The sequence below is a fragment of the Pollicipes pollicipes genome, unplaced genomic scaffold, assembly GCF_011947565.3.
Source record: "Pollicipes pollicipes isolate AB1234 unplaced genomic scaffold, Ppol_2.1 Scaffold_5724;HRSCAF=6776_pilon_pilon_pilon, whole genome shotgun sequence".
Classification (NCBI taxonomy): domain Eukaryota; kingdom Metazoa; phylum Arthropoda; class Thecostraca; order Pollicipedomorpha; family Pollicipedidae; genus Pollicipes; species Pollicipes pollicipes.
Genome location: NW_023596746.1, coordinates 30,555,673 through 30,627,761, shown reverse-complemented (window position 1 = coordinate 30,627,761; position 72,089 = coordinate 30,555,673). Strand labels below are relative to the sequence as shown.

Here is a 72,089-nt window from a genome sequence, read left to right as displayed (position 1 = left end):
ATCCAGCTTAAAAGTGTCGACCAATATACCACCTACTAGTTACTAGGCTTGAATCCAACTCCAAAGTGTCAAACAATGTACCGTCTGCAATTAATGTAGCTTACATGTGTTTTTGAAACCCGCTGTTGCGTCAGCAATTATCAAGGAAGCCGGAAATGTCGGGGTTTGGAAAATAGTAACAAATGTAGCACGCTGTCGCAGGAGCTATCGGCAGGATCTTGCCGAAATCTATATCACTGCATGCGCGGCATTGGCTGCATCTACCATCCATTTGTACCAGTCTGTGCTAGAGACCCAACCTTTCAGCCCGCCAACCCGCCGATTTCATCATGGGTTTCATGCGTGGCCATATCTGGGAACTCGTAAGGCTCCACGCGTAAGGGGATGACAGAAACAGTAAAGGATCCAATAGCTCACAAAGAGTGACTGAATCGCATCACTGCACTATGGTCGGCCGATCCGGACTCCGGTCATCAATCGAAGGTCATAGACATGTTTTTGGACGGCCTACGATTTGCTCGTGACTAGTTATGTTTATCTTCGCAGCACTGAAAAGAGGTACCACTGGCTAAAAATGTAAACACACACAACACACACACACACACACACACACACACACACACACACACCACACACACACACACACACACACACACACACACACACACACACACACACACACACACACACACACACACAGGTCACACACAGATCACGTCACGGGGAGGGAGTCATACTGTGTGGCAGCTCGACAACACAAGCGCCTCCTTCCCATCTCAGCGGGTGACCTAGGGACGAACAAACGTTCATCCTGCCGTGTATGTTGATCTCGGGTTTTAGACATCTCCCAGAACCCACGGCCCAGTGCTTCTGGCCCACCAGAATGTAGCACCTAGTGAAGAAGCATGAACGTGTGGTATTTGATAAGGCCGTCCGCAGAGAGGCAGCCGAGTCTCTCCAGCAGATCCGAAACGTGATCGAATTTTGTACGCCCAAAGATAACGTCTGCTGCAAAGTTGATGACATTTTGGGTCTCAGATATATTTTTTGAAAGCCCTTCCAATAAATCGAACAGAAGTATCGGATCTGCAAGAGGGCCAAGGTGCTCACTAGCGTGTAGACGACACCAGGGGGCAAGGGTATCGACAAAAGTGGACCGTGGTTACGGTCACCAGGAAGTGGAGCCGCAACACAAACAGCGCGGTGAATGTTCGCCGGAAGACTAGCTGACGGTGAGAGAGGGCACCTGCCTACAGCAGCGTGTCATTGTTAGGCAGCATCATGAAACGCGCTATTCAAAGCACGTTGACATAATAGGGACGTGATCCTGCACAGGATCACGTCCCTACAACACTCTACGCGTCTACATCATCTACATCTACATCTACACTCTACAACACTCTACGCATCTGGAGTTTTATCATAACATGCGGGATCTGGATAACCCTTCACGGCCCGCAGATCTTCAATTCGCCAGCTGCACTCGGTATCATGCACTACGAATTTTGCCACAACAGCCTGCAAAGTTAATACATCGGGCACGCGCTCCCCTGCGGAACTGTTCATTTCCTGCATTCTGACCTTTCCTGCGCATTCTGGAATGTGCACAGGCTATGTTTCACTCGAAAGCGACAGTTGTGGGGCAAACCGGAAAACAGCATCAACAAAAGCACATTGTGCAGGCGTGGGGCTGAAAATTTGCTTGAAAAAATTCGTAAAGCATTCTGGCACGCGAAAATTGCTCCTCGCAAAAAGCGCGACCTTTCCTGCGCATATCGGCATGTACCCAGACTATGTCTCGCTCCACGGTGACAGCCGTGGGGCAAAACCGCTAACGTCATTGACATTACAACAGTGCATCAGGCGTGGAGAATGTTAGTGTAAAACATCATGTCATGCAAATATTGCACGTTATGCATAAGAAAAACGAAGCGTTCGTGCCTGTTGCGGCTTGAGCGTGACTGGTTGTGCATGACGACGCAGCCAGCTGTTCAGGCTATACAGCGCCGCCTGCCGCCCACTCTGACAGGAAGGGAGCGCACGCTAAGCTGCTTCGCTTGTCAGACCTTGCCTGTCGCATGGCAAACAAAAGCAGAGGAGCAAGCCAAAGCGCAGCGGGTCTTTTTCCTTGAAAAACAGGAACAGACAGCGCACAGTGACGGTGAGCAGCAAGGTGATATTACCTATGCATATCTTTAGGAATTGGTCATCCTCGCGCGCGTACACACACACCACACACACACACACACACACACACACACACACACCACACACACACACACACACACACACACACACACACACACACACACACACACACACACACCACACACACACACACACACACACACACACACACACACACACACACACACACACACACACACACACACACACACACACACACACACACACACACACCACACACACACACACACCACACACACACACACACACACACACACACACACACACACACACACACACACACACACACACACACACACACACACACACACACACACACACACACACACACACACACACACACACCACACACACACACACACACACACACACACACACCACACACACACACACACACACACACACACACACACACACACACACACACACACACACACACACACACACACACACACACACACACACACACACACACACACACACACACACACACACACACACACACACACACACACACACACACACCACACACACACACACACACACACACACACACACACACACACACACACACACACACACACACACACGTATATATATCTCTTTCTCTCTCTGAACTCGAATCAAGATAGTGTGCGGTGGCGAGCCGGAGGACAGGAGGGGGGGGGGGGCACACGGGGCCGGGCTAACGCGGCCGGTAGTACGCTATCGGGCGGCGTGGTGCCGATAAGTAAGCCGGGGTCCACCTATCGGACCACCTTGCGAGTCCCTTATCGTACAGCGGATGTCATCGCTGCGGGTGCTCAGGAACAGCTAGCAAGCCGGGACTGCAGGCGCTGCCGAACTGTGCGGGTGAGGATCACGGCACCTCCGAGCGCAGTGTGGAGGTGTTCGTCCAAGGTGGTGTGTGGGGCGAGCGCGTGTTCCCCGACCGACGCTCCGCCGGTGAACTCAGCTCCTCTGCGTATGTGCATTTAGAAGCAGCCGCACGGCGCTAGTGACGCTCTGGACCTGGGAGTGTAGCGCTGTGGAAGATCGGTTCACTAGAGCAGCTTTGATGGTGTGATCGCTTGGTGGTTGCAATCAGTGGACGTAAGGCGTATACCTGCAAGGTTTCCAGTCATCGTCTGTCCACCAGAGCAGCTGGAGCGAACCCCACCTCTTTTCGGACGATCCATAGGTGTAATAAGTTAATGTTTCACGACGGCCAGCAAGCTCGGAATAGCAAAGTAAAAAATAAGGATGGAAGGCGGCAGTCTTGACGAATCAGTGGATGGATGCATTCCCCTTCAAGCTAAAGGTGTTCACCAAGCCAGCGAGACGAATAAAACCATGTCCAAAAGAGATAATGGAGAACCACTTTGCAATGCTCAAGATAGTAAAAACAAAGCAGATGACAAAATCAAGACCGATGCTACTTCGCTCGATTCCACGGTCAGGCGAAGAATATCAGGCAAGACTGCGGACGCCAAGTCCAAGGAAGACAAAAAGAAGAAGAGGAAGAGCATTGTGTCTTCGCTACCCGGCCGGCACTACGGCTTCCGTAGAAAGGAATCGCGAACGAGCCAGCGCGCCCCAGAGGGGGATGCCGCCGCTCCGGCTAGCGTCTCAGCCTCGGACTCGCCCACATCAGCGACCTCCGCCCCGGCGGCGCACGTGCGGATCGCGACGGCGGATGAGTCGGCCTCGCTCCCCCGCACCCCTCCGACGGCGGCCGTGGGTGGCGTTCAGGACCCGGAGCAGGACACCGCGCCGCCGTTCGGACCGTACCCAGAGCCCATCTACGACCAGGTGGCGACGCTGTCGCCAGTGATAGAGTCGCCGCCGCCTGGCTCGCCGTTCTACGGCGGCGAAGAGGCCAGCGCAGCGGCGCGACGCGCAGCGCTTGGCCTGCCGCCGCCGTCGGCCGACGAGCTCGAGAGGGCACGCCGCGCCGGCCTCGCTTGGCTACCGCCAGGCCTGGCCGACGGCGACGTGGACGAGTTCGAGGCGCAGCTGAAGGCTGACGACGTGCCCCGGCTAGGCACCGCCGGCGCGCTCAGCCGCCAGCTGCGGCTGCTACGCCAGCTGCCTGAGGCGGACGTGGTGCCACCGGCGGAAGGGTGCCAGTTCGCTGTCGCCCGCAACGACACGGCGCTGGCCGAGGGCCGCCTGGTGCGCCTGTCGGCCGCCAGACAGTGCGGCGGCTGTGACGGCGGCGTGTCCGCCGGGCAGCTGGCCGTCACTGCCGCCGGCCTCTCGGCGGACGCCTGGCATCCTGGCTGCTTTACGTGCGGCAGCTGCAGGGAGCCGCTGGCGGACCTAATCTTCTGCCGGTATCGAGGGCAGCCGCTATGCGTGCGCCACTTCGGCGAGAAGCTCAAGGATCGTTGCGTCGGCTGCGACGCCCTCATCTTCAGCGGTGAGCACGTGCGCGCGAGAGGCCTCGCCTGGCACGGTCACCACCTCGCCTGCCACGAGTGCCGAACGCCGCTGGCCGGCCAGGAGTTTGGTCTGCTGGAACGCACGGCCTACTGCCTGCCGTGCTACGAGAGCGCTTCGGTGGGCACGTGCGGCGGCTGCGGGGAGGCCATCCGGCCGGCTGAGCGGCGGCTCAGCTTCGGCCGGCGCCACTGGCACAGTGGCTGCTTCTCGTGCGACAGCTGCTGCCTGCCGCTGGAGGGTCGGCCGTTCGCGCTGCGTGAGGAGCGCGCGCTCTGCGGCCCGTGCAGCAGCGGCGCGCCGCCGGCATCGGAGCAGCCGCGCTGCGATGGCTGCGGCCTCCAGATCGACCCCGACAGCGTGCGCATGGAGTCCAAATCAGGCCTCTGGCACGAGGCCTGCTTTGTATGCTGCAAGTGCCACGTGCCGCTGGGTGAGCGCACCTTTCTGCCCAAGGAGCAGCAGTTGTACTGTTCGCGCTGCTACGAGGAGACGTTCGCGGCGCGCTGCGCGCAGTGCGAGACGACCATCACCAGTCTTGGCGTGACTTACCAGGGCGAGACATGGCACCGCGAGTGTTTCCGCTGCTCGCAGTGCGAGGCGGGCCTGGCCGGCCAGAAGTTCCGTAGCCACGAGCAGCAGCCATACTGCTCCGACTGTTATCGCGAGGCGTTCGCGAAACGCTGCGCCCGCTGCCACCGCCTCATCCCCATGGCTAAGGGCGTGCGCTACATCGTCTTCGAGAAGCGCTGCTGGCACAACGAGTGTTTCAGCTGCGCCGGCTGCGCCGTCTCGCTGGTCGGCAGCGGTTTCGTCGACCTGGACGGCGAGGTCCTGTGCACCGGCTGTGCCACCCGGCGGCGTGTGCCCGAGGCGACGGTGTAACGCTCCCAAACACACTGCGACCCGGCGCGGGAGGCGCCGGCAGCGCTGCAGGCGAGACCACACACCTGGACTGGGAGACGGCGGAGGATTTAGACGCAGTGGGGCCCAGTGAGAAGCGGTTGCTGCGCGCCCAGGGCCAGCCTGGCCAAACAGTTCGTGTCTACGCCAGTCGCAATATTGCACTATGAACGCTGGATTTGATTCCAGAACCTGCACATGCTCTGATTTAATAACGTATAAAAAAGCTGATCGGGGCTGTACCTGCGGTTGTCCTGCCGGTAATTCAGAATTGCAGTGCTGTTTGAACGTACCATACACCTGTATATGGGATTATCTAATTTATGCTATCTCCGGTCCGTACAACTGAAGCATGCTAGCGATTTTCGTTTTGATCTAAATTTATCAATGAGTGCATTTTTTATGTAAGGATATCTCGAGATCATGCGAGCGGAGTAAACAGTGGATATGATGCGTCTCGGCTGATGTGACCAGTATACTCTGCAGTAGTGAGGGACATCGTTGGCATTCCGTCAATACAGGGCATTTCTCTATCTTTACGACCTATGTGCAGCAGCATATTTGTGTGTGTGTGTGTGTGTGTGTGTGTGTGTGTGTGTGTGTGTGTGGTGTGTGTGTGTGTGTGTGTGTGTGTGTGTGTGTGTGTGTGTGTGTGTGTGTGTGTGTGTGTGTGTGTGTGTGTGTGTGTGTGTGTGTGTGTGTGTGTGTGTGTGTGTGTGTGTGTGTGTGTGTGTGTGTGTGTGTGTGTGTGTGTGTGTGTGTGTGTGTGTGTGTGTGTGTGTGTGTGTGTGTGTGTGTGTGTGTGTGTGTGTGTGTGTGTGTGCGCGTATGTATATCTCATATATGGAAGATCCTCGGATATTACGCAAAGGTAAAAATCTCTCAGTTGTTGGAACGTTAAAGTTCAAGCACGTGTACCAAATAATTACACTCGCCATGTGTGCATCAACAGAAACCGCTTCGATCAGCCTGCTAAGCATGCAATGCAATTTTCTTACCTGATGGGCGCCTTAATATGACAAATATTGCAGCCAGCTGGTACCAAATTCGCAAAAAAGGTCCACGAGACAACCATGCAAGCAGCATGTGGTCCAACTGGGAAACGGGCGCCAAACTGACCAATGCTGACTAACCATTACCAATGACGACTTGGGAAACGTACACGGGCGTTTCGTTGCTATTGCAAGCAGCAACGACGCGTGATATACCGGATGGTATATACCGGCCTGGCCCGCCGAGCGGCCCGGAGCGCCGCAGCCCCTGTCGCCGGCTCGCCTGTGGCCGATGAGCAGCGACGGCCACTGACGGGAGATGTGACACAGGCTGGTGATCTTCTGGATGGCACCAGCGTTGCCGCCCATCACCAGATGGTATTGCACAATGTGCTCCAGGATCATCAGCAGAAACGTGTGCAGGATCGGCCGGTCCGCCATCGCTGCCGGCGGAACGAGCGCCTTAGCGGCGACATCTAGCGAGCGCCACACCAAGCTGTACTTTGCGTACGGTCATCCGCCTCAAGCGCTTCTGCCACAGGCGCATGTCACATGGCATGGGTCCCACATCTGATAGCGTTACTGTCGCCACCACGTGCCAAAACTTGCCCCTGGTCGGAACCCCCATCGCCCCTCGACTCCTCCAATCAACACCATGCCCGGCCATCCCGCCGGGGCGACCGGCCCAAGTCCAGCGGGCGCGGGGACAGGGGGGGGGGGGGGGGGCGCAGCCTCACCGTTCAGCCGGTTAATCTGCGTGAGCGCTTTGTCCGAGTTTTTTCTGCGCTTTCTCCACGTAGCCAGCTTGTATGGAGTGCATGGCCGTCACCAGGTACACCACCAGGCAGAGCTCCTCTCTCGGCATCCACATGAACGTGTCGCCCGTGCTTGCCGAGGGTGGCGCGCTGTCCGTGAACGCAGAAGGCCGCGTTCAGCTAGCTAAACCCGCCGGCGACAGCCCACGGCAGGGATGTCTGCGAAAGCAGCATGTGGTCCAACGGCAGGGATGTCTGTCTGGATGGGTGGCAGGGATGTCTGCGAAATTAGCAATTTATTCAGCGACTTTTTTCACCGACGAGCTCTCATTTCGCTGAAAAGGTTCAAAGGTCAATTATGCCACGATAACATTGAAAATGCTATTTTTTGCATATCAGTGACTTTCGAGGTAAAAAACTGGGTCAAAGGACAGGGAACTCATATCACCTAAAAATTACCGGCCAATTTGAACACTGTAAGCATCAAAATATTCACAAGTGCAAAAGCTAGCGTCTGTCAAAAGGTTCTCACCTCTCAACGTCACCCTTCAAGGTCAAACGCAGGCGCAAAGGACGTGGAACTCCATATCACCTAAAAATCCCCAGCCGATTTTTAACTTGCAAACATCAGAATATTCCCCACAGGAAGAACCAGAGCTCGTCAAAAAGTTCTGACGGCTCTAGGTCACGCTTCAAGGCCAAACGCGGACTTAAAGGACGAGGAGCTCCATAGTACCCAAAAGTTGCAGCCAATTTGATACTTGCGAATGTTAGAATGTTCACCAAAGAAAGACCTAACGTCCGTCAAAAAGTCCTGAACACTCAAGATCACCCTTCGAGGCCAAACGCGGACTCAGAGGGCGGCGAGCTCCATATCACCCAAAAATTGTTGGCTGACTTTAAACTTGCAAACACCAGAACATTCATCACAGGAAGAACTAGCGTCCGTCAAAAATCCTGACCTCTCACGTCATTCCTTAAGGTCAAACGCAGCTCAAAGGACGGGGAACTCGATATCACCCAAAAATTACCAGAAGATTTTAAGCTTATCAACATCAGGATATTCACCACAGAAAGAAGTGGCGTCCTTCGAAAAGTTCTGACCTCTCAAGGTCACCCTTCAAGGAAAAACGCGGGCTGAAAGGACGAGAACTCCATATTGCCCAAAAATTACCGGCTAATATTAGACATGCAAGCATCAGAGTATTCAAAACAGGAAGAACTAGCGTCCGTCAAAAATCCTGACCTCTCAAAGTCATTTTTCAAGGTCAAACGCAGCTTAAAGGATGGGAACTCCATATTACCCAAAAACTACCGGCCGATTTTAAACTTGCAAACATCAGGATATTCACCGCAGAAAGAAGTGGCGTCCGTCAATAAATCTTGGCCTTTCAAGGTCACCCCTCAAGGTCACAAGCGGGCTCAAATGACGGGAACTCGATATTGCCCAAAAATCACCGCCCGATCTTGACACGCGCCCGGGTGCCCGGTAAAACAAGGTCAGATTCCAGATTGGTCTCCACAGGACCCATAGAATCTAGGCCACCGTTCCAAGCAAAACTGTCACACACTCAGCTAAGGTCATTGAACTTGTTTGACCTTTTAAAGGTCAGGATGACCAAAATGATACAAGACTGTTTTCAGTTTTGATTTTGGATAAGCGACAAAGATCAAGCTAGGCAGTATGTTCCTAAAAATAAAATGCTGACCTGGTCATTTTGGGTCAGTGAGCTATTCTGACCTACAACAAGTCCATGGAGGGTGTATAATGCGGTTCCTGCATTCAATATACTTGAAATGAGCACCAGAAATCAGCCCACACAGCAAGCCCGAGGGTAATAAAACAGGTTGGTTTTGACTTTGGTCTGACCTTCATGCCTGACCCTAGGTCAATACTATTTGCTTTTTCCAATTGTTGTGCTGCCTAAGAAAGTATCTCAGAGATGTCTGGCTTCGTCTAACACTCCATTGTTTTGATCGGATTGAACGATTCCCTAGAACGTGTCTTCGCTGAAAGCATGATCTGACTTTGACCTGCCATATGTCAGCGACCTTACAAGTTGCATTTAAATTTTTGATGTCAAACGTTTTGCTACTTAATTGTCTACAGCTATGCCGAATTTGGTGCGACTACACCGCGCCGCTCGGAAACCATTTTGGGAAAACCTTCGGGGGTCAATTTGACCCCCACCCGAGCACGTGTTAAACATACAAGCATCATAATATTCCTCAAAGAAAAACTAGCGCCCGCCATTAAGTCCTGACCTCTCAAGGTCACCCTTCAAGGTCAAGTGTGGGCTCAAAGGGCGGGGAATTCCACATCACCCAAAAGTTACCGGCCGATTTTAAACTTGCATATACCAGAACATTCCCCTCCGAAAACTAGCGTCTGTTAAAACTAGCGTCCTCTACTGCAAACTAGCGTCGTCACGGTTTTTGTTACTAGTTTTGAAGAACAAGTTTTCACGAACTACATCCGCCAAAACTAGCATCGCCTAGCACAAACTATCGTCGTCACGGACGCTAGTTCTTTCTGCGGGGAATATTCTGACATTTGTAAGTACCAAATCGGCCGGTAAATTTTGGGTGACATGGATTTCCCTGTCCTTTGAGCCCGCGTTCATTCTTGAAGGGTTGCTTTGAAAGGGGAGGGAGGACTTTTTGACGGACGCTAGTTTTTTTTTAGGTGGGGAATATTCTGATGTTTGTGAGTTTAAAATTGGCCGGTAATTTTTGGGTGGTATGGAGTTCCTCGTTCTTTGAGCCAGCGCTTGACCTTGAATGGTGACCTTGAGAGGTCAGGACTTTTTGACGGACGGTGGTTCCTTCTGCGGTGAATATTCTGACATTTGCAAGTATGAAATCGGCCGGTAAATTTTGGGTGATATGGAGTTTCCCGTCAGTTGTGCTCGCGTTTCACCTTGAAGGGTGACGTTGAGAGGGCAGAAATTTTTCACGGTCGCTAGTTTTTTCTTCTGGGGAATATTCTGATGTTTGCACGCTTAAAATCGGCCAGTAATTTTTTGCGTGATATGGAGTTCCCGTCTTTTGAGCCCGGGTTTGACCTTGAAGGGTGACCTTGACAGGTCAACACTTTTTGATTCACGCTAACTCTTGCGCTTATGAATATTTTGATGCTTACAATGTTGAAATCGGTTGGTAATTTTTAAGTGATATCGAGCTCTCCGTCCGTTGCCCAGCTTTTGACCTCGGAGCTCTCATGATATTGCAACATGAATATAATTTTCAATGCTCTCTTGTCATACTTCACCTTGGAATTTTTTCAAAGAAATCGGAACTTGTCACTAAGAAATCTCTGAATAAATCGGTAGCTTCACAGACATGCGCCAGGGACGCAATGGCCGATAGTGCAACAGGCCAACAGTGGGCTAGATGGGACAGTGTGCCTCAGTTAGGTCCGCACGAACCCACGGCGTGCTAGCGAGTCCGGACACAGATCCAGTAGCCGTGGCGAGCTACTGGGTCAAACAGCAACGTGTTGTATCCAGTGAAAATCCAATGGGTTCCATGCTGGTCACGTGAAGTCGATGGTTCGCTCATCGGTGACGTGGGTACGAGAGCCACCAATGATGTTGATATATTTTCTAAGGAACATAAGTGGAATATTTCGCATAAATAGTCCAGCTGGTGGCACCCAAGAGACTCAAACACATTCAGGCTAGTTCTCTTTTCGAATACAATCGAAGTGGGCCTGAGCATTCATACCTGTATTTCTTATCAAAGTGTGATGTCCTGAAACAAGCATGGGTGTCGAATTTTGAAACTGATTGGCGGGCCAGACACGTGGAAGTCGTCATAAGGCGACAAGGACAAAAACTTCTCGGATTACATGCCTAATGTTCTAGCCATCAGCTACACACACACACATGCACACACGCACACACACACACACACACACACACACACACACACACACACACACACACACACACACACACACACACACACACACACACACACACACACACACACACACACACACACACACACACACACACACACACACACACATCTATATATATATATATATATATATATATATATATATATATATATATATACATATGTATGTATGTATTATGCTTACATATCTTTTTAAAGGGTATGGGCGTAGCCATAGTAAACACGCATGGAAGTCTCGCAGATTACATCTGCTTCTTATGAAAACACCTGTTTTGTGAACCTGTAGAGGTGCAGTAGCAGCTCTCCCTTGTGCACTGAAAAAAGAAATATGCGTATAATTTATAATTATGTGCTTACCTTTTTTTGCTTTTGTTCATACGTTTACAAGAACTGTCCGGTGTCCACGATATCTGTTGGTATCATAGCCCATTTATATGCAGAATCTTAATGCACCCAAATTCTATCAATAAAACATATGCATTTTAGTCAACATCAATGCTAAGGAATCCACATGCATTACTGCTAATGCTCATTCCACGCGTTAAGTTGAGAACATGATTTTCAACTTCTCGGCAAACACGTTTAGGCAGATGCCCCCCTGTTGAGAATCCCTTTTCCCCGCTCCTTAACCATAACCATGAAATGTAGGCCAGCTATACTTTTGTAGGACACTATACCAAGCTGTTGTGCCTCCAAAGAAAGGAAAGAAACCCTCACCCGTTTCACCTCGAGCGTGTGAAAAATGAAACACCCGTCATTATAACGCTATGCGTAATGCAGGTTGATTATGATAACGTTGCTAGTTGAACTGGCTTTTCTTTTACTATGGGATGATATTTATATACACGTACTTGATGCTCAATGAGAATGCTGACCCAAGGCCGCAGCCAGAGTTTTGGTAATTGTGGGGTGGGGCAAGGGGTTGACCCAAGCCTTCCCCCAGAGATCAGGCCCCACCCAAAAAAAATAAGTCATCGGATATGGGCTAGTTGATTCTAAGGGGAGCCCCGCCCTTCTTAAAAGCCAGGAGTCACCAACAGCTACAATGCCGTTTGTATTTTGAAGTCGATGAACTGAAGGAAACACACCGGTGCTATTCATTTTCTAATGTTCCAGTGGACTCTCGCGAAGCCGATGACAATCAGGGACTGTACCGAGATTTTTCTGGGTTGCACAGGGATATCGTGAACGTAGATCTTAGATCAAAATGAGGTCATAAAGTTGCATTCGAATCAACATGTTTTGGTGTCAGAATACTCAAATTTGTTCAGAATCAAGTGGGGGAAGAATTGCATAATCCAGTTTTAGCCATGCGCGTTCGCATGTCCTGCAACAAAGCCCCGACGCCAGGCATTGCAGTCTTCTGACGCCATGCCGCGTTAGTCCCGTCTCTAACATAAGGTCGACTTCGGGAGTAAAGAGTGTTAGTTGAGTTGCGCGGCTAATAAAGTTTGCCATGGGAATCCTGGATGATTGCCGCAAGGCGGTGTGTTGGCGTGTCCCGCCCATTAGGCATGGTGTTCGACACGGCTTGTGTTGGTGGTCATGGTCGGACGATTACCGCTATCGGTTTGATGAGCTAGTGTCGATCGTCACGGTTTTCAAATACTTCATTGAGTATTCATGTTGAAGCGAAGGTCGACACATGTCAAGGGTTCCTCCGAATGTAGGCAGCTAATTCTTTTATGACGCTATGCTTTCATTTTCCGATGAGACGCCGTAGCAAAACAGCGCAACATGCCGTGGTCTGTATAACTTAAACATCGCTGAATAACACCAAAACACTCCAACAACATTAGGAAACTACACTTAAGCCAACCATAGATATGAATCGTGTAGTTAAACATGCAGCATACGGGAGAACAAACAACAGAAAAAAACTCAAGCAAACACGGAACGACTGCATGGTCTTGACACGTGCCCGGATGGCCTGTTGGATGCTCTTCGCTCGGGTGGGGATCCATTTGATCTGCTGAGATCTCAGGAGCTAAGAGGGATAGAGACACAAGATTCACAGGGTGTGTTGGCCTGTACGTGAACTTATTTGGGTCAAAGTTTGAGCCTCCTAGGTCATGACCTTTACGCCAAATAAGATCAAACAAAGTCACAATCCAAGCTGATTTCCGAAGTGTTCCCAGAACCTAGATGCCTGTTCAAAGAAAAAGGTTACATGCTCATGCAAGGTAAATGACCTTGGTTGACCTATCGAAGGCCATGGTGACCAAATTCATAGAAGATCGCCTCCCAAAAACGAAATGTTGACCTGAGTCATTTCAGGCCAGTGACATATTCTGACCTGTAAGAAGTCCATGAAAGATGTCTAATGCGGTTCATGTTATCGCTTAATTCGAAATGAACATCAGAAACTACCCCGAGCAGCAAACCTTAGAGTGATAAATCAAGTTGGCTTTGACCTTGGTCTGACCTTCATATTTGCCCTTAGGTCAATGTAATTTTGTCTTTCGACTGTTGTGTTGCCTAAAAAAGTATCTTAGAGATCATGTACGGCTTCGTCTACACTCTGTTGTTTCATCAAATTAAAAATTTCCTTGAAATTAACTTTGCTGAATGCATAGACTGGTGTTGACCTGCCAGAGGTCAGCGACCTTACAAGGCAATCTAATTTTTTACGCAAAACAATCTGCTATTTAATTGTCTCGAGTGTGTGTCAAAAGTGTGACTAACTCAGTCAGGTGCACTGAACTGGGCATGAAATGCAGTTTTCATTTTCTGTGGTCGTTTTGCCTGCTAAGCAATAAGTAGAACCCTTCTTTAAGCGTTATTTAGTTTCGAGCTTCTATTTGTAGTGTTTTACAGGAACTTGAACTCAAGAAGGTTGGGGGGGGGGGGGGCAAATTCGCAGTGTGGGGCCAGATAGACAGATAGAACATGGGGGGGGGGGGCAGTGGCCCACTCAAAAAAATACAAATCGACACCCGTGAGTACAAGATGTCCTGAACGCTCATCCCCGTCGGTCCACTGCCAGATAACCTGAACTCTCATCCTCATCGGTCCACTGCGAGATGTCTTGCTCGCTCTGCTGCAGCTGCTTCAGCCACGAATTGCTGCACTTGACATGGCCAGCTGGTGAGCAGTAACACAGGTCCGCAACACCAGGAAGAACACTTGCCGGACCAGGTGGAGACGTCAGACCCGGACAGGGGCTTCAGACCCGGGCGGGGACGTTGGACCCGGGCGGAGACGTCAGACCCGGGCGGAGACGTCAGACCCGGACGGGGACGTCAGACCCGGACGGAGACGTCAGGCACGGGCGGAGATGCCAGACCCGGGCGAGGACGTCGGACCCGGACGGAGACATAACACCCGGGCGGAGACGTCAGGACCGGGCGGAGACGTCAGGACCGGGCGGGGGACGTCAGACCCGGGCGGGGACGTCAGGGCCGGGCGGGGACGTCAGACCCGGGCGGAGACGTCAGACTCAGGCGGAGACGTCAGGGCCGGGTGTGGACGTCAGACCCGAGCGGAGACACAACACCCGGGCGGAGACGTCAGGGCCGGGTCGGGCGGGTCGGTCAGAACGCGAGCCCGGCCGGCCGTGAGCCGTAACGGCAGAGCGATGGCCACCCGCACGAGCTACCGGTCCGGTCCGGTCCGTCACAGCTTAAGATCAGGAGGCGGAGCCGGAGTGAGCGGTCAGCGAGGCCCGCAAGACCAACACCGGCCGGCCGTCGACCCTCGCTCCGCACTCTGCTCTTCACACAAGGGCTCCGCACACTGACTACGCGAGTGCTAACAAAGCCTTACACTACGCTTAACTCGAATCCTGCACAAAAGGAACTGTCTGGTGCCAGCATACAGCGCACACGAACCAGCCCTGATCCAACTACAGACGCGCGTTTGCGCCCGGCACCAGTGCGCCTGCGACTGAGAGCCGCCGACACCGCGGCGTTGGTTGCGGCGGTGCGCACCTTGAGCCACTCCTTCTGTTGGTTGCTGCCCTGCCAGGCCGCCACCATCGGGCAGCCTTGCTGCGGCAGCGGTGCCGCCTTGTTCAGCTTCCGTTCCGCCGCTAGCAGCAGCTGCACCCAGCAAGCGACGCGTTAGCCACAACGCGGACGATGCGTCAACCGCGAGACGGGAGGACGTCAGCCCCTAACACGGACGATGCCCTAGTCACGACACGGACGATGCGCGCTTATGTATCACGATTTCTTAACATGCGCGCTCGCAAATCTTCGCAACAAAATCCTCGACACCAGGCGTTGTAGTTTCCATAACCCATGGAGCGTTAGCCCAGCGACGAATTTGTTTGCCGTGGTTGACGAAAATTATGACAATTCTGAAATGATTTCCCTTAAACACTTAAATCAATTAGTAATTCAAATTGTGTGACGTAATTTTGAACATGTGCACTCACAAATCTTTGTAACAAAAACCTCGGTGCCAGGCGTTGCAGTCCCATGGGCCGCACGGCGTCGGTTCAACAGCTGACACTGAGCCGCGGCCAGCGGGTGAACGAAAATGACGGCGTTTCTGAAGGAAGTATTTTTGAGCGCTTTCCTTGGTCTGGAGGCTGCGGGCGGCATGTTCAAACCTTGTGGTGCAATTTTTCACTAATTCGTTCTGAAAAATAAACGTTCTCGAACAAACATGAGACAAACTTGTTCGTTTTTTTATAAAATCATTTTGACCCACTCTGTTCAACAATAAAAAAACTGTCCTCACCAATAATGAGATCCCTTTTCTTCCTCCGGACAAGGGGTAACACCAGGGGCGCATTTCCGGTCTCGGTCAAGGTCTAAAGGGCCAATCCGCCCCATCGCGAAGTGTCTTCTGGCTGCCGTACTGGTGATACGGGGCGGGATCTCCTGGTCGATCCGGAGGCCATTAGGATATATCATATTTACATTGTTCCCCTCCCTGACACGGGAGGCCTTTTGAACGGCGCAGTTGGCCACGGATCAGCAAAAGGAGCCCTCACTGTTGCAACAATATTCCTGATGGCCGCAGGCGGTCAAATAATTGTCGAATGGGCTGCAGTTCCATGTTTCTCTATGTTGTTTAGAGATATTGAGGACTCCCTGAACGTACATTTTATATGAAATGGGGTCCCAAATATGTATTAACATGGCTGATTCATCTTCGTCTTAAAATGTTCAAGATTCAGTCCGAATTGATAACTAATAACATAACTAATATAGTTTTAAACATGCGCGCTTGAAAGTCATGGGTGCTGATTTTTGAAAATAATTGGAGGGGGCAGATTGGTGGAAGTCGTCATCAGAGGACAGGACGAAAAACTTCTCGGATTTCGTGCCTAATGCTTAGGTTACCAATTTATGATATATATATATATATATATATATATATATATATATATATATATATATATATATACTACGCGTACATATCTTGCAACTACGCATGAAAGCCTCGCATATTTCATCTGCGTCTTATAAAGGCACCTGTTTTGTGAAGCGGAAAGAACGCAGTTACATCTCTCTCTTGCATACCTAAAAATGAAATTAAAGTATAATTTGCCAATATGAGAATCGTCCAGCGTTCACAATATTTGTGGCTATCATTTATAGTTTATACGCAGGTTCTCAATACACCAAGATTGTATCCATAATACTTATACATTTTATTGAATATAAATGCCAGCGATTTCATGTGAAATGCTTTTAATAATCATTCCACGCATAAGTTAAGGGCATGATTTTCAACCTTTCCGGAAACACGCTTAGGTAGATAACCCTCTGTTGAGAATCCCTCTTCCCCGTTGTTGAGAATCCCTCTTCCTCGCTGAAAAGATTGTTTACTCTTGTCAGTAAACACGAAATGTGGCCAGCTGTGCATCTGTCGTACACTGTTCCAAGCTCTTGCGCCTCTGAAGGGAAAGCAGCCCTCGCCCGTTTACCATGGGATGATATTTATATACGCATACTCCTTGCTCAATGAACGCACCGACGCAGGGACGCTGACAGAGTCTTGGTAATTGTGGGGTGGGGCCCAGTGTTGGCCAAGCCCTCCCCCTGAGTAAGGCCCTCACCCAAAAAAGAAGTCATCGGGTATAGCCCACTTGCTTTCGTGGGGAGCCCCCTTCTTAAAAGCCAGGAGTCGCCACTAGATACAATGCTGTTTGTATTTTTAAGTTGAGAAGTTCAAGGAAGTACACCGGTGGTATTCATTTTAAAATGTTTCAGTGGACTCGTCCTAAGTCGGTAGCACTCAAGGGCTGCATCGGGATTTTTATGGGTTGTAAAGGGACATCGTGAACGTAGGTCTTAGATCTGAATAGGTCCTAAACGTGTGTTCAAATTAAGCTGTGTTGGCCTAAGCTGCTCAGCTTTGTTCTGAGTCAAATAGGAGAATAATTCCCAGTTTTGGCCATGCGTGCTCGCCAGTCTTACAAGAAAAAACTCCGTGGTCCAGCGTTGCAGTCTCCAGGGGCTATCCCCGTGAGGCACTACCTTTCCGTGGTGGGGGGATTGCGTGCCCCAATGATCCTGCGGGCGGTTGGGGAGGCTTGTAAAGCGTCCCTTCCGGCCAAAGAGAAGGGGCCAGACGAAACGTGCCTCCCGCAAGGGCTCTGACTCGTTCAGAGTAGGGATTAGCAACCCCTCGGCCCCAGCTTCTCAGTCTTATCTGGGTCTCGCCGTACCCCGTTGGGTCCGCAGGTAGTGATGAAGGGATCCTGGTCACTGAGGGAGTTGCCCTGCGGGTCAGTCGGGGCAGCTTACCAACACGTGGCTTTGGCCCGAATTTGTGATCCTGCGGATGCCTCGTGAAGTCTCCACACGAGGAAATCGGCTGGTCAGGCGTCGTGTTTTCGTGACACTGGCTTGGAGGCAAGCAGGTCATGTGACGGGTGTTGAGGGGGGAGCTGCCGGGTGCAGTGTCTGCCTCTTGACATCATTAAAGGGGCCGTACCTCGGTTTGTCACCAGGGTGCCTGGTTAGCACCTGCGAACCGAGGCACTGGCGCCCGCAGACACGTGCCCGGTGGATCTCGCAGCAACTCTTTTGGCACACTGGCCTGCGTATAGCGTGCTGGTAGCCCTGGCGGCTCCTCTCTTAGAAGTGGACCGTCCCCGTGTTGGGCTCCGTGGTGGGCGGGGAATCAGCGCGCCGAATATAAACACATACTTATGGATACTTTATCATCAACCAACCCCCCAAACCCCGACCGTCGTCCACTACCCCAGTTTCTGGTCGTAGGATCCGCCAAAGTAGATGACCAAGGAAGGACAGTACCGCCTCCGACTAAGCCCATTTCAGCGCCAACAAGCATTTTCCAAGATCGGGACGCCCAAGGATGTCTTTTCGTATGCGGACGGAGGCATAAAAGTGCATCTAACAGACGACCGCGAAATCCAGCGCATGCTTAAAACGACCACACTTATGTACAAAGTGCGAGGACAGGGAGAGGTTAGGGTGCCCGTATCGGTGCACCCTCACCCCTCTAAGAACTACTCCAAGGGTGTGATTACTTGCCGGGACCTTCGCGGCGTGAGTGATGAGGATGTTGCTGAGGGCTTGTGTGAGGAAGGGGTGACGGCAGTGAGACGTATCAAGAGGAGAGAGAGAGGAGAGCTGACCGATACTGACTCAATTATTCTGACGTTTTGCTCTGCGAGAGTTTCAGATAGGGTCCGCGTGGGATATCGGTCGGTTCCTGTTAGGGTCTATGTACCCGACCCAGTCCGATGCTACCGATGCCAGACGTATGGTCACTTCACGGACAAGTGCTGGAAAGAAGTTAGATGCGGAAGGTGTGCGGAAATAGGTCACCAACACTCTGAGTGTAAATCAGAAACCGTGAAATGCGTCAACTGTGGTCAGGGTCACGTGGCGTCATATCGCAGCTGTCAGTCCTTCTTGTCAGCGAAAGCTGTCCTGAACATCAAAGTGAAGGAAGAAGTCTCGTTTCGGGAGGCCCAACGCCGACACAACGATGCGACCACCACAAGGACATACAAAGACGCCCTTACCAATCCGGCAAGAAAATTAGTCCAAGTAACACCCGCAGCCAACGAGGTACTGAAACTGAGTGGACTTGATGATTTCAAAGGCATGACTGTAGGCGAGTTTGTACAGCTGATACTAAGCACACTTGTATCAACTGGCTCTGCTGTTCCGTCGTACCGGAGATCGGATCCTCCGGAAAAGAATCCACCTGCGGCATTGGCCGCCGCTAGAGAAGCTCAGCCTATGGGGCTGGAACCCCCTGGCGGAGCTGCCAGAGAGCCCGGGGCTGGGTCGCGACCCGGGAACGAAGGATGGACCACGGTCCAGCGAGGTCGTGGACTTCGCCCCCCATCATCGCACCCCGGCCCAGCCCGTGCTGAGACACGCCCTCCCGGGCTCCATCTCCCCCTCCATCCATACCAGCTACGACGGGATTTGTCGTCGCTGGCACAGGGGCGCTACGAGAGTTGGGCCCCTCTGGCTCCCCAGCTAGTGGCTCTGCCGGAAGCGCCGGTCCCCCCGGCTCACGGGAACCGGACAAGGTTCGGCATCCTCCAGTCGTCGCTCCCTCTCCGGAACCGCCCCTCTGAAACTGTTGTTCGTCCGGGTTCTCTGGACCTTGGCCCTGCAGGGCGCGCCGCCAGGTCGGCGTCTGCACAGCGGACGGGGGGCCGGCTCCCGCTGTCGACTCCACCCCACTCACCGGGAGGGTCAATGGGTCCGCCTCCCATCCCTCCACCTGGGGACGGGGTTTCGGGTCGGCCTTCCCTGCCGTCCCCGGTGGCGGGTCGTGCAACAAAGCGTGCCCCTCCTTGGCCGACGTCGCCTGCGGAGGGTGGAAGTCCCAAAGCCCGGCCAAGGGTCCGGCTTACCTCCAATGAAGTAGAGCGTCGCCAGGGAGATTTGTTTAGTGCAAAGCCCTAGGTGAACGCTTAAAGCAGATGTAAGCTGTACCGATGGATCTTAACCGTACACCCCACATACAAGCATACCTAGCATGCCAGTGACGTTTTTACAATGGAACATGCGTGGCTTGAGGGCCAACATGTCGGACCTACACACACTCTTATCTTCTCGTAACCCGGTTGTGGTATGCTTACAAGAAACAAAGGTATCTGATGACACCCAAATTAACGTCAAATGTTACAGCATCTTTCGGAAAGACGTGAGAACTGACACGATCGCCCATGGTGGGGTGGCGGTTTTAGTTCATCACAGTATACTGTGCTCTCCTGTAAGTCTTAACACTGACCTTCAAGCTGTTGCTGTCGTCGTCGACCTTGGGTCGCTGAGGCTGACTGTCTGTTCTATCTACCTCCCTCCTGCTGAGGAAGTACCGGATTCGACACTACAGTCCATCTTCGATCAGCTTCCATCGCCGTTCTTGTTGCTAGGTGACTTCAACTCCCATAGCCCTTCGTGGGGCTGCAGTCACACAAGCCGCCGAGGCCGACATCTTGAGCGTTTGCTGAATACAAATAATCTTTGTGTTGTTAACGCCGGCCAGCATACCCATATATCTCTGCCGTCCAGCGCTACTTCAGCGATGGATCTTTCTATCTGCTCCTCGTCCCTTTTCAGTCGGTTTTCTTGGTTCGTTGAGAGCACTACATATGGGAGCGACCATTTCCCAATATGGCTTGGGATGAACGCTGGACACCCAGGCAGGAGGCCTTCCTGCTGGAACCTTCGACGTGCTAACTGGCAAAAGTTTACTGATGAGTGCCATATTAGAGTGCAGCCGACCGAGGACGACAATGCAACGTTTCTTGCACAACAAGTGACATCCACAATTGTCGACACTGCATTCCCTTGACATCACCTGAGCCGCGCAGGATCCCTGTTCCCTGGTGGTCAGAGGACTGCAAGGCGGCAATTCTCAAACGGAAGCGTGCGTTCAGGGTTTTTAACAACGTTCTACAACGACCAACAACCTCATCGCTTTTAAAAAGGCCAGAGCATTTGCGAAACGCACAATACGTGAGGCGAAGCGTACATCATGGAGGGAATATGTAAATGGTTTAAATCGTCACACCCCACTGAGTGCAGTGTGGCAGCGAGTTAGTCGCATTTCCGGTAGGAGCGTCCCCACTGCAGTTCCGGTGTTGAAAGTGGCGGGAATCACGATATTGAACACACAGGAAGTTTCCAACAAAACAGGTCTCGCATTTGCAGAAAGGTGCCGACATGGAACAGACGACCCACGCTTTATTCGTTACAAGGAACAAAGTGAGAAGACGGCAATGAATTTTAGAATTCGTGACTCAGAGATTTATGAGTACAACCAACCGTTCACTGTCATGGAGCTTTGCACTGCTCTTAAGAGAGCTAAGAGTGTGTCGCCTGGATTGGATAAGGTCCACAATGATATGTTAAATCACCTAAAGAAGGAGTCCCTCCATGCCTTACTTGAACTTTTCAACTACATATGGTTGCAAGATGACTTCCCAGAGTCGTGGCGGGAGGCCATTATAGTCCCGATACAGAAGCCCGGAAAGGATGGTTCCGACCCACTGCACTACCGCCCAATTTCGCTGACTTCATCCCTATGCAAAGTGCTAGAGAGGATGGTGAATGATCGTCTCATGTGGTACCTTGAAACCCACGGTTGTCTTTCCAAAGTGCAATGCGGGTTTCGGAAGAACCGATGCACTGTTGACCACTTAACGATCTTAGACACAGCTATACGACATTCTTTTAAACAAAGACGTCACACGATAGCAGTCTTCTTTGACATTGAGCAGGCTTATGATACCACCTGGCGCTATGGCATTCTAAGCGAAGTACACAAGTGTGGACTCCGATGTCACATGGCACTCTTCACTGAAAACTTTTAATGTCGTCGATTCTTCCGCGTCCGAGTGGGTGGCATGCTATCTGATCGCTATGAACAAGAGAACGGTGTTCCTCAAGGGAGCGTCCTTAGCGTAACCCTGTTTGCGCTGATGATCGATGATATCGCCGACTGTCTGCCACCTACCATCAGTCGGTCACTGTTTGTGGACGACTTTGCCATCTGGTGTGCGGCATCCACAAAGACGTCGGCTGAGAGGCAGCTTCAGTTATGCCTGATTCGACTAACTGAGTGGAGGCTTAAGAAGGGCTTCAAATTTTCGACCACCAAGACCAAGTGCATGCACTTCTGCCCATGGATTAGAGGCTGTAGGGACCCGGAGTTGCGACTGTATAATGCCACTATCCCAGTTTGTAGCGACATTTGTTTCCTGGGCCTCACGTTTGACCGTCGGCTCACGTTTAAGCAACACTTTAAGATGGTTAAGACTCAGTGTCTCAAGCGCATGAACCTCATGAAAGTAATGTGTCGTATGACCTTTGGAGCCGATAGAAGCACCCTGTTGAACCTGTATAGGGCCCTAATTCGATCAGTCATCGATTATGCTAGTCCTGTCTATATAGTGCTCCTACATCTTCAAAGCAGGTTTTGGACACAATCCACCATACATGTGTTCGTATAGCCACTGGGGCGTTTCGTACGACCCGAACAAGAAACTTGCTGGTGGAAGCGAATGAACCGCCCTTGCCTCTTAGGAGACAACGACTTACTTTGAATTACGCTACAAAGGTTTCACAATTTCCGGATCACCCAGCCTTTAAGTTCATCTTCTCTCAGACGTTGATTCGTTCTTTCTTGGGGGGCGGCCCACGTCAGCGCGGCCGATGTGCCTGCGCGTCCGGGACTGCCTGGACGAGGCGGATATTACGCTGGATGACATTGCCCCGCACACTCTTCGGGACCCAGCTCCGTGGAGACGTCTGAGTATTAAGTACGATTTGGGACTCTGTCAGCATCTTAAAAATGACACTTCACCACGAGAGTTCCTCACGCACTCGTTGGAACAGATCTCACAATACGTGAACTCAAAACAAATATTTACCGATGGGTCCAAGGGCTCAACAGGAACGGGTTGCGCATTTGTTTGCGGTGACCATACCGTAGGTCTATGCCTCCCGCAGCACGTCAGTTTTTTCCTCAGAACTGTTTGCCATTTTAGCAGCGCTTCAGTACGTTGCTTGTCGTCCTGAAAGGGATATAGTCATTTTGACCGACTCGCGTAGTGCACTTTTATCATTAGACCCGACGGCGATGTCGCGTGACCACTCATTTTTGACCCGCTCAATTTGGGAGGAATTGGAATGGCTGGATAGCACTTCCTGTCGTATCATATTTATGTGGATCCCCAGCCACATAGGAATAATGGGGAATGAAAAAGCCGACGCCGCAGCGAAAGCTGCGGCGTGTGAGAGAAACCCAATACCAATTTATGTACCCGCTCGAGATCTGAAGTCAGTCATTTCCAAATACGTCCGCAATGCGTGGCAGCACATGTTCGACCAACACCACGCTTTCAGGGAAATCAAGCCCCAACTGGGTGATTGGGAATCCTCCCATCGCCGAAGCCGCTTCCAGGAAGTCGCCCTTTGTAGGCTTCGGTTGGGTCATACATACGCCACACACTCGTTTTACTTGACGCGTAGGGATGTGCCACGGTGTGATAGATGCAGGGACCGGTTGTCTGTTGAACATGTGCTCGTCTCATGCCGGCGCCTTGAGACGGAGAGGCGACGATTTTTTCCTCCAGCGCCCCTTCATCGGTTACTCGGTCAGGACCCATGTGGTGAACTTGGAGATATACTCGCATTTTTAGCACACATTGACTGACGTTATTTTCACTCACCCCTCAGTGTAAGTGCGCCAGTGATGCTACCTGTTATCAGTTGACAACATACTTACCGCGTCGTCGCAGAGGTAGATAACCGTCATCGAGTGGGCGCAAAATGGCCCTGATGCCGACGCGCCCTTAAAACCCAAATCACCACCACCACTCTCCAGGGGCTATGCTGCGTCGGCCTCCTGTCTTATGTTAGACGGTGGCCAACGGGGAACGAAAACGACAACGTTTCTGAAGAAAACACCTCTGAGCGATTTAGGATGTGAGTTGGACCTCCTGAAAGGTGTTCCGAGAGTACGTTTCATTTGTGCAATTTTTGGGGTTTTATATAAACGGATTAGCATTCATAGCAACGCGGACTGTTGTAAGAATCTGATAGTAGAACTAGACAAGAAAAGCTAGTACCTCTATTTTCGTGTTGCTGTCGCTGTTTTTATTTTCAGGAGGTAGGTTCAAAAAAATTTCAAGTTGAATTGAGCCGTTATCCACTCTCTCAACGGTGGACGCTGTTTTTGAAGACGTTGGGATCATTATTTCACGATGACTGTTCTCGGGCGCCAGGCGCCCATCAACCGGTGTTAGCTGCAGCGGCCAACGCCGCTCGGTCCCATGGAAACTGCAACCTCGGCCGAACAAACTGGTTTTTGCAATTTGTTTCACATGATGAACCCGAACAAAAATGGACGCCTCGTTTGTGTTGGCCCTTTTCATATTTGACTCATTGTGATTCGTCCCGTTTAACACCAGGGAAACCCTTTTTCTTATACGGGCAGGGGATCAGTGGTTAGAACAGTAGGGGGCACATTGTGTTTCCCGGTCAGGGGCTTCAGGGTCATTCGGTTATCGCGTCAGACCATCACATTCCCACCCATCACACCAAAATGACAGCCTGTGGGCTGTCATTTTGGTGACACAGCGGCGGGATCCCCTGGTCGATACGGAAACCCTTAGAGGGATGAATCATACATTGGTCACTTCCCTGACGCCCAAAGTCCTCCGATCTGGCCATCTGTTCCCGAATAGATGCAGGACCCTTCAGTGACGCAAAATATCCTTTATTGTCACAATTGTCCAATAATTGGTATAGAGACTACAGTTCGGCATAACGCGCCCCTGGCCCCTGAGCCCCTGGAAAGGGATGGAGAGCCCTTCATTCGGTACCGGGGCCCTGCCTGACAAAGGGCTTCCATTATCACGTTGTGGACTCACATCATTAGCTCCTATCTCCGTTTTCATTTTCAGAGGGCCTCGGAGAACGCAACAGGCCCCTGGCTTTCGGGGTCCCGTCCCTTTCTCTGTCCAACAGATGTTGCCCTGGCCGACTCGGGGCCACTTGCGAACATTAGACCCTCTTCTAGGCACTGTGGGCCACTGACCAACAAAGAAGCCTTCATTGCTTTAAAGGTCCCGACTAATGCAACTAGCAGGTTCCCACTTTGTCCTTGCTTAGGAAAAGGACGCCCAAGGCTCAGATCGACACGGAGCCGACTGTTCGGCGTCGGTGGTCTTTGGTCGAAATAGAGACCCGCATTACCACAGGGTGCCCCCAATCGTTGCAACAGGTCCTCTAACTGACATTTGATTGTCCGGCCCTGCCTTCGTACACTCCAAATGGGCCCTAGATCATTGGTCCCGAGGGACCCTTCGGCTCCTCTGGGGGCCCCTCGAACACTGTCCGAGGCCTACTCTGGGTTCTTTGTCAATAACGGACCCTTGTTAGGCGATACGGTCCCCAGACGACACAACGGCCACTTATTGACTTAAGGGCCCCAACCAAGATAAATTGCGGATCCCGGCCCTGTATTTGCTTGGGAAATGAGCCCTAAATCCCAGGCCTGACCCTGGAGCATAGCCTGGTGACAAATCTGTCGCGTATCACGGTCGCTAAGCTTCTACAACGGTAGTGAGTTTCGCGGAAGCCGAGCTGGAAACAATTGACGCCAAGTACACTAAAATACTATATAATATATATATATATATATATATATATATTATATATATATAAATATATATACAATATTTAATATACGTGATATATTATATAATATGTATAATGCATAATCTAATAAAACCTCTCGGATCTAGCCCAATTTTCTCTCAGTGACGTTACGGAGTCGGAGTGCCTCTCAAACAGATTATAAAAATACACACCTGGTCTATTAAGCTTGCTCGCTCTGTCTTGGCGAAATGTGTTGTTGGGCATCAAATTTTGTCTGGCGTCGATCGCCGAAACCAGGTTCCGGCAAATGACGTAGAGTTGATGTTATATGACTTCAGACGTTGTTGGACGTATACGGCTTCGGGAGCAGTGCTAGTTGACTTGCGCGACTACTAATGTCTGCCATGGAAATTCCCGCTGATTGCCGCAAGACGGGGTGCAGGCGCATCGCTCTCATTCGGCATGATGTTCGACACGGCTGGTGTTGGTGGTCGTGGTCGAACGATTACCGCCATTGGTTTGATCGGCTGGTGTCGATCGTCACGTTTTTGCAACTGTTTCATCGAATATTCCTGTTGAAGTGGAGGTCCACACATTTCAAGTTTTGTTTATATTTTCCGGTAAGACACCGGAGAAAAAACAACGCAACTTGCCGCGGTCTGTATAAATTCAACATCGCTGAAGAATGCCAAAATACTCCTACAATAGTACAAAGCTAGACTACAGTCAACCACAGATATCAGTCGTGTAGTTAAAAGCATGCAGCATACAGAAGAGAAAAAGAAGAAAAAACTCGATTTAACACTGAACGACCGCGGACCTTTAAAATGTGACTGACTCAGTCGGGTACATTAAACTGGACATGATATCGCAGCTTTTATTTTCTTTGGTTCTTTTGCCTGTGAAACAAAAAGAAGAATCGTTCTTTAAATGTTACATAGTTTCAAGCTTCTATCTGTATTGACCTTCATGAACTTGGCCTCCACAAGGCTGGACGGCCAGGCTCGCTGTTGGGGGCGGGGGAGCAGATTAAGCATCAGGGGGGGGGGGGGCGAGGGGGTAGCAGTCCGCCCAAATTAATACCAATCGACACCCGTGGTCAAAGCAACGACGGCCTCGACGTCCGTTGTTGCAGTCTCCATAGGCCGGGCGGTGTCGGCCCGTGGCTGTAACACTAAGCAATGACCAATAAGCAAACGAGAAAGATGACGCGTTTTGAGGAAGATGGCTGGTGAGCTAGGCAAATCGGCATGCATGTTAAATGTTGTGAAAAAATAAGCTAAACACAACCTTAATCTGAAAAGCGGCCCCCACCTTGAAAAAGGGGGATGGCCCCCTGCCCCCTCCCCGTTTCCTATACCTATGCTTAAACGACCTAACCATGCGAAACCCACCAGGCAGATATTGAGCCCCTAACAGTGATAAAAAGTGAAACAGCGATAAACACAAGAGTGATAAGAAAAATGACTTATGAAACCTCTTTAATGAGCTTTTTTGTGAGAAACGAGCGGTACTTTTCACTTGAGCAAAACGACACCGAAGGACCTCAAACAAAAGGAACTCTGAGAACTGCTCGGGGAGCGAGGATTAATAGCGTGCCGCATCGCTGACGTGAGTTAGCTATGACGTGCACAGGAGTATAACTGAACTGATAGTAAAACAAAAACAGCTTGTGCCTTACATTTTCCCTGAGCTGCTGTTTCCAACCCCCCCCCCCCCCCCTCCCCAAACCTTCGATCAGCTCCGTGAACCGAAGTGTCAGAAAGGGAGCACTCAATGAAGCACTTCGCTTCGTGAAGCATCATGCGTGCATTTTTAATTATCTGAAGGAACATACACATCGTATTTATCATAGTTTATTCGCATTCATGTAATAAGCATCCAGAAGAACGGAATTGATTTACCCTTTTCCAATCGAGAGAAATACATTGTAACACGACACCGAAGGACCTCAAACAAAGGGAACTCTGAGAACCGCTCGGAGAGCGAGGATTAATAGCGTGCCGCATCGCTGATGTGAGTTAGCTATGATGTGCACAGGAGGCCATATAACTGAACTGATAGTAAAACAAAAACAGTTTGTGCCCTACATTTTCCCTGAGCTGCTGTTCCCCCCCCCCCCAAACCTTCGATCAGCTCCGTGAACCGAAGTGTCAGAAAGGGAACACTCAATGAAGCACTTCGCTTCGTGAAGTATCATGCGTGCATTTTTAATTATCTGAAGGAACATGCACATCGAATTTATCATAGTTTTTTCGCATTCATGTAAAAAGAACCCAGAAGAACGGAACTGATTTATCCTTTTCCAATCGAGAGAAATACATTATTTAGGTTGAAGACGTTTTTTGGACGGTTCCCCAGTATAAAGCACCCAAATCTGCACTGATATCGGCTTTAATCGCGGCGTTCCCCTCAAGCACCGCCACTCAAACATCCGCCATCCATTTTCCTCCGTCCCATGTGTCCTGTCCCCGTCCCGTCTCGTCCTGTATGCGCCTCAGACAGGGTGCAGCTCTCGCCATCGTGTCAATGAATGGCCTTTTGCGTAAAAGGGTATTTGTGGCCTCTGCACCTCAGTTTCAGACCTGAAACGCCGCTAAGAAGCCTCACCAAACTTCACAGAAGCGCAGGCATGCCCTTTCAACGACTTGTAACTCCCACCGCTCTTTCGCCAGCTACGCACCGCAGGAAGGCCTCATGCTCTCTGTTCCCGGAACGCAATCCATTCACGGCTATGATGACATCATCAGTAGTACCGTAAGTCGGTTTTGTCGCGTATCGACCAATCCAGCACGCTGTTGGAGGCTCCGCCCACGGAGTGACGACAAACCTTTCCCCGCCCGGCGGCAGGTGGCAGCAGCTGTCGCACAGTCTTAAAAATGGCGTCAAGTCAGGATGCTTGGTATCTGTCGTTGCTGGGTTTGGCGGAGCATTTTAGAAGCATTAAGCCACCGGACATAAAATCGTGTGTGCAGTGTCTTCAAGCTGTGTTTAACTTCAATCCACCGCCTCGTGTAGAGGCCAGGACACATTTACAGCTCGGCAATATACTCCTAAGCCACACCAGGAATGCAGATCTCGCCAGAAAGCACCTCGAGAAAGCCGTAAGTAGTTTGTGGCTGCAAAGAAGAGGGGTTTTCAGCTCTATGAATTTTTGAAATTGATGGAAGTTTTGTCTTATAAACTCAGCTTGTCCTGCCGAACTCCTGACCATAGCTGCCACTTTCACTTCGTTAGGCACTGCAATTTCCATAACTTTTGCATGGAATTTGTTGCCTTCTGCTACATACCACTCTTTTATGTTGTACTTTCTGCAGTTGTTGCGTATTTTACGCTGTTAAAGAACTTTATTAGTAAGTTTACCTAACTTCTGGTCTGTTATCATTTGCGAGGGCTGAAAATCATTGGCATCGGTGCTGGGGACAGGGTTTTGCCCGACCCCATGGGTTAGTTGGCGATACATTTTGGGCAGTATGTAAATGAAGTGTGCCAGTACTTTCAGGGCAAGTGTTTTATTGGCCGTTTAAGCTAATTTTATGAATATTTGAAAATGTTGTCACGATTCGTAATGCCAAAACGCGTCGGGGATTTGAATTGTGGGTCAGATGTGGTGCCCCTGATACATTTGTGGTGGCACCAAGCTCCGTCGTAGTAGTTTGGGTAGACATTTCAACAATTCGGTGGGAATGCATTGCCTTTTGCTGCTAAGCTTTTAATGCTCATGTCCTAATGAATTTGTGAAAAAATGTATGGAGCATGCAGCCCCTGTTTAAAGTGATATGCACTCTGAAACATCTGCAGTTCAATGTCTTACTTATGATAATTTTCTGGAGCTAATTGTGGTGCCTATAAAGGGTTTTTTCAGTTATGCAGTGTATTTAATGTCAGATCATTTATATTAAATGCATATGAATGACATGTGTAGCCAATTTTTATTGAATGATACCTGTGATGGGCAGCATTCTAAGGTTAATTCAGTGTTGTAGGCATATCATTAGCCAATTTTTACTGCCGGAATACTAAAAATATATTGAATCTGTCTGGTCTGCAAAAAAGGGTCCAATGTACTTGATGCTTACATGATGTTGTTGAGCTTAACCTGTAGCAAGTGCCAACCTCAGGTGAGCTTAAATTGGGCCAAATTTTGAAATTATTTTCAGGAGTTTTGCTTGAATTATACTGAAGCTGCTGATGACCATGCACCAAATTCTGGGCTCCCAGATTTTTTTTTGTGAGTGCCCTGTAATTGATGCTGCTATGCCAGACATAGTAGGCTTATGTCTGGTGTAGCAGGTTTTTCCAGTTACAATACCTGTCACCCAAATGGCTGAATATTAAATTACTGGTGGTGGGTGGTCAAGCATGTGTGCTCACGGGTAATGGTAGAGTAGTGGTTGAGCTGTAGTTAAGGAAACTAGAGGTACATGATTTGATTCCCCACAGTGCCTGCCCTTCCTGCCAGAGTGAGGGGCAGGTGATGCCACATAGCCTCAGCAGCTGAGTGTGTCATAACACCACCAATGACAGCAAGTAAGAGGGTTGGGCTCAATGACAGAGAGTCACAGGCTCAGTTCTTATCACAGGGATGTTGCACTGGGCATTTTTTGTGTCTGGGAGTCTGGTACTTATCACCAATAACCACAGAATCTGTGAATGATCCAAGGGACCAGCTATAGTCATGGGTAACCCACCAGTCACACACAGCTGATTTGTATGTTGTGCCAGTTTGCCAGTTATTAAGAATTATGTGGATTAAGAAGCATTTTATAATTTGATGGATTTGTGCAGGCGGCAACATTTTCCATGTATCCACATTGGTTATGACTAAGGCTGCAGGTGAAGTGAGTTTTGATATTCACAGATCAGGAATTTTGCAGTTGCATTGGCTTTGCTCAAATGATCCTGGCTAGCCGTGCCTTTAGCTAGCTCTTTTGTCGTGGCCACTTTACAGACAACCGTGAAGTCATAATGAGTATGAGGCATGGTTCTTTTGAGAGCTGTGCTGTAATATTTACAAGGCACTTGCATTAACAAATTTAGGCTAATGTTTTTTCTGCAACATTACAATATCACTGCTGCTCACTGTTCTCATTTTTTGCAGTTGGTGCAGACTTAACCTATCCTGTGCAAGTTTTGGATCAGCTTGTTCTGTGTCATTTTTAGGCAGTGGAGTCATATCTTGGCAACTGGAGGAGATACAGACATAAATCAATCTGTGAAGTGGAGTAGAATGTAGGGTCTACAACAGCCTTCTTGAAGTGGGCCTGCGGCTTATATGTTTATAATGAGTGCTGAAAGCCCAGTTTGTTGTAGTCAATGTCTGTCTGATATATTTGCAGTTACCAAATTATTAGATACAACCACTTAATAGCTTAAATTTTCAAAGTTTATGTCATTCAAGTAATCTTGCTAGTTGTTTTGTCTAAAGACAAGTAATATTCCAGTGTTTGCATTTTTAGATTGGTATTTACAGTTAGGGAGGGCACTTCTCAAAAGCCCACCAGCTCCATTCATGTACATTTTGGCACTGTCTATTATGACTCATTTGTGTCATGCCACTTAAAGCATCTTGCTGATGTGCTGCATATATGATGGATTAAGTAATAACATGCACTCCTGTAACCTGTTATATTCATGCCTACCAAAGAAAAGGCAATGCCTAGGTTACTAAATTCGTGATGCACAACCATGTCAGTCTGATCTGTTTATAACTGGGGACACACTGTGTGCACATCGCAACTGTGCCACCTGTGGTGCCAGTGGGACCTGTCTTGGGTGATGTCATCCTTCACACAGTGACTGTGCCACCTGTATGGCCAGTGGGACCTGCCTCGGGACACAGTAACTTTGTTGCCGGTAACACCAGTGGGGCCCCATCTCAGGCGATGTTGTGCTTCACATAGTGACTGTGTCCCCTGTGCCGCCACTGGGTCCTGTCTCAGGGGACATTGTCCTTCACTCAGCGACTGTATTGCCTGTACCACCCGCGGGCCTCGTCTCAGGCGGTATGGTGGTTCACACAGCGACTGTATTGCCTGTACTGCCAGTAGGACCTGTCTCAGGTGATATCGTGCTTCACATAGTGGCTGTCGCCTGTACTGCCAATGAGATCTGTCTCAGGCGATGTCGTGCTTCACACAGTGACTGTGTTGTCTGTACTGCCAGTGGGACCTGTCTCGGGCGATATCGTGCTTCACATAGTGACTGTCGCCTATACCGCCAATGAGACCTGTCTCTGGCGATGTCGTGGTTCACATAGTGACTGCCGCCTGTACCGCCAATGAGACCTGTCTCAGGTGGTATCGTGCTTCACACAGTGACTGTGTTGTCTGCACTGCCAGTGGGATCTGTTTCAGGCGATGTCGTGCTTCACACAGTGACTGTGTTGTCTGTACTGCCAGTGGGACCTGTGTCAAGCGATATCGTGTTTTACACAGTGACTGTGTCGTCTGTACCGCCAGTGGGACCTGTCTCAGGCGATATCGTGCTTCACATGGTGACTGTGTCGTCTGTGCCGCCAGTGGGACCTGTCTCAGGCGATATCGTGCTTCACATAGTGAATGTCGCCTGTACCGCCAGTGGGACCTGTCTCAGGCGATATCGTCCTTCGACGATGTCAAGTTCGAGTCGGCCAGCGTTCTGGCGCAGCTGTTCGAGCAGCAGCAGCAGCAGAAGTGGGCCAAAGAGACGCTACGACGTGCCATCGAGATTTCGCAGGGCAGCTGCTACTGGCACTGTCGCCTCCTCTTCCAGCTGGCGGTAGGTGCACGCAGTGAAGGCGAGTGGGCCTCAGCACCTCCCATATGCCGCACTAGAGATGCTGATAATGCTGCTGTCTAATAATCTCCGCGTTATGGACGTTTCTTTTTGGTGTATGCTTGAGATGCAGGCTGTTGTTCAGCCTTTCTTGCATTGAAACAGCTCGGCAGCCTGTTTCAGTCCTGCTCATTGCTCTGCTCTGTTGCAGTCCTGCTGTGTGCAATAACATGTCAAGCTGTGCCAAGTTCTTTTGATAGTGTCGTGCCGTGAACAGGCAAAGCGTTTGTATCGCGAGTGTGCGGTGCCGCAGATGTCTGACGCTCGTTGTCGCCGATATCTGATGCTCGTTTTCGCTGATGTCTAATGCTCGTCGCTGATGTCTGACGCTCGTTGTCGTTGATGTCTGACGCTCGTTGTCGCCGATGTCTGACGCTCATCGCCGCCGGTGTCTGACGCTCGTTGTCGCCACCCGCCAGCAACTGCACGCCAAGGAGAAGGACTTCGTGTCGGCGTGTAGCCTGCTAGGCGTCGGCGTCGAGTTCACGCGTATCTCGGGCGCCGGCTATACCCAGATCCTCTTCCTGCTCAGCAAGGCCATGGTGAGTAGGAGGCGGCGTCGCGGATAGTGTGCACTGCGTGCGCGCGCCTCATGCATGCGTGACACGTAGCCCCAGGTATGGTAACTGCAGGCACTGGTAGGCTGGCCCCAGATGGACCAGATTGGGAGCGAGGCGCTGTGACGGGACGTGAGCCTCGGGTGGTGAAGTCAAGCAGGCATGGTCGTAGCGCGTCAACGACGCTTAGACGTCCGTGAATGGACTAAACAGTGTATCCGGTGCAGTGCCGCCCATGCGGGCGTTCGGTGTTGGAATCTCGCGCACGTGGTCAGTGATCTGGTTTTGCGTTTGCAGGGGGCGTGGATGTTGAGCAATGCTGCTATGTCTCTGGATTCCATTCGTAGGGCTTTGATGTGTGTGTGTGGTTTGTTGTGGCCGTGGCGGTGGGCGTGGTCCGTGCACAGTGCGTGCACGAGTGTGATCTCGAAATCGCAGAGACCTGCCTCAGTGCGTTGTGATTGACGCAAGCAACCCTGAGGTGACGCGGTGCGAGCACGTGGTTTGCAATCGGTACAGGGTGCCTGCGGACTTCGACAGGGGTGTGAACTGAGGTTAGGTGCGCACGACGTCAGCATCCTCCGCGACACTGCTTGGCCGAACGTCGGGCTTCGCACCGCCTGCTTTGCTCGCGGTGCCGTCCTGATCCCATTTGTCTTGCAGGGCCACATTTGTGTTGACATTGGTCTGGGCCGCAGGATGCTCGGTCTGTTAGATTGCGTGGTGCCCACGGCCCTCCGTTACATCTGATATTTCACGGATGTTCTGTTGTTCGCCCCTGTCAGGCTGTAACCCGTCTGTGACGTCAATGTAGCGCCGGCGGTGCCGTGAAATTTCCCGCCTAAAGCCGGTGGCTTTCCTTAGAATACGTCGCTAATATTTTTATGCCGTGGTTTTCTCTTCACAGTGTTCACACTGTGTCCCGCTGACGGTATTTCTAGCGCCTGCTTAGTACGTTTCTGATAACTGACGTTGAAGTCACCGCCGGCCAGCCCGTGGTGCGGTTGACCAACCGGCGCTGGTTTCGTGCCACTGAACGCCCTTCTGCGATGTGGCTGACGACCAGCTCCTGTCTGGCTATATGGCTACTGTCTGTCAGCCTGTCCGGCCCGCGCTGTGGTTGGCGTATCGTCCCTGTCGTGACTAGGGCATCGTCCGTGTTAGGGGCTGACGTCCTCCCATCTCGCGGTTGACACATCGTCCGTGTTGTGGCTAACGCGTCGCTTGCTGGATGCAGCTGCTGCTGGCGGAGCGGAAGCTGAACGAGGCGGCACCGCTGCTGCAGCAGGGCGGCCCGATGGTGGAGGCTTGGCAGGGCAGCAACCAACAGAAGGAGTACCTCAAGGTGCGCACCGCCCCCACCAGCGCCGCGGTGTCGGCGGCTCTCGGTCGCAGGCGCACTGGTGCCGGACACGAACGCGCGTCTGTAGTAGTATCAGGGCCGGTTCGTGTGCGCCATATGCGGACACCAGACAGTTCCTTGTCTGCAGGATTCGAGTTGAACGCGGTGTAAGGCTTTGTTAGCACTCGCGTAGTCAGTGTACGGAGCCCTTGTGTGAAGAGCAGAGTGCGGAGCGAGGGTCGACGGCCGGCCGGTGTTGGTGTTGCGAGCCTCGCTGACCGCTCGCTCCGGCCCCGCCCCCTGATCTTGAGGTGTGACCGACCGGACCGGACCGGTAGCTCGTGCGGGTGACCATCGTTCTGCCGTTGCGGGTCCCGGCCGGCCGGGCTCGCGCTCTGACCGGCCCGCCCGACCCGGTCCTGACGTCTCCGCCCGAGTCTGACTTCCCCGCTCGGCCCTGACGTCTCCTCCTGAGTCTGACGTTTCCGTCCGGGTCTGACGTCTCCGCCCGGCCCTGACGTCCCCGCCCGGGTCTGACTTCCCCGCCCGGCCCTGACGTCTCCGCCCGGGTCTGACGTCCCCGCCCGGCCCTGACGTCTCCGCACGGGTCCGACGTCTCCGCCCGGGTCTGACGTCCCCGCTCGGGTCTGACGTCCCCGCCCGGGTCTGACTTCCCCTGCCCAGGCCCTGATGTCTCCGCCCGGGTCATGACGTCCCCCGCCCGGGTCTGACGTCCCCGCCCGGCCCTGACGTCCCCGCCCGGGTCTGAGGTCTCCGCCCTGGTCTGACGTCTCCGCCCGGGTCCGACGTCTCCGCCCGGGTCTGACGTCCCGGCCCGGGTCTGACGTCCGTGCCCGGCTCTGACGTCTTCGCCCGGGTCTGACGTCCGTGCCCGGCTCTGACGTCTTCGCCCGGGTCTGACGTCCCGGCCCGGGTCTGACGTCCGTGCCCGGCCCTGACGTCTCCGCCCGGGTCTGACGTCCCTGCCCGGGTCTGAGGTCTCTGCCCTGGTCTGATGTCTCCGCCCGGGTCTGAGGTCTCCGCCCTAATCTGACGTCTCCGCCCGGGTCTGAGGTCTCCGCCCTGGTCTGACATCTCCGCCCGGGTCTGACGTCTCCGCCCGGGTCTGAGGTCTCCGCCCTGGTCTGACGTCTCCGCCCGGGTCTGACGTCCCCGCCCGGGTCTGACGTCCCCGCCCGGGTCTGACGTCCGCCCGGGTCTGAGGTCTCCGCCCTGGTCTGACGTCTCCGCCCGGGTCTGAGGTCTCCGCCATGGTCTGACGTCTCCGCCCGGGTCTGACGTCCCCGCCCGGGTCTGACTTCCCCGCCCGGCCCTGACGTCCCCGCCCGGCCCTGACGTCTCCGTCCTGGTCTGACGTCTCCGCCCGGCCCTGACGCCTCCGCCCGGGTCTGACGTCCCTGCCCGGTCCTGACGTCTCCGCCCGGGTCTGACGTCGCCGCCCGGCCCGGCAGGTATTTTTCCTGGTGCTGCAGACCTGTTACTACCTATTGGCTGGCCAAGTCAAGTGCAGCAAGTCGTGGCTGAAGCAGCTGCAGCAGAGTGTGCAGGACATCTCGCAGTGGGCCGACGAGGGTGAGAGTTCAGGTTATCGCAGTGGGCCGACGAGGGTAAGAGTTCAGGACATCTCGCAGTGGGCCGGCGAGGATGAGGGTTCAGGACATTTCGCAGTGGGCCGACAAGGATGAGAGTTCAGGTTATCTGGCAGTGGACCGACGAGGGTGAGAGTTCAGGATATCTCGCAGTGGGCCGGCGAGGATGAGAGTTCAAGACATCTCGCGGTGGGCCGACGAGGGTAAGAGTTCAGGACATCTCGCAGTGGGCCAGCGAGGATAAACGTTCAGGACATTTTGTATTGGAACACTGTGATATGAAATACAAATATGAATGCTCAGGTCCGCCTCGGTTGTGTTCGGTAATGAGAACTAGACAATATGTTCGGGTCTCCTGGGTGCCACCAGCTGGGCTATTCATGCGAAATGCTCCACTTATGTTCCTTAGAAAAAAATCAACGTCATCGGTGGCTCTCGCACGCACATCACCTTTTAGCCAGCCATCAACCGCACAGAACTGGCAAGGTACCCACTGTATTCCCCCTGGATATGCCCCATTATTGTCTGCCCAGTAGCTAGCCACGGCTACTGAATCTGTGTCCTGACCCGTCAGCACGCCCTAGGCTCGTGGGGACACAACCGCTGCACACCGCAGCCCGTCTGATCCAGCCCGCTGTTGGACCGTTGCACTATCGCCCCTTGCGTCCTTGGCGCCCGCTCCCTGTGGTATGTGTGGCTGTATATGTGTGTGTGTGTGTGTGTGTGTTTATGGCGGGCTGTGGGCAGTCGCCGGCGGGTGTAGATAGCTGAGCGCGGCCTTCTCTGTTCACAGACAGCGCGCCACCCTCGGCAAGCACGGGCGACATGTTCATGTGGATGCCGAGGGAGGAGCTCTGCGTGGTGGTGTACCTGGTGACGGTCATGCACTCGATGCAGGCGGGCTACATGGACAAGGCGCAGAAGTACTCGGACAAAGCGCTCACGCAGATCAACCGGCTGAACGGTGAGGCCACGACCTCACCCCCTTCCCCCTACGCCTGCTGGACTTGGGCCGGTCGCTCCGGCGGGACGGCCGAGCATGGCGTCGATTGGAGGAGTCGAGGGCGGTGGGGGTTCCGGCCAGGGGCAAGTTTTGGCACGTGGTGGTGACTGACAGTAAAGCTATCAGATGTGCGAGCCATGCTATGTGAGATGCGCCTGTCGCGGCAGCGCTTGAAGCGGGTGGCCGCCTACAAAGTACAGCTTGGCGTGGCGCTCGCTAGATGTCGCCGCTAAGGTGCTCGTTCCACCGGCAGCGACGGCGGACCGGCCGATCCTGCACACGTTCCAGCTGATGATCCTGGAGCACATTGTGCAGTGCCGTCTGGTGATGGGTGACAACGCTGGTGCCATCCAGGAGATCGCCAGCCTGTGTCACATCTGCCGTCAGCGGCCGTCGCTGCTCACCGGCCACAGGTGAGCCGGCGACCGGGCGCTCTGGGCCGCTCGGCGGGCCAGGCCGACTGCGGGCCGGGCTGGCGCGGTGGTCTGGTGCGTGGAAAGACGGCGTTCGTACTGCCGGGAGGTTGTTGTTTTTGCAAACGTGTGCTCAAGTCGTGGGCAGTTCAGGGTCTGCTTCCATTCATGTCACGCTGACATCGACGGGCTTTGCGCTCTTTAACCACCACCTTGACCTGGGGGGGGGGGGGGGGGTGGGGTCATGCTGACAAATGACCGTCGTGCGTCCCCCCTGCGACATGGCCCGCCGCTCGTCGTACACTGCCAACGTCGCTCTGCGAGACGATTGGCTCAGCTGAGCGCGTGCGTGATGTGACGGCGTCACCTGTGTGTGGCAGGGCGCAGATCCACACGGTGCTGGGCCTGTACGCCATGAGCATGAACTGCATGGAGCCGGCCGAAGCCCAGCTGAACGCCGCTCTCCGGGTGAGTGACGACACGACGGCCGCGGACGAGCCCGTCGGGACCCGGCACACGTCCCTGCGCCCGTCCCTCCTTACGTCCCCCTCTGTGCTTCCCTCCGTCCCCTTTCTGCACCGCCGTTCGTCCCTCCAGCCGTCATTCCGTCCCTCCCTCTGTTCTTCCCTCGGTCTGCCCTTCGTTCCTCCGTCCTTTTCTCAGCGCGGTTCCTCCCTCAACCCCACCCCCATCCCTTCGCCCGTCCGCCGTCCCTCTTCGTGCACGTGCGGTTCGGTGTCTCCCCACCTCGGCCCCGTACCGACTCGGAGGCAGTGCCCGTCTGATTTCCGACATACGGGTGTCTGCAAAGCAGCGCAGTCTCGCGCTGCGTTCGCCGCCTCCAAAATGGCCGAGCGATCGGTTCGTAAGCAGTTTTGGTGCGGTGGGTGACGGGGAGGTGAGGGTTGTGCTGCAAAGGCTGTCCCGGGGCATTCCGTTGGTGGTTGTTTTGTGTGATGGCTATCGCCCTGCAGCATTGGCCTGTTTTCAGGGAGGGTAGCACAATGAATGGACGCGGATTTCCCGTGGTCTGTTGTTAACGCTTCACTGTGCGGCCTGTGGCGGTTTCCGTCTTTTGGTGGGCGTGTGCTGCCGACAGCGTTCCTGCAGGCGAAACTGCGCCGTATGATTTACGTAATGGAAAGTACCAACTTAACTGCGTACTGCACATGTTAACCCTCGCGCCATCTTTGATGTCACTGAGTTTAGGTTTCATGTGATCATTTAGCTTCCATGCGTAAGCTGTGTAAGCATATGTAAGTCGTTTGCTCCAGCTTTGTCTAGGCGACTAGTGCTCATAAGATATTCGTCTTAAATTTTCAAGTGTTTTTATCTCCTAAGAGCTCGATGAGGCTGGTCCAACACGGATCTTCCGGCTAATCAGCCCAGGTGTCGTCTTTTTACGAGTTTCAGACTAGGCGGGCCTGTTCCTCTCGTAAAGTTTGGATTGATCCGACAGCTGCCAGCCTCAGCATGGATGAAAAATGAGCGTCGGCTTGTCCTCCCGATGGCCGTCGGTCCCCATCTTGCCCATACGGGACCGCTGTGCAGCCACCCTCCCGGACGACACCGAGGGTGACGTCAGTACCCAGCGTAGACAGCAGCGGGCGCTTGGTGGCCGTCCCTCAGCAGTCTCCGCCAGCGCCGGCTGGCCCGCCCGGCGAGCGGCCGCCAGCGGGCGCCCGCCAAGCCGCGTTTCGGGACCGGGACCGGCCGTCCAGAGGCGCCGGCCCGCCCGCTCCGTACCGCTGCACACTCGCCGACGACAGGCCCGGCCAGCCCTTCAACTGAGGCGTCATGTCCACCTGCCAGGCCGGCCTTGTTTGCGGCGTGTTGTGTCACGGTTCTCGGGAGCGCTGTCGCCCGCGAGCGGATGAAGCCGGCCGGACGGGTCGGCGGCGCGGGTGGTCTCACTGCGGCGCTCGCCGTGCTGGGCGACGCGCCGCGCCGCTGCCGGACGGACGGGCACGGGCGGGCACGGGCGGCTGGTCGGCGCGCCCACCGTCCCGGCGCGCCTCGGAAACTCCGCCGCTGCCTGCGAGAGTGCGACAGCGCGCCGCTCAGCCGGCCGCAGGGGCTCCAGGCGGATCTGGGGCGTTCCCACTTGACTTTTCCATCCCCTTCACCCCCTTCAGCCCCCCCCCCTCCCCGCCCCGCCGATGCTGGGAGGCTTTGTCGGGTGGGGTGTAACTTATGCTGCCGAACGGGACGAATTGACGAGCGGATCGTGAAAGGGCGGCATGGACATTCGCCGTCTCCGGGCCAGGGTCGAAATGTTTTATTTCTCTAAAGGTTCTCACACCTTTAGAAAGTTGCTTTTTAGCATTGTAGTGGATGGCATGTTTTGGTCGGGTTTCCAAAGTTCAAACCAATGCAAAAGGTATCATAAATGTACTACAACTTGTATGATATTCATTTTATGATCCTTTATTGTTCGGGGTAAAGGTCACCCACCACCTGTGCGCTGTCGGCAACGGAATCTTTCTACCCGTTATTCCTGAGTCAGGCATGGCTCAAGAATAACGGGTAGATGGATTCCGCTGTTGAAAGCCCGCTGGTGACGCGGACAGTGGACACCTGCATTCACTGATGTAGTATAGCCTGATCCCGTTAAATTTAACGACCCTTTATTGGTAGTGAAGGTGAGCTGTCGCCAGCGAAGTCTACCCGTTAATCCTGAGCCAGACACGTTGACGGAGCCAATTTTGGTGTGGGCTCCGCGAAGCCACAATTTTCCTCCGAAGGTCCGTGGTTTGGATTTTTCTTTGAGCCATTTTCACGGCTGGCTTCGTCTTTGACTCCATCATTTTAAACGGTTGACTTCGGCTTTGGCTTCTGCTTTACCATCGTTAACGGACGGCTCTGACGTCGGCCTCAAACACATCGCATTATCGACCCGGCTTGGGCTGCAGCCAAAACGACCTGGCGGTTATTCTCAGGACCTTTAAGTTGCCGCGGAACCAAGGTCTGGAAAATTATCAACCACCCTGTAAAAGCATGATAGTGTTTGGGGGTCCCATACAGTATAAGCAGACGCGAGAATGGTTGCCTTCTCAGAACAGCGGTGTACGCTAGATTCGGCTGCAGCTTCGTTCTCATGATTTTAAACTCACGGTTAAGCCTTGACTCGCGTTTACGACGCTGTTCGAAGCTTGAGCTCGAAGCCGCTGATTTTGTTTTCATCTTTGCGTGCGTAAGGTTCCGGCTTCGCGGCATAAGGTTCCGGCTTCGCGGCATAAGGTTCGGGCTTCTCGGGATAGGGTTCTGGCTTCGTGTGCGGAAGGTTCCGGCTTCGCGGCATTGAGTTCGAAAACACCGGCCTCGGAATGGGCTTTATATAAAAACGGGTAAGTTGACTTTAGCCCCGGCTCCACAGTTTCAAGCTTGAAAACCGCGGCTTCGACTTCGGCTTCATGTCATTGTCTCGCCTGGGATTCGGCTTCGAAGTTGTAAGTCTGGCTTCGTCCTGATCCCTGTTCTGAACATTAGAGTAATATTTCTAAGTCATGTTTCCAGTTTGGTAGAGCTTCGGGTATTTGCATTGATATGCGAAGAGAACTCGGGACTGATTTCTAGTTTTGGAATGGGCTGCGCACAAATGGAAATGGAACGCACGAAATGGAAAAGGCTGGCATATGTATTGGTGTCACAGGATACGGGGCTGGTTTGCTGATGTCCGCGGTTGGTTACGATCGGCTGACGCAGTCAGGAATCTGGTTTGTGTTCAATATCATTTGCAGTTCAGAGAATGAAACTCAACAAATAAAGGCATCAAATTTTGGCGAACGTTATATATTTATATGTATATATATATATATATATATATATATATATATATATATATATATATATATATATATATACATATATCTTAAAAAATGTGTGTGATATTGGCATATGGCATTATCAGTGTTGCATTTGTTCTCAGCAGCCCTGTATCTTCAAACTGAAATTCTCGTGCGCGGGGCTGAAGGACTAGCGTGGGAACGTCTTCAGAGAACGGGAAGTGAGGATGGAGAACCTCGGTGGAAACGGGTGTAGGGGTGGACATGACACCTCGGTGCGAGTGAGCGCTGTCCGCCGTTGGGCTGAACAGCGTCGGTCCACGCTGGCGTGCGGGCGAACCCTGGCAGACCCGGCGGGCCCGGCGCGGTAGTCCCCCCGCCTCTGCGACGGGCGGCGGGGCGTCGTGGCTGCTGTCGGGTCTGCCGCAGTAGCCTTCCTCCCGCCTCTGCGACGGTCGGCGAGGCGTCGTGGCCGCTGTCGAGTCTGGCGCAATAGTCTTCCTCCTGCCTCCGCGACGTTCGGCGAGGCGTCGTGGCCGCTGTCGGGTTTGGCGCAGTAGCCTTCCTTCCGCCTCTGCGACGGTCGGCGAGGCGTCGCGGCTGCTGTCGGGTCTGGCGCAGTAGCCTTCCTCCCGCCTCTGCGACGGTCGGCGAGGCCTCGCGGCTGCTGTCGGGTCTGGCGCAATAGCCTTCCTTTCGCCTCTGCGACGGGCGGCGAGGCGTCGCGGCCGCTGTCGGGTCTGGCGCAATAGTCTTCCTCCTGCCTCCGCGACGTTCGGCCAGGCGTCGTGGCCGCTGTCGGGTTTGGCGCAGTAGCCTTCCTCCCGCCTCTGCGACGGGCGGCGAGGCGTCGTGGCCGCTGTCGGGTCTGGCGCAGTAGCCTTCCTCCCGCCTCTGCGACGGTCGGCGAGGCGTCGCGGCTGCTGTCGGGTCTGGCGCAATAGCCTTCCTTTCGCCTCTGCGACGGGCGGCGAGGCGTCGCGGCCGCTGTCGGGTCTGGCGCAGTAGCCGTCCTCCCGCCTCTGCGACGGGCAGCGGGGCGTCGTGGCCGCGGTCGGGTCCGGCCTTATCCGTCAGGTGTACCGCTCTAAAGGGCACAGTTCGCGCCGCAATGGACGCCCACGTCGCGTCCGTTTCACGGCGCGGTTTTTCTGATGCCTTCAAAGCGGATCTCAACGATCACAACGCGTCAAAACGGATCTCAGCGATCGCTTGGGCTCAGTAGCCTTTAGTCATTGGCTCGGACCTGCAACTTTTGCTAGGAAGGGCATTGTTGCGTCGTGATCCGATGGTGGCGTGATAATGACGAACTTGACGGCGGCGCCAGTGATGAGCCCGACTTCTGGTGGATCACGCGGTGTCCACCCCACTTCCGACTGGCGGCGCGCATTTTGAGTTAATTCCGGTTCCGAGTCAAGGATATAAGCCCATTTCGGAGTCTCGATTCCGATGGAGTCCACTATGGTAACAGCACGTAATACAAGTCAGAAAAGTACAAATATCATGGGAAGAATATTGTGATGCGCTCAGTGCTGCGTGTGGTCTACGTAAAGAACTCGGAGGAAGAATTATTTTTAGCTACATTTCTACTCCAGTGGTTCCAGCGCATGACCGGGATTACTTGAAATCTGGAATGTTTTACAAGTCTCATAGTGTCAACGCAAATTAAGATATTATTATAAGTCGTTGCCAATCGTTGTACAGAAACTGATAAGCACAGGGTAAAGCGCAATGCATCCTTTGGATATTGTGGATATCAGGACCCAAGATGGTCGTGCTGACCAAACAGCAAACTGATGAGATGACAAGCTGTTGAATGAGTTTATGCCAGAACACAGTTAACGGAAAAAAACAAGAATCGATAATCCGAAGCCATTTGCAAGAAACCCCTTCGGGCCGTTTGGGCTGCTCTGTATATATATATATATATATATATATATATATATAATATACACATATATATATACATATATATATATATATATATATATATATATATATATATATACTGTGTGTGTGTGTATGCATTATAATATATATTTATTATATCAGTCAAAATATTAAAGTAACAAATAACCTACAATGAAGTAAAGTGCACGAGGGACATGGAGAAGAAGGTGGTAGAAGGCGCAAGCGATAGAGTGGCGGTATCCCAACGGCTTCGTGCAAGGAGAGGTCGATATATTTTATCACTCACCCACGAATTACTCCTGGGGCAGCACCGGAGATGCAAAGGAACGAAGGGCCCGACAACTGGGAGTTAAGATTAATCTAGTAAAAGAAGCATTCGCCGTTTTTGCAGGGGCACGTTGTCTGTCGCAGGTGCAGTAGATGCCATCATAGACGACAAAGCACGCTTAAGCTACCGTGGAAGTGATATGCCCTGCACTGTTATTTTTTGCGCTGGTTTTGGCGTTCACACCCCAAAGCATGTCAACTTGAAGCCCCAGAGAAAAATCCTAAGGAGTGTGGATAATCTTCAGTTCTCATGAACTACCTGGCCTGTAGCACGTTGGCCTTTTCAGCAGTAGTCTGGTCGCCGGCAACGGCGACCTCTGCAAGGAACGGTGCATTAAGGCGAAAAGGGTGCCGTTTTATGCGAAATATCCGCGGACGAGCGTCGTATGCTCCGGCCAGACTTAGCAACGGCGCCGCGGGCACGACAGCTGCGCCTCTCAAGGAGCTGGCCGTGCCGGGCATCAAAGGTGTGCAGCACCACCCTAATACGCCACAACCGCGTCCGATGGAGGGTATCGGGGGTATCATGAAACAAGAGTTGGTTGGCCACACCGGACTTTAAGCGGATCACCGGTGGATGACCGGATCCACGGATCCAGAGGTGCTGCTCAGGTGATCGGACGCTACTCCGCGCGCGTGCGTCAGGTTGACCGACGTGGCATTTGGTCTGCTTACTGGAAACAAGACGTAGTGCATTATTGCGGCTTCAAAATAATGTTCGTGGTGTGTATTTCTCGATTTTGTAATTGTAAGAATCTGTGCCACTTTCAGTTGTGTACCGATTTCAAGCAATCACCCGCTGCGGGTCACAGAACTGTAGCCCCGGCTTTGATTTTCAATGAATTATATTCCGCTTTGGCTCAGGAAAGATGGGTGGATTCTGGGTAACCCCTGGCTCCACCTAAGATCAAGCACATGTCTGGTGATAGCATGATCTACATACCTCGACGCCGGCATTGGACACTATAGTTAGGCAGGTTTAGAACATTGGCTTCGTTGGCTTGCTTTGGTGTTTTATATTCGCTACCTGTGCTGAGTTGCGCGTGTTTGCCATGCGACTACTTCGTGATCCGTCGTGACCTGCGGCTGACCTCCACTGACCCACCGTGACCTTCTCCACGTTGCAGACGTCGCAGGAGCGCGAGCTGTGGACGTTCGTCAACATGAACCTGGCGATCGTGTACCTGCGCATGGGTCGGCAGAGCGACTTCCTGGGCCTGCTGGACCGCATCAGCCCCGAGTCATTGCCCTCGCAGTCTCACAGCCTGCGCGCCGCCAGCTACTACGTCCAGGGTCTGCACGGCTTCTTCCAGCGCATGTACAACGACGCCAAGTACGCACCGGGACTGGCCGGGGTCGCAAGGGGGCGGGCGGTGGCTGGGTGCAGGCCGTCCGATAGGGACGGGTGTGGCGCGGCACGACGGCCCCCGGCCAGTGTCAACGCGCCCATGGGAGCCAGGGGTGGGACGTGAAGTCACCCGTCCGTGTTGACTGGAGCACTCCTCCGCCACGCCGTCAGCCTTCAGTCGCGCCATGGCATGACCCGCTGGGCTGGTGACACTGCCTCACTGTGGGATGGTTGTTGGCCCTGTCGGTGCGAACCGGGGCCGGCCGGCTGGCCTGGCGTACTCCGTGTCTGCGCCTGGTGCTCCGTCTGCCGCTGGCGCCGTCCACCCCCGCGTGGGTCGTGCTCTGTGGGCCCTGTCCCGGCCACCGTCCGTCCCACACCGACACCGCCTGTTCGTCCGGCAGGCGGTATCTGCGGGAGACGCTGAAGATGGCGAACGCCGAGGATCTGAACCGTCTGACTTCGTGCTCGTTGGTGCTGCTCGGCAACATCTTCCTCTCGCTCGGCAACAACCGCGACAGCTTCAACATGGTCACGCCGGCCATGCAGCTGGCCAGCAAGATCCCCGACATCAACATCCAGCTGTGGGCGTCGGCCGTGCTCAAAGGTGGGGACCGGGCGTGTCTCCGCCGCCGCCGCCGCCGGGGATTCCCGGCCGCACCGTACGTTCCCGGACGGCGAGCCTGTCCCGGGCGGGGCTGGCAGGGCGTGGACCATTGACGGAGCGAGCCGGGACGTGGCGGGGCGGCGGCGTGCACCCCTCACACATCTCGTGAAAGTTTGCCGTGTAGTAACGCGATGGCTTTATGTAAAGGGCGTGGGGCGCGCCGTCCTCACAGGCCGTTCCCACGCCGCTGGCGTGCGAGCGGCCGCCGGCCCGCCCTGGCTGCGGCGACGGCGTCTCGCGTGTCCGGCGGCACAGGCTCGGTATCGGCCGGCGCCGACACTGATCGGCCGCCGTGGGGCGCAGTACCGCTAGCCGCGTCTGGCCGCGCGAAGGACGGCACGTCCGGCGGTGAAAGGCTGTCTGGCGAGCTGGCGGTGGCCGGCTGTCGCGCTGTCCGGCGAGCCGCGCCGGCGCTCCGCAGACTGTCCGATCTCCGGCTGATCCAGGCGCCGCGTGCCGGCCCGGCGCGGACCTCCCGCGGCTCGCGGCTCGCTGCTGCCTCCCGCTGACTCCCTCTGGTCTGGGACACGACCACGACCTTTCGCTAACCTCCGCCGGCTCGTCGTGACCTTTCGCTGACTGGTCGTTGCTCGACGTCGCCTGCGCATCTCCACCGGCTCGTCGTGACCTATCGTGACCTTCCGCTGACTACCTGGTCGTGGCTCGGCGTCGCCGGCGCGTCTCCGCCGGCTGGCGGCCGGACAGTCCTCTGCTGGCAGTCGTCCCACGGCGACCCGCGCGACCTCGTTCCGCCTGGCTCGGGCAAAGGGGGCGTGCAACCGAGCTGAGCGCCCAAAAAACGGCGCCCCGCTTCCTGGTGTGGCGAAGAGCCTGCAGGTGTTGCTCGAGTGAGAGTCACGCGGAACGTCGGTTTGCGGTGCGGGATGTCGTGCGAGACTCTGCAGAACGGGTCGAACGCCGGCGGGGAGGGCTGAAGCTCGGCCGGCGATGGCATCGGACACAGGAAGGCGTGTTTTTGTTGCCTCGCCTTCTGGTTAGTGGAGTTTTTCGTCGGCCGGCGGCTCATTTCCTGTGCAGCAGCGCCCAGACGTCGGCAGCTTAGAGGACGGATTGTCTGTTCTCGTTAATACGCTGCGGTGGCCTGTTGTGCTCCGCTGCTGAACCCAGACTCGCAACCTATGGCATTCTGCAGAGGTGTACCATCAAACGTGCACCAAAAAAGGCAGACATTGTCTGCGAATTAGGATCAAACAAGGAAGGTACCTTCCAGGAATGCGCATTAGGAGCAGACGAGGAAGGTGACATCCAGGAATGCGCATTAGGAAGAGACAAGGAAGGCAACGTCTAGGGAAATTTGGCGCGATTCTGAGTCATTTCCATGCGCGCGCGAACGTGTCTTCGTAGATGTGTGGAAAGGCCTTTGTTTTTCCGATCTCTCCCGTTATGAAGGAGCATGTGAAGAGTTCGTTACGCCCATGCTGTCTGGGCTCCACTGACGCCACACCAGATGATTTTGGAGCCACCGCCGAGTGTGACCCAGCGGTCCGCCGGACAGCGCAGCCCACGCGCTGCGCGCCCAACCCAACAGCACGTGCTGTGTCAACTGAAGCTAGAGGTGGCAGACTGTTGACTGGGCCTTGTTCCGTGTTCGCGTGTTGGAACTAACACTGACTGGCGTCTAGGTGCTTCGCTGATGATGGCTGGTGGATCACGTTCCAAGCAAATGCGCAGTTGTTTCAACATGGGTTCCCCGTCATTCGGCAAATCGCATGCCGTATGTGATATGCACCTGGCTGTTTAGAAAAACGTCGGACATTGTATTATCCTCATTTGTAAAATATCAAGCAGTTACTGGGCGTCAGGTGTGTCTTCTGTTTCTTCTGCAAGGCTCTCAAAGTCAAGATATCAAAGGTCCGCTGGAGCAGTGGACGTGATGTTCGTAAGCCGATCAGATCCATTGCGAGGTAATCTTGACATGGTATCGTATGGCTTACCATATGCCCGTTATGAAAGTCCTGATGAGTCCAGTGGTGTGGGAAGGCGGCCAGGATTTCGTTCGAATGCTGCCAAAGCATTTGGTGGGTGTGGTCGACATGGGAGCGCCCACCAGATCAGGACCTGGAGGCACTCGTGACGAACGAATGCGGCTGAACATTGGTAAATGCGCAGTGCAGCTGTAGTCATTCTACCCGCTGTGAACGGGTAGACGTTAGTAAATGGTGTAATGCAGTTGTCAGTCTACCCGCTGTGAACGGGTGGATGTAAATAAATGGTACAGTGCAGTTGTGGTCAGTTTACCCGCTGTGAACGGCTAAACGTTAGTAAATGGTGCAGTGCAGTTGTGGTCAGTCTACCCGCTGTGAGCGGGAGCGGTCCGTTTCATTCTGTTTATCATCAGGGAAACCCGGTAACAGCGTCACGTGATTTCTGTTAGAAGTTCCGTACCCTATGAGGCCACGTCACGATTCCGTTGCAAAGTCCCCATTGCCTTATCCATTGGATGAGGCTATAAATGGATCCATGGCATTTTCCCTCACAAAGTGGCACAGTCGTTCCGTATTTCCGCGTCCTCAAGGCAGTGTTGATCCCCTATTTCGAGTTCGAGGGACGTTAATGCATGGTGTTTGGATTTGATTGAATCAAGAGTACTCTAGTCAGCGCGTCGAATATGTTGATATTCTCTCTCTTTGGTTCGGAGTGTGTTGAAGCAAGGCAGTTGATAAGAAATTGTCATTCAACAGCCTCCAGCTTTTTCCGGCGAACTTAACGTGCGTAGACGAGTGTCATTTGTATGAGTAACCAGTACTGCGTGATGGACCGCTGTGTGACTTTTCGCTGCATTACCCTCGCGCTACGTCATTCGAGGCTGGCGCGGCTGTGGCCTGTCCCTGACATGCATACGGCCTCTGTGATCGACAGATCTGTACCGCTCCTGCGGCGAACACGCCAAGGAGAGCGCCGAGCTCCAGAAGCAGGCCAGCTTCTCGCAGACGCTGGTCAAGGACCAGTTCGCGGCGTCGCGCTCCCCCCATCACGCTCTGTTGCGCTGGACGGACGGCCCGCTGCCCAGCGAAGCCGGCTCCTCGCAGCCGACGGCCGCCACCAGCGGCGCGCCGACGCCGGCGCCGGCCGTCACCGCCGCGCCCGCCACGGTGACCGCGTCCGGCCCGGCGCCAGCCGCCGCGTCCGCCGGCGTGCCCCTGCCGGCCTCGGTGGCGACCCGGCCGCCGGCTCCAGCGCGGGCGCCCGCACCGGCCCCGGCGCCGGCGCCGGCGCCGGCTCCCACCCCCGCCCCCGCCCTCGCCCCAGCGCCGACTCCGGCTCTCACCGTCGTCCCCGTCCCTGCGCCGGCACCAGCTCCAGCGCCAGCTCCAGCTCCGGCTCCGGCGCCAGCTCCACCTCCGCCTCCGGCTCCGGCGCCCGTGGCGGCGATGAGCGGGTCTGCGCCGGCCGTGGCGGCAGCCTCCATGCTGGGCGCGGCCGTGTCGCTCTCCGGCTACCAGCCGGCTGGCTACGCGGCATCGGCCAGCCCGGCGGCCGCCGGCGCCTACGGCGTGATGGACGTACATCACGGTCGGCACCCGGCGTCGACGGCGGCGGCGCACCACCATGGCGTGGCGGGTCTGGTGCTGCCGCCGCACGGCGGCGCCGGCTACCCGCAGGCGCATCATCACCCGCTGGCCGGCCTTCAGGCCGTCTACCCGCCGGCCGGGCCTGGCATGATGTCGCTGCATCACTACGCCGGCCACCACTACCCGGCGGCGCCCGACGGCGGCGGCGGCATGCACTGAACGCCGCGGCCGGCCGCGCGCCGGCCCGCACTTGTGATAGCAGTACAACTCACCGCGCCGCGCTCCGGGCGGGGCGGGCTCGCCGTCCCGCCCCCGTTCCCGCCCCCGGGCGGCGGCGGGGCCACGGACGCGCCGTGGCGCGCGGTTAACGTACCGGCCGCGCCGCTGGCCGACCCTTATTTCGCCGGGATTGTGTATTTATTCGTCTTGTATGCTTTTTATTGGAGTGCAACAGTCGGTAGTGTTGAGTATGCAGCAGATTGTTTTATGTATAGATTTTTAGCTCATAATAAAACCATGAACATCTCGGCTGGGCTTTAACCGCAGCGCTGTTTTCCGAAAAGTCTCGAAACGGGACGCGACCCTGACCTACCCGTTCAGCGAACTTATCCGTCCTGCTCGGCGAGATCTTCGCGGAGTCTGCTATGCCGCGGTGCATGTACTCAGAATGATCGCACCGACCGGAGACAGCACTAGAAGAAGTCGGCCAAAGCCGGCGTGGCTGAAAATCGATGCGACGGGCGCCGGCGGCAGTCCAGGCTTCGCCCTGTTTGCTGATGACGGCTCTGTGGGCTGTATCAGGGTCCGCTGCACGGAGGGAGTTCGGACGACCGCGGGGCTCCCGGTGCCAGCCGCGCGCAGCGGAGCCACTCCCCAGCGCGGCTGCCTTCCGGCCACCCTGCCGCCTTCTTCCCCGAAGACGAAGAGGGCGGTCATCGCCCGCCGTGGCCATGTGCTCATTGTCCCATGATTCGGTGGACGCTGCTCCGGGCGAATGACAGATGCGAGCTACGGGCGAGTGCCCCACAGTGTTCGCGCCGTGGCGAGGTGGTGGTGGAGCCGTTATTCGCACTGCTGGCCTGTGCTGGCGACACTTCTGGCCCAGGTGTGGACATTTTTGGTCTTCGGTTTTTCACCGCAGCCCCTCCCCCTCCGAAAAAAAACAAGTGAAAAGTCCTGCGGGCTGTAAGTCAATGTCCTTTTTTGACGTTTACACCCGTGAAAAATTTTGACCCGAGGCCGTATAAGGTGGCTGATCAAGGCCTATAAACATAGACCTGCAACGCCTGTACATGTAAGCCTACCAAACTTACAATTCTTCGATTCCCATCACTTGGAACTCTGGCGCTTGCCTTATCTGACTTATGGGGCAGCTTCAAATGGTGCTTGGATATCTCTGAAGTGCATCAGTGACTTAAAAGCACACTCGCAAATACAAGCCAGCCGTGAAAACGTGTTCGTAAGTTGGGAGAACGAGGTGATGTTAGGCCTGTGCAGGCGCACCACTATGGAACGTTGACCTGACCTGATCCGGCCCCTGCCGAAAGGTTGAATAGGTATCAATGGGCGCCTCATGATCTCAAGTCTTGATATTCGTTACTTAGGCCCCATTTGTCTCGGTTAAACTGTATTGTGTGTGTTCAGATTTACATGCAAGTGCTTACACATTTTATGGTGACTTCAAAAGCTTCTTGAGGTCATACACTTAAGCCGCTTTCAACTTGTTTCCGGTAGAGCTTCTCGCCAGCATTTTCACCTTTTGCATGCGCTTTTCTGAGCGCCGAGATTCTGGGGCGTCCAAACGTCCACCTTCGCACGGGCCTTGCCAACGAGCAACCCAGCTTGACTAGCGCGGATCGACCGGCCAGATGCGGAGCCGCGTTCTGTACCTGAGCCGTGTCCGGATCAGGCCGCGCAAACCACAGCCGGCCTTGTGGGGGTCACCGGCAAGGAGCTCACGGCGGGATGCTCTCCCAAGCCCACGCTGGCTTCCGTGCTGGCGGATTCTTCCAAAACCGTAAAGTGGCTGGCGCCTGGGTGTGAGGATGAAATGCGGTTTCTTGCCATTTCATGCCGCCCCGGAGATAGCCAAAATCATGGTCGGGACATTCGGCTCAGCGAGCGGCTGGCGGCTCCCCTGACGGTACCACGTGTGTCGACGGGTGGTGCCCACGTGTGTCGACGGGTGGTGCCCACGTGTGTCGACGGGTGGTGCCCACGTGTGTCGACGGGTGGTGCCCACGTGTGTCGACGGGTGGTGCCCACGTGTGTCGACGGATGGTACCACGTGTGTCGACGGGTGGTGCCCACGTGTGTCGACGGACGGTGCCCACGTGTGTCGATGTACTGCGACCTCTTCCCAGGATTCCGCCCGCTAAAAAGCATCTACTGAGAACGAGTGCGTATCACGCGATCAGCGTGGTGAGAGCAGGCATGTGACTGCTAATGAGCGAACGCTGCACCCACGAAGGAATCACCGATGCCATCGTCACGTTGGGTAGGCATAACAAGCCGTAAAAAACATGTTGCAATCGTAAACATTGCAACACTGGCCAGAGTAAGATCCCTGAGTGCCTGATAGAGCGACGCCGCGGTAGAGTGCATTGGATGAGCGGTGATGCATTATTTATCGTGCTAAAGCCCACGGCAACCAACCGGGCACTGCAACCCATTCTCGAGCAACTTTGTCGTTATGCGGGTGAATTCCAATGAAATATATGCGGGAACATTCGAGATAACAAATATGTCCATCGAAGTGACCCTTGTATACCTGCGTCTCGTGTAGAAAACTGGTGTGCGTGCGCATGCCGTTCGCATGTAGATATTTAAGAGCGCGGTACCCTGTCGTAGTTGCGAAATTTGGAAAGAAAAAGCGCATGCATGCTTACAAGATTTTTTAACGCATTGTTCACAGGACTCACGCAAGCTACGAAGAATGCGTGCGGTCATTCGCAGAGGTTCCTCAGGCATGCAGGGTTTGCAGCTTGAAAATCGATATACACTCACGATCTGGCGTGCAGCGCGTACTGGCGATTTTATCGGACTGGCCATTCATCAAAAAAGATCGCCGATTCCTGGAAATATCTGACATTCCATGTGACCGCACCTGATTGTGTCTTCGGCGCTGAACCTGTCCGACTTCAGCACCGAAAGCATCTTGCTCAAACACCTACGAAGAGACGACTTTTTCAGTGACGACGTTAGCACCGTGCTATCACCAGCGCAATCTCGCCATCTACTATCTCCGCTGTCGGACCCGTCGCCGTGACACCGTAGCTGGTCTGGCGGCGTGTCAGGCAGGCCGCGCGGTCCCAGCACCGGCTCGGTGCACCAGTCCTGGCCCGGCGCGGGAGGCTCCGCCGTCCGCCGGCGCCGGGTCTGCCGGCCGCCGCCCTGGCGGCCAGGTGGAGACGCGGCGACGGACCGCGTCCGCCGTCCAGTCGGCGCCAGATACCTGGCGAGGGGGAGGGGCGGGCAAGTCACCGAGCACGGCTTCAGGCTGGTCGCCGGCTTCTGCGGCGTTTCGGTTCATGGATGTCCGCGGCCGTCCCCCCCCCCCCCAACCGGCGGCGGCGGGCGGCAATGCGGGGGGGGGGGGGGAGGGGCGCCGTCGGTTGTCCTGTGTCGCCAGGAGGTCATAAATCACTATATTTATGGTGGTGTTCGCGCGGCGTCACCCCGCGTTCACACTAACGATGAGCCGGCTTACCGGCGACGACCGCGGAGAGGCCGGCAGGGCGACTGGATCGGAACACTCAACCGCCGTCTGCCGCGGATTTTTCGCGTTTAGCAATCAGTTTTCTGGTAACTAAAAAGAAGATCCAGCAAGTTACCACTGCATGCGCTACTGGGCTTAATCTTCGATGAGCCACACAAAGCATGTCTCAACGTTTATCGACTTATGGATCGGCGGTTGATTTACCGCCGTTTTGTCGTCGTTATTCAGCGCTCCCGCTGGTCAGTAGGCTGCGGCCGGATGTCGACCCCAGCCGTAAACGACAGCCGTGCAAGCTGCATGCATGGTTTGCCGACGCTACATAGTGCTGGTACAAGGCGACACTTGTGTGTTCCCAAATGTCACCATGCACTGCCGACAAACAAGTCCGTTTCTCGAGAACTCCTGAGACGTAACGGTTTAAGCCTCGGAACCGTTACGTAGGGCGATGTAACCGAACATCCTACGCACCCAATAAACGCCCTTGAAGGAGATAATCTTACGTGGTCAAAAAGACTTCGTGCTAATGCTGTGGATATGACGAGGAATTTCCGACCATCCAAAACCAATATAACTCGCCGCTGACAACTTCGATCTGATCTCCGCCAGCAGGCAGAGCCATTCACAACGACCAGGAGGCTCACCCATTGCCCAAGCCGTCACGCAACGCTGCGCCTCCGTTCGCACACTGCGCGGGCATCTCTGTGGGTCACATCCGCGCAGTGGGCCCGTTGGCCCCTGTTCCTGGTACTGCAGGTTTGATGCTCATGGCCTTCGAGCGGCTCTCAGCGGGCCCGTTGGCACGGAGCTCAGTACGTCGGATTACTCGTCGAAATCGTATGCAGAGGTTCGGTGTAATCAAGGCCGCACCCTGCCTGCTTAGCACACTTAATGTCCCCAACCGGTCAAGTTCAAAATCCCCTCGCTCATCAAAATTCCTGCGCCGGCACAGAATTCACAAACAGATGTTTCGAGGATCGTGCACGTGCCTGTCCTCCGGTGACGTGAGATATCGTGTGCGATATCGTGACTTACCAATGTCAGCTGTCGTGATAAAGCCTTTCGTTTCGTAGCCTGGCTGACCATGTTCGTGTTCTTAACCCCAGCACCGTGATACGAACTCCCATGTCAGCCCGACCACGCAGGTGACACGCACCTCATTGTCAACAGCTGACTGGACTCGTATAGCACGAAGGCCTGACCTGTCACGCCAAGGGATGAGTTATTGCGACGGGCCGCCAGGATAGCACGGTGGCTGTGGCGGGGTCATATATAATACAAAATTGATGCTCCTGTTGCACTTGTATCCCTAGCACCACTTATGCATAATGTATTACTAAAACACACATGTCTAACAAAACGGCGCCTTCAGCGCGGACGCGAATGATGCGCCTTCGTATTGATCAAACCTCGTTAAAGGTAATTATGCACGGAGAACTTAAACGCAATTTTCTTAAACCCATCCGTAACTTCGTCACAGGAAAACTGACTTGATTGGTGTCAAGTACGTTTTCCTGATGCTCGCTTTTAGATATTTATACAGCCAACTGTCGCAGGTGTTGCCAACTTTTCCTTCACCAAATTGTTCGTGACATTATCGATGTTCCCCACTCCCCACCTCACCAGCTGACTGCACACTCTGAGCGCGCCCGCCGTGGTGACCTGACTGCTCTCCATCATGATTTGATGTTTGATGACTGGCGTGCGGTGTGTTCTGCATTGATGGCTGCCGTCAGCGGGACTGTTTTCTAGTGGAATGTTTTCTCAGTATTGATTTACATGCCCTTTTGAAATCAAAAGCCATTCGCGACTCTAGCGCTCTAGCGGTGAATGCCGAATCAAAAGCCCTGGTGACACGCCGCCTTGAAGGTCTTGGCGTCATCGGTCAGAGCTGTCCACACTACAGAGCTCCGCAGGGCAGGCGTTGATTCGGCGCCATACCTGTGGGCTGTCCACACTACAGAGCTCCGCAGGGCGGGCGTTGATTCGGCGCCATACCTGTGGGGACATCCGAAGGCGCATGGCTTGGGCGGCCACCAGACTTCTGAGGGTACATCACATCAGCGGTGGGGAGCGGAAATCCCAACTGTCATGTGACGCCAGATGTAACCCCAAACCTGCTGAACGACTTTTTCGTCGGCGTGGGACCGCACGTGGAATGAGGGTACAGGGCCAGACGTCGGTTCTTCCCTGCCGCTTACCTCGCGTTGGGGCCTGCGCCATCAAACTTTCACGACCGATCTCCACGGAACTGCGCATGCTCGTTTTCGGAATTAGCGTTTCATGAGCGTATGGCGACGACGGCACCTGCGTGCGCGTGGTTCGTCTCGGCTTTCAATCGATCTGTGACATGCTGCTCCATCTGGCCAATTCCAGCCTATCCCTATTCAAAGTGCCCGAGTCCTGGAAGCGTTCCGTCATCTTCTCCACCTTCGTATCCGATAATCGCACAAATCCTTCTGGCTTCCGCCCCATTTCTATCGGCCCTATCACAGCAAAAATCGTGGAGCGTGCAGTTGATCAGCAGCTCTGAAGCTACCTCTCCAATAATCACCTCTTTTCTCCAAACCAGCACGGCTTCAGACCACGCCATTCCGCGGAAGCCGGGCTGGTTTGTATATCCGATCACATCTCAACTGCCAACGATCACGGAGACATGTCAATGCTCTGCTTACTTGATATAGACCACCCAAAGTTATAGAAGTTTTTCAAGGGATCAGCATTAGACACCATCTTCGCGAACGATCTTGGACTCTTCGTGGAAGGTGTAATCGTGCAGGACGCGAACGACACTCAAATTCTAACCAAAAAATTATTTCCAAACTACTTTCACGAAGAAGGAGCACGTCCCAGCTTCTTTCGACCCCTGGTTGCCCTGATCCATCTGCTCGGAAGTGAAAAATTCAGGACTAGTTTTTGACTCGTCTTTCAGCTGGAAATCTTACATATCTCATCACTGGCCGCTTTTTTGCATCCCCTCTAGCCTGCCACATCTGAGGAACTACTTGCCCCAAGTGTCGTCGCCACTGAAGAACTATTTGCCCCGAGTGTCGTCGCCACTGAACAACTATTTGCCCGAAGTGTCGTCGCCTTGCTGGTGAACGCTCTTTTTATGATTTATAATTTTTTAATTTTTTAAAAAAAGATTTGATCCGATCCCTTTGAATGGATAGATTTCCGGGATCAGCGCTCACGCTAAGCACTGCTTGTTGAGTGAGCCCTGATCTCTACCATCCGATCGCGCAATTCCATGTCAACGGCGGAATTTGGTGGCGAAAGCTTAACGTGCCGCAATGCTCGGCACGGTCCGTCTTGCCCTATGACGTCAACTGACCTTTAGCGCGACCGCTGCTATCAGCCGCAGGCCATACCTGTCAAGGGCAAATAGCGAGCGCCCTAAAGCGACTCGAACCCATCCCGCCACGGTTGGATGGATCGGGAGGCAGGCGCTCTAACCGACTGAGCCATCGGGACGGAGTAATCTTGGGCCTTAATCCGGTTGCGGATTTGATGCTGCCTTCCAATTTATGGCAACTATATCCAAACAAATTCTAGGATCCGAATGCCATCACCCTTCTAGGAAAAGCAACCTTTGGGCAGAAAGTCTCGATCACATATCGGACCTGCTCGAGCACCACGGCTGGCCTTCTGCGGTGGGCCCGGTCAAATTCCAAACATCGACGTTTCTGCCCGAGACGCTACGTTCTGGTGAGCCAGAAGCGCTGGCCCATGAGTTCGGGCCGTTTTCCCAGAGCGGAGACACGCCAGAATGGGGGTTTGTTCGTCCCCAGGTCACGCACCGAGATGGGGAGGCGCCTGTGCTGCCGAGCTGCCACGCAGTATGATTCCCTTCCCTGTGGCCTGACACAGCTCCCTGATGCGGGACTGGTCTTGCGCTGGAACGCAAGACGGCCCTGACTGCGTCGAAGACCGCCCTGACCATGGCATGTTTCACGTCATCATGTGTGCGTGCGTGCGTGCATGCGTGTGTGTGTGCGTGTGTGCGGGTGCGTGCGCGCGTGCGTGCGTGCGTGCGTGTGCGCGTGCGTGCGTGCGTGCGTGTGTGCGTGCGTGTGTGTGTGTGCGTGGATATTTGTAGCTACTAAAACCCTGTTTCTAATGTTGTGATGATGGTCTTGAACAGCCACTAGCTCACTGTGAGTAGTCCAAATATACGTCTACGTCTTCAAACGCCACTTCCACTCTCTCACCTCCCGGAAACATCGGATAAGCGTTTTACTTAAAGGCATGTGACTGACTGGCGGCTGCACAATCACGCATTTCTACCGTTTTGTTGCGGGACTAGGGGCAAAATACTACATGTTTACATATGCTTGGTAACTGGTGTCATTTGGCGAATGTTAACGTTACTTTTCACCAGACATTTGGACGTCTCCACCTCAAAAGAATTGCTGGATTGCACGCATCCGGCACATTGTGCTAGAAGGTTTTGCTTAGGAAAAGTGTCACTCGCGTTCACACGATCACAGCACTGCATATATGGATAAATGGGCTCTCAGTGTGAAACTGCTTTAGCGGTGATGGATGATAGGTTGTCGTCTATGAGATGGTAGCAAACGTAGATGACGGGCTGTGTGAACAGGTGTATGCCGCTGTACGATCGAGAGGTTTGCACGGTTTCAGTACAACAGTCCTAGCAGTCCTCGTCTAGGGTCCGTTCTGGTTTAACCAGCTCTGGAATACCAGCGTGTCCGGCTGGAAGCACATGCCGGAAACGTACACGCGTGAATAAACTGAAAGTAAAATATACACGGAAGAACGTGACATGTAAAGATTTTGCTACCTTTACAAGACGTGTTTTGTGAAGTAGAAACACATCGTAGCATTCGAGAACTGGGAGATTCCGTTTTTACAGAGGGTGTACACCACTATGAGAGCACGTCGTATACGGACTTGCGGCAATGACGCATAGTGCAAGAGTCATCAACTTTATTGGCAAAAGCTCGGCAACACCACGAAATAACGCGGACCTCAAGATCCTAATCAAAAGACATAAAACCGCTGCACATCCGTAACCTTCGTCCGAGGCTAAGAACACAAACGTCGCACTGGGACGGGATTTGAGCGGCGTTTTTCCAGATGAGAAACTAGCGTGAAAAGTTTGCTAATAGACGTTTTGAAAGCTAATGTCCTGGAACAAGTTACATTGTAACGGTACGCTCGATATGGGCCATGAAACCTTCCATGCTCAGCCGTCTGTTTCGGGCAATCCCTGCCACTATGCCGTGTATCGGATGTTACGATGTTGGAGGCTATTGGAATGCAGGGATGCTGCCTTCAAGTGCATCTCTAGCCCGATGAAACATCGTATGTGTGATCAGAATGTTCCATCGAGATCTTCCGGCTTACAACCATCTGTGTTCGGAGCAGCTCTCATCATAGTGTTGTGTTCGGAGCAGCTCTCATCAAAGTGTTGTGTTCGGAGCAGCTCTCATCATCGTGTTGTGTTTGGAGCAGTTCTCATCACAGTGTTGTGTTCAGAGCAGCTCATATCATAGTGTTGCTTATCGGGTGTTAGAATTTGGAAGCTTGAATGATTAATGATTGTGGCGTTTTGCATTGACAGTCTGCACAGTTTGTGACATGCCGTGCCTGTAACGTCATTTAGGTTCATCGTATTTTGTATCTTGATGTTTCTTTTACCTGTCGCCCGTAACAACGAACGCTGTTTTGGGCCGTTAATGCTCTCATAATGTATTAAATGATCGCACATCATATCTTTTTCTGTCAAAACATTCTCGTATATTGAAGGTCTTCTCTTTTTGGTATGAGGTCGCAAAATGCCGAAGAATCAGGAGTTTAAGGTTTTTTGCCGATATATAATGCTAAGATAAAGGAACGCACACAAATTCACCATCAGCTCTACCTAAGAATTCACTAGGTATGAGTCTGGCCTGGCCAGACTCTGCAAAATAAAGGCATGTAGTTGATAGATGCTTTTCATAAGGGGCACGACTACGCTGCTGGATTATTGGCATGGCTCCATCAATTACATTTATGTCACAGTGCCTTGTTGCACTATCTTGCAACAGACAGCAATGGCCGCTTTCCGGTCGGTTTGTGGTGCACTTGCCGTTATGACGGTTTTTCGATCTGTTAGTAAGCTGTAGCCGGCATATTAGAACCTACATTATGCAGTTGGTTTCATGCCTTCAACTGGTCTTATTGCTGAAATCCGACATCGGCTCCGAAAAAGGCAACACAACGAGCGAATCCATTGCATCCGCACGATAGCGCATGCTGTTCTGCAGCCATCAGCTCACATCTTTGCCAGCACGCCTGTCCATTTTCTCGTCCGCCAGCAGCCGTTCGTTTTGTGTCGCTGCGGCACCTGGCCACCCAGAGCCACTCCTGTTAAATTCCCTGTATTTTTCTAAAAAGTTTTTACTAGATATCAAGATTGTATGATCTAAATGTTGATAAAAGGAAAGGAAAGACGGTGGCGGTATTATATCATTGCAGATATGCGCCACCTGGTGTAGCAGAGTGCATTTCAATGCCCTGCAAATGTTACGGGATAATTCGCACGGAATGGAATTGCTTGTTGCTGAAAACTTCGTGATACTACCGCCAGGGTTTGCAGATGCACGCCTGTTAACACGCGCTAGGGTGGGGCTCAGTCTGCCCCCCCCCCCCCCCACACCGGCCGACGGTTTTCCGGAATGGTTTCCGAACGGCGCAGCGTAGCCGCGCCAAATTTTGCGCAAACGTAGATAGTTGAAAAGCGCACCGTTTGATATAATAAAATTTAGATATACATTGAAAGGTAGCGGACCTACGGCAGGTCAAAGCGGAGCGATTAAGGAAGCGATTAGGCGAAGACAATTTCTGGGGAATCGTTCAGTCCGATCCAACAACGGAAGATTCGACGAAGCTATACATTCCTGAGATAGCTTCTTAGGCGACACAACAATTGAATCAACAAATTCCATTGACCTAGGGCAAAGTATAAAGGTCAGACCAAAGTTAAAATCAGCCTACTTATTACTCTAGGTCTCACTGTAGGGGTAGTTTCTGGTGCTCATTTCGAATTTATTGATAACAGGAACCCCATGATACACTTTCCATGAGCTTTCCGAGGATCAGAGCAGGTCGCTGACCTCAAATGACCCAGGTCAACGTATTGTTTTAAGAACATATTGCCCAGCGTAATCTTTGACGCGTGTCCAAGTGCAAAACTCAAAGCAGTCTTGTATGATCTTGGTCACCATGACCTGAAAAAAGATCAAACAAGGTCAATGAACTTAAATGAGCACCAGTAACATTTTACTTACAACAGGTGTCAGGTAAGGTTGTGAAGCGATTTGGATACCAATCTGGAGTTTGACCTTATTTGACCTTATTTGACCCAAAGGTCATGACCTAGCAATGTCACATCTTGACACAAATGAGCTCACATACAGGGCAATACACACTGAATTTGGTGTCTCTAGCTCTCTTAGTTTCTGAGATCTTAGCGTGGTCAAACTGACCCCCCACCCGAGCGAAGGGTATTCAACCGGCCACTCGGGCGCGTGTTCAGCATGACTGGTTAGGCCGGGCCGTGTCGTGCAGGGCTGCTTAGTTTACAAAATCATTAGTTAGCTGGCGTCCATACTAGAATAGACTTCGGCCTTCATTGTTATAAATACAGCTACAGGCATGCATCTTGGGCTCGAGTGATCTCTACTGTTATGGACGGCTGCAATCAACGTCCACAAAACACAGGTTTCCCAAGTCAGTGACGTGAACACTCCTGACGGAGCTGGCCAGTTTCCTGGTAGCGGCACACGCAAAGCGTCCCTCGAACAGCGCTGATCGTGCTCACAGGCGCCCGATCCCTGTGTGTCGGTAGCTGGCCGCCCTCACCCGCGGCGCAATCACCAATACCTGCGCGATCACACGCCAGGCGACTCTCGCGTCCCATTGGCTGTGGATCGCGACAGGTCTCCGTTATCCCCGACGCCTTCACGCGCCACATACGCCACGGTTCTTTTCCGCGACCGTCCGCCTGTCGAAACTCGTCAAACTCGTCAAAGTCACCACACTCCCTCCAGAGTCGCAAAAGGAAGGGGCGCTATCTTAGCGCAAGCACTTAAAGGAAGTTTTCTTTTCACAAAGCAAGGGGTTTTGCAGCTGTCCTGTCAGAGCGCTGTTTTTTTTGGTGGGCTTGCAGAACTGAAAAACCCAGTCTCACATTCGAAATGCCAGTTAACGTAAAACATTTAATTAACCGCCCATATGTTGCATTTCACGACTTACGAACTGCACGCGATAGCCGATCAAATGAATTGAACTATTCATTCACTAGACTCGTTCATGCTAAAAAGACGACTTCATTCGCTCTTATTTTGTTTACACTAGAAATGGTTAACTGTACCGTGCAACGGGCCGTACCTATGTTACCTATGGTAGTTAGTAAAGCTTGTAGGCGCAATCGGATGTACCCTTAAAACGAAAAAAATCATCTTTCGCTGAGTGAGGCGAGCTTTCTTCCTTGAGCTGTGCTGTGGGGTGGGTTTTCAACATTGGAAAAGATGGCGACTTTACTTAAGATGGCGGCGAATGACCGGGCCAGTTGAAAACTCGTAGCGTGCCCGTGTTCTCCGGTCATTCGTAACACTGCGCCCTCCCAAGCCTTCCATCGCTCAATCAGTTCACAGAAATTTTACGAGACCGAAACAATGAGATGAGTGCCTCAGTCGAGGAGCAAAAATATGTGGACTCAAAGGCACCGACACACAAACATACAGCTTTCAAAACAAACATGCAACCGATACTTACGAAAAATACACGCACCAACCAAATATTCTTCATCTTGGAGCAAACTGCCGTGCGACTGGCAGACGACTCTGTATCAGCAGGCTCGGTGTGGCAGGCAGGTGTTTCTGTATCAGCAGGCTTGGTGTGGCAGGCAGGCGGCTTTGTACCAGCACGCCCGGACATCACTTCAGCTCCAGACGAAGTGGAAAGCGCAGTCGCGGTACCTCCTTCGATGGCTGCGTCTCACGCAAGCTGTGTGCCACGCACGGCCTGTTCTTGAAGTCTTTCTGAAGTCCAACCATATCGTTGATGCGGCTTACAATCATGTAAGGATCACCCCTGGCTAATCTCAGCTTCGAACACTTCTTCGTCACACGCTGCTTTAGGCTCGCTGACTGTTGCTCCCACTGATGGCGATCTTGATCCTTTAACTTGCGAATGGCGTAGCCTCACAACCGTTTCGAGTTCTTCCAAATACTTGGGAACACCTTGGAAGCATTGCCGATCTTCTGGAACCCCGCCAAGCAACCGGCAAGGCGGTTCTCTCCTCGAACATCATCTTACTCAGGAGCTGGGGTGACATCATGAATGGCGGGTCGGAGCACCGTGAGCACCGGGAGCAGTGGACGTCAGTGCTGATGACGCTGACTGGATGGATTTTCTCGGGTGTTTTCGACCAGCTCGCTAAGCGAGTTATTCGCCGATGGTCCGGTCGTGCTTTCTATTATTTGTATGTGATTGCAGAGGAAGCGGCAGAGTCCGCGTCTGGACACCCTGGAGCTTCCTTCATGTTCCTTTGAAGCCAGCTGACCCAGAGCTGCTCGCTTGATCTGAGTGGATCCAACGAAGTCCGCCGAGTGTTTTGTCGAGCCTCCTCAGCATCGCGTTCCATACGTCAGCGTTTCTTACGTTATCAAGAGGATATCAGGCGTCAGGTCACTCCGTGGAACGGCTCATGAGGCATACCGGACGCCGATTTCCAGACGCGGGCTCTGGAAGAGTCTCCAGAACGTCCACGGTCACCCCTTTCGCTGAGCAGCCCACGTTATACTGCTGTTCTGTCATCTATCATTATGAGTACCATTTATCTGCACTGGTGTCTCTTCCGAAGAACCGCTCCGCCAGTTTGCCCACTGTCTTGTCGACATCCATGTATGTTTCTCATTGTCCACGCCAAGCTGTATTCAATCGTCAAGCTGCAGGCTCGATGGGATGACTATGAACAGGAGAGGTCTATCACCGTTTGTTGTCGCATACCTACATGAATACACCCTGTACTTATGGCATAGGGACGGTTATGACCTCCAGAAGGGTGTTCAGTGGTTCCGGTAGCTCTGGGCTATGGAGCGGCAGTTTTCAGTCAGGCCGACCATGATTTTCCTCATGCCGGACGGTGACGTCGAGTACCGGATCCTCTCCTTGTGTCCCTCACCCTCGCTCCCTTAGACCGTTCCTTCAGTTCGGCTCATGCGCACTATTCGCAATGGTCGGGACGTGTCTTTCTGAACATGACATGAGCGTTAACGCCCTTGCAACCCACGCGGTGGCCGATGTGAAAACCGCTTCACTGAGCTCCTGCAGCCACCTGGCGACGTCCCTGCACAGACCTTAAAGGGTTGTGTATGCCAGAAATAGCTCACTAATTTGAGATTTTTATAGAACAAACAGGGAAATACTCTCCCCATAACCAGCTTCTCAGTCACAGCAAATCCCAGGCACATGAAAGGCTGCTACTTTTGCCGTTTTCCTGCTGCTGTAACGCTATGGGCTAAATAAAACACCACCATTAATGGCTTAGGACTGCTAATTTTAAAACACCAGAACGTTTTAAGCACCTGTGTCGTGTGCTCGCTTCCCACACGCTTCCCACAGCGGCCGTACTGGGGCCGAAGCTCTGAAGTATCAAGTACATTGTAAAGGGAAGACGCCTTGCAAAAGAAAGACACCAGATGCACCGGAAAAGTTCGCCGTGACGTTCCACGCGTGTGGCTTGTAGGAGCTCTTTCGGTTGGCCAGCTCTTTAACTTGATCAGCCATTGCAGGGATGAGTGGCCTGTTCTCACCCGAAACCTTCGGCGGTACATGCAGGGATTGGTGAAAGTGGTCGACAGCTTTGACGAAAGCCTGCAGTTCACGTCTGACGGCGCCGTAGCTCCTCTCCAACACACCGAATGCATTGAAGTTAGTAATCGCTTGTTCCCTCCCGTCCTCCAGGCGGGACAGAACTCTACCGAACCCGGTGTTGCCTGTGTCACACACTACGACGAAGTCGTTCTGTCCTGCCATAAGCAGCAGATCTCGGAGCTGGGGATCTCCCTCAGCGTCTCGACATCGTGACACAGTTTCGACTACACGAATGGTGAACGGTTCTCGGTCAGCAAGTGTAGAGGTCTGGTAATGTATGCGGGCGGCCAGTTTTCTAGACACGACAAGGTCGTCCAAGCACTTCAGACACGTCGTCGACGGCACTTTCCGAAGAACTTGCTCTATAGGACGTAACGAGGCCACTGGATTGTTGCGCAGGCCGAAGCGTACAACCAAGAACTTCTGGAGGATGACCGCCGAGGAAAAGGCTTTCTTTTCTTGTTCTGTTGGTACGAACCACATCCGCCAGTACCCGTCCTCGATGTTCAGGATATTCAACCTGGACATGGACACCAAGGGGCCCAGCACCTTCCATTCGTGGCAAGGGGAATATGCTCTTTGCCTGCCTACCTCGCAGGAGAGAGAGTGAGAGAGAGTGAGAGAGAGAGAGAAAAGAGAGAGAGAAAGAGAGAGAGGAGGGGGAAGAGAGAGAAAAAGAGAGAGAGAGAAGAGAAGAGAGAGAGAGAGAGAGAGAGAGAGAGAGAGAGAGAGAGAGAGAGAGAGAGAGAGAGAGAGAGAGAGAGAGAGAGAGAGAGAGAGAGAGAGAGAGAGAGAGAGAGAGAGAGAGAGAGAGAGAGAGAGAGAGAGAGAGAGAGAGAGAGAGAGAGAGAGAGGAGAGAGAGAGAGAGAGAGAGAGAGAGAGAGGTGGGGTTCACAGAGCCGTGTGAAGTTCAGACGTGAGTTTAAGTCCGGGGTTCGATTTGGAACACGGACAGGAACTTCATTTTAGTGATGAATCAGGTTTAGATTCAAAAGCTGTCGGTTAAAAAGTTACGAATGCAGACAAGAGCTTAGATGAACATCAAGCATACAGTCTAACTCATTTAAGCCTGAGACTTCAAAACAGATTCACAAAGTTATGTATGAATGCCCCAAGTGGACCTTCACCAAATAGGGTACAACTTATTTATCCCTCACTTTATAGCATATCGTAACCAGTTCGTAACCAGTTCTCACACAAAACCCAGGCTCGAATAAACTGAAAATGAGGATCACAATGCATCTGGTCGGCAACACATGCTCTGAAAAACCATATTTGGACTAGACGTCATGGTACCTATCACATATCGCTAGATTCCGACATATACCGCTGTCAATTTACTTTGGAAACAAAGAGGTGAGAGCGCAGCGTAGCAGCAGCGGAGATAGGAGATAGGAGATAGAGTCCCAGCATCAGAAGGACACTGCGCAGCGTTCGCGTCATGCCCGCAAGCAAATGGGTGAGAAGACGAGCGCCGTGGAGCACCACAGAAACAATAAGGACCTATTTGAGTTGGGGCTTCGGTTGCTAAGCGTGGCCAGGACCTGATGCAACTGCTGTTATGCATGCTGCTCATCATTGACAGTCAAGCCGACTAGACACAGAAGCTGGATCAGCAATCCTATTTCTGACACTAATGCGGCGAATTTGCATTTCGTGTTCAAATAATCTTTGATGCCGATTAATACGTCCACAGAAAACGGCCTCGTAAGTCAGTAGCCTTGGAAAGTCCAGACCACTCGTCTTTTTGGCACCAACAAACAAGCACGAGCCGTTTATGGTTCGCGTTATTATCATCTGTATTATCATCATTGTTATTAATCACTTGCCGTGACCGTTCGCCCCAGCCGAATTCGCTCTGCTTGGAAGGGCTCTAGGCCCGAATGTCCTGTGCACAACCGTACGCACAGGGGATGCCTGGACGGCCGGCTTCACTTGTGTTCTATTCACCATCGCGTGATTTCACTCGATTCTGAACGAAGAGCGTTGTGAGTCAAATCAAGGTTGGGATGAAAACACTGTAAGAAATTAATAGACCTGACCCTAAATTCAGGTCAATCTGTCTTCCTGACTTTATTTCTGAATAACACAAGGAATGGCTGGATAAATGGTGTAATCAAATATTTACCAGAATAATATGACTACAAGAAGCATGTTAAGTCATTCCACGGCATCAGTAGATTCTAAAGTTAGTCAGGCCACCAGGCCTATTGACGGCCAACGAAATGAAAGGAAATGTTCCATTCTTAAATATATTAAAATAAGCATTAGATGTGATGAAATATCTGGCTTATATCTATTGGCTTACTATTAAATGGGAATGACTGCTCTAGGAAACCAGATTTATCTATTTAGCAAATATGGCCCTTAATGCGTCATTGTCTCATTGCGTCATGGAACGTTTGCACGACGTTGAGGAGCTGCCAAATCAGCCGTGCGAAATTTCCTCCTTAGCGCTGTTATATTACTACAAGCACCGCAAGCGCTAGGGTATAATCGCGGTTCCATGACGCAATCAAATAATGACGTGCTGGGTAACGCAGTTACTATGCAAAGAAATGTTGGCAATATGCTCTCAACCAATGTTGCCTCAATTATGTAAAACACTAACAAGGATTACGTTTTGAATTGCATAACGCATGAAGTTATGTATTTTTCTTACTTATATACGACTTGTAATGGAAAGACTTAAAAAGCGTTTAAACCGAGTATGCAAGTGCACGTAAACATCTTAAGCTCACGGATAAATATGCAAGAACACCACGAGGAAGGGCCAAAACACGAGCACCTAGCGATATTTAACTTGGCGAACCCTGCAGCCCGTGCTGTCATCTTTCAGGAGATTGAGGAAATACAACTGAGTGCTGTCATACAAACGCTCCATGACGCAATCAAACAGTAAGATATTGAGGAGTATATTCACTAATTGAAATAGTTTTACTATCTCGAACAGTTTTCTCCACCTGAAAGTCTTCTTATACTTATGCGTGAGATCGTTGTCTGATGTATGCTTCGATGTCCTTAAACGTGGAATATTCCCTTTAAATCGTCAGGAGATGACAGTGGTTGGGCTGGAAGTGTTTCCTGAGCCAAAGATCGTCATGCGCTCGTGTTTTGGCCCTTCTCGTGGTGTTCTTGCACATTTATCGGTGAGTTAAGGTGTCTGCTTATATAAACATACGTGGCCATGGAGTTACTTCTAAGGCATTCGATTGCAAGTTCCATGCCCGCACTTATTAGCAACCATGTCTAAGTTTTATAGTATGTAGCATGAACACGATACAGGGCATTATTTTTGGCTCGACGTTAATATCTTCCTTGGTCTTGAACGCCACATGGCCTATGGGACTGGCAGGATTGAAATGACGTTGCAATTCATTGCATTTTGACGTCAATACTATAGCGTCATGAATGCCTGAATAACATTAAAATAGCCCGCACCTTATCGTCTGGATATTTTGATGGACGTCTAGCTCAGAAACTGGATGGTTTTAGGTCCTAAAAAGGACAGGGCTGTGCAGTGCACCGAATGATCTTCAAAATGCCTTTTCGAGTTCAAAGCATCATTTAAATGCGGAACTCGCTCTAAGTAAGGTAAAATCCTATGAATGTCAACTAAAGCCGACAGTTTGGCAGGTACAAGGTAATTGTCTGGCCATTGCGTGAGAATCACAGTCATCAGAAAAAGTAACCTGTCAGGCGTCAGCATAACTTGCATATCACCGAGCTCACAAACGTGAATGGAATGAGCAATGGATGGTTGTGCAGTGACGAAGACATTGATCACGTAGTAGGCATTACCTCTAAGACAGAAGTCACCCAGACCTGTAAATAACCAAATGCTTTGATAAATTTCCACCCTACGTTTTACGTGATACAGGCAAGAAAGACCATGATCTCATGATTTTTCCGTAACATGGGCTGAGTGTTATTATGCTGATACTAACTAATCTGCAATACACCACAGGGGAGGATCTAGCCTGGAGTTCTTGTTTTTTTTGTTTTTTTTTTTGGGGGGGGGCAGCCGTTCGTCGCCAGCTGGCTGGTGTGGGATCCCAGGTCCAGTGCACTTGTCAAACACGATGTTTGCGCCGGGTATGACTAAGCCGCGTCAACATGCGCTTTGTTTTGACATTCAAATCACTGCCAACTTTTCTTCATGAGGTTTTTTTCCGAAACGGAAAGAAATGTTGGATACCGCACCATCAAAGTTAAAACAGACGGTAAGTAGACGAAACTTTTATGAGGTTCCGGGAATGTTTTTTTGGGAGGGGCAAAACATTCTCTCAGAGTTTTTTTTTGGGGGGGGGCATGGCCCCGTGCCCCCCCCCCCCCCCCAGGATTCGCCTATGATACACCAGGTGGTGCTGGTTGAACGACGCTATGAAACAAGCATGGGTTGCAATAACATAACTCGACGTTTGGAAGCTGTGCTCACGGCCACGCATTAATTTTCGGAAAGCTTCTTGATTCATGGGATTTGAATGATTTCTATCTCAGATATGCAGTGCATTCTCTTGTGTCCTGTCGTGGTCGACAAGCCATGCGACATGAAGCCGGCATAACTACCACGGCCAGTTACGTATTTCAAGGAACAGGCTTGGTTGGCATGCATGCATATACGCCGAGACATCAAGACGGACTAAGACAATCCTCATGACCCAAATTTGTGAAGACATGGACACTCGCTCAGTTGTACGCAAACGCGTTATATATATATATATATATATATATATATATATATATATATATATATATGTGTGTGTGTGTGTGTGTGTGTGTGTGTGTGTATGCAAATTTAGATCCTTCTGTCAGGAGAGTTCAGCCCACAACGAAGTTCACTGGTGCTGTCCACGCTTTGCATTGCAATTCAGGAGTACAAACGCTTAGAAGTTGGCTGACATTGGGTCCGAACGTTTGACCAAAGGAATCGACAAATCTGCATATGAAACGAAGGCAAGCACGCGTACACTTCTGTGTGATTGCATGAGCTGTGACCTAAGATATCCGCAAAAATCCCAATATTTTGAATACGTACTGGTTAGAGTTGATTGCAACGCAGTCCTGTATGCCCTTCACGCGTCATCTCTCTGGCTTTCGGCCATTGCGATCTGTATTGAAGACGGCGTTTCAAAAAGCGTTTTTGGCCGCATCACAGTTCTTTGTAGGCGTTGCTATGGATTAGATATTCGGTTGAACTACCTTCGCGATTTGTAGATGGTTAACCGAGATACCTATGAAACTGGTTTCAAGTATTTGGACGCTCAGGTTGCCTAAATCAAGCAGGGAAAGGGTTGTCCCTTCCAAGCTGTTAATGTGTACAGATCTGCGGTATGCACTGCTGATTGTTTGATCACCTTTCTCGCCGGTTGGCTTGTTTTTACGAAACGATTCCTTGATATTTGCGTTCCGCTTTTCGATCAAGGGAAAGCAAAGGTGAGAGGATTGTTTGGTGACGCTCTCGGTGCTGACACCCTTGGATTAAACTTCCCGCCTCCAAAGGCTTATGCCTTGTGACAATTACTAAAATAAAACTATTACATATTTTCCTTAAGTTTGTACTTCAGCATGTCGCCAATGGTTGCCGAATGCGCGTTAGTGATGCTTTTATTCTTCCAGTGATGAAAGATATCGCGTAGCAGTAAAAAAAAGCGCCAAAGTGGCAAGATCTCAGCTGCTCCGGAATTCTGGGGTCAAAAATATGTTTGATGAATTCATGCTGTTTCGGTTGTGAACGGAACATAAGACAAGCAGTTTGTTGGCGAGCCCAAACCTTTCATCGCCAAAAGAGGCCCATAATGGTTGTCTGTGGTTAGTACTGACGCTTCGCGACGCGCCGCGCGCCGCGAAGCACGTTTCTGCCAGTATGATTGCATGTTCTCGTCGTTCTCAGACATTGTTGATTCTGCGTCCCTGCGATCAGGATTGCTTTGTTCTCAACCAAATTTAGACTTGCCTTGTGCGACATTTATACAAGGTGTAAGTTTTACGTGTCCCATGGAAGGTGAGGTCACGTTTTGGTCATATCGGGATTGTGCAGGAAAACGACGTCTGGTCGAGCGGTATGCAAGCAGACGCCAAACAAACACTGCAGTGGAGTTGGTCAAGAATCGCGCTGATTGCTCCTAAAAGTGCATAGAGCTGCCGCCATTGTTTCCAAAGATATGATCTTGTAAAGAGCGAGGCGGCGGGCATCGACCCACTCATTACTCGGAGGTTGCGAATTTTAAGCTGCAACCAGTTGTTTAAGTTTTTAGCATTTTTAGCATTTCAAGCATTTTTAGTTCATAATCGGTCGATGATTCAAGAAAGACTCGTTCAGCCTGAAGCCACGACCGGAATTTTCAAACGCTGATGTGCAAGCCTCCGTCACGTCATTCTTCAATGGCGAGACGCCGAGCAGCCAGCCCATTGCGTTTTTTTCCGGGGATGGGTAAGCTCAGAAACCGTTATAAAACATTTGAGCACGGATGCGTGAGAATATTAGACAATACAATATAAATTGGTCATCACGAAGAATTGAAGAGTGATTCGCAATTCTCTAATAGGTAGCCGATCTCAGAGACATGCATGCAGATAGAATGTACATTCAACTGGGCCATTTTCCCACTGTTCACTTTATGCCTTCTATGGTAAAAGCATTGAGTGGCAAACGTTTAAACTCATGTCTATTCATTGGTCAGTATAAGAATTGGGAACACCGACAGGATCTAAAAGTTCAGTCGTAGTGATCAGTTACAAGACCACTGTACGGATAGCCAAGCCGTACGAAGTTCAATGCGTACATTTCTGGCGTATGTGCTGTTCCCGTTCCTCATGTCTGCAGCCATGTTTAAGATTTTCATTTTCCTCGAATCTCGTTGTGTCAAAGGCATAAGTCTCACTTATTTAAACCAGCGACCCATTGGGATTATTCGTAATGAGTGGCGGTTCTGATATCAAACAGATCGGAAATTCAGCGCACGTGCTGTTCACATGTGTGACTAATATATGTGGTCTATGATCGTTTACTTGTGGTACTAGGAAATGATTGGGATCGTATGCAGGCTGCGATTGTCTACTGAGCGCCAAGGTGCTGGCGCATTCGGATTTAAAAAAAAGATCCTCCCGCCGTAACGGCATAGTACCGATGGCACACATATCAAAGACGTCAACACTTATGACAGCATCTATACCCGACGACTCAAATTTGCTTGATAACTCAAGAGCATAACAAAGGATGAACTCTCACCATTTAATTGAAGAGCTCAGGCAACTACAAACATCCTGTACCTAAGCCCTCTGAGCGTGCAGAATCCTATAGAACAAACCAAGGAATGCTACATGTGTGGCAAAGTCCGTGATAGCCGAAGTCATAGTTGAGGGATACGCGTGGTGCGCATGTCCGTTCAGTTCCAGTTGCAGTTCTCATAGGTGAAGTCCACCGGCCAACAGCCCTGACAGGTATGACAGCACCACCGACCCAAAAGCCTGACCAGGTATGACAGCACCACCGACCAACAGCCTGAAGGAGGACAGCACCCCCGGCTAGCAGCCCTAACAGGTAGGACAGCACCACCGAACAATAGTCTAGCAGGTGGACCAGCACCACCAGCCAACAGTCCGGCAAGTAGGACAGCACCACCGGCCAGCAGCTTGACAGGTAGGACAGTACCACCGGCCAGCAGCTCGGCCGTCAGCTGGCGCTGCCGGTCGGTCGATTACTCGGATGAACTGCTACGCCCAGCATGACGCAAAGTGGCCCAGCATCCGCCTAGGCAAAAATTCTGATGATACAAACATTTTACACAAAAGGAAAGGGCGTGACCACGTCAGCGTACCCCGTTTAATCATACGCTGCATCGCTTGTTCAGGTAGCGGTGGGGACCGAACATTTCCATTGTCTCATCGGACGCAAAGTCAAGCTTTAGACGTCCACCAACTCGAGCGCAGCATGCTTTACGCTTCACTGCGCTGGGTACTCGGCTAACGTCGGCGACACCGGAAGTCCATATATGATCGGGCAAACAATAGCCCAGCGCCGACACGACTCACGAGGTCACAATCGGTCCTATTGTGGAGGGGGAAGCACGTGCCTCGCGTGACCGAGCACCGGCAGCGCCCCCCCCCCCCCCCCTGCTACACCCGGTCACGCCGCGAGGGACACGATCGTGGCACAATAGATGTTCGTGTGTGACGGGGCCATGGTTTTTTCAGCATCAGCACCATATGGACGCTGGCGCCAGCAAACCCCACGTCGACTGGGGGCATCCTTTCAGCATCGGTGGTACATCGGGCACGATCAGCTGAAGTTAGCCTCGATTTGTTCACGTTGCTGGTACACAACGACGCGGAACAGCTTAATATGGGCTAGTCCCAGCGCCGTGACCATCAGGCCCAGACTGGCCCCCGTTTCGCCAAGTCTGCGCCT

General features: G+C 52.6%; 1 protein-coding gene across 1 annotated transcript; it reads left to right on the top strand.

Moving 5' to 3' along the window:
• Positions 1-28,643: 28,643 nt before the first annotated feature.
• On the top strand, positions 28,644-50,632 carry LOC119102921 (Mau2 sister chromatid cohesion factor). Its single transcript, XM_037226369.1, has 13 exons — positions 28,644-28,868; positions 32,344-32,523; positions 33,000-33,122; positions 34,375-34,482; positions 35,952-36,072; positions 36,883-37,053; positions 37,346-37,505; positions 37,886-37,973; positions 44,656-44,861; positions 45,281-45,483; positions 48,424-48,599; positions 49,008-49,244; positions 50,624-50,632. Exons 1-13 carry the CDS (start codon positions 28,644-28,646, stop codon positions 50,630-50,632), a joined length of 2,007 nt encoding a protein of 668 aa, XP_037082264.1.
• The last annotated feature ends 21,457 nt before the right edge of the window (positions 50,633-72,089 follow it).

Coding starts and splice junctions, on each gene's coding strand:
- LOC119102921 (XM_037226369.1), top strand. CDS start 28,644: ATGGCGTCAAGTCAGGATGCTTGGTATCTGTCGTTGCTGGGTTTGGCG. Junction 33,123..34,374: donor TCCTGCTCAGCAAGGCCATG/GTGAGTAGGAGG, acceptor TGCTGGATGCAG/CTGCTGCTGGCGGAGCGGAA. Junction 36,073..36,882: donor CTCGCAGTGGGCCGACGAGG/GTGAGAGTTCAG, acceptor CTCTGTTCACAG/ACAGCGCGCCACCCTCGGCA.